The sequence below is a fragment of the Hevea brasiliensis genome, chromosome 14 (assembly GCF_030052815.1).
Source record: "Hevea brasiliensis isolate MT/VB/25A 57/8 chromosome 14, ASM3005281v1, whole genome shotgun sequence".
Classification (NCBI taxonomy): Eukaryota; Viridiplantae; Streptophyta; class Magnoliopsida; order Malpighiales; family Euphorbiaceae; genus Hevea; species Hevea brasiliensis.
The window spans coordinates 20,819,797-20,880,744 of NC_079506.1; the positions used below are offsets into that span (position 1 = coordinate 20,819,797).

The 60,948-nt window shown below is 34.2% G+C and overlaps 4 protein-coding genes and 3 pseudogenes across 5 annotated transcripts; all 7 read left to right on the forward strand.

Annotated features, from left to right (window-relative positions):
- The first annotated feature begins 4,564 nt into the window (after positions 1-4,564).
- LOC131172882 (uncharacterized) lies at positions 4,565-5,485 on the forward strand. Its single transcript, XM_058134417.1, has 2 exons — positions 4,565-5,044; positions 5,390-5,485. The coding sequence occupies exons 1-2, from the start codon at positions 4,565-4,567 to the stop codon at positions 5,483-5,485; spliced, it is 576 nt and encodes a 191-aa protein (XP_057990400.1).
- A 6,245-nt stretch (positions 5,486-11,730) lies between these two features.
- Positions 11,731-14,341, forward strand: LOC131173124 (squalene monooxygenase SE1-like). Its single transcript, XM_058134895.1, has 8 exons — positions 11,731-11,961; positions 12,119-12,230; positions 12,365-12,539; positions 12,684-12,852; positions 12,980-13,198; positions 13,404-13,679; positions 13,841-14,137; positions 14,243-14,341. Exons 1-8 carry the CDS (start codon positions 11,731-11,733, stop codon positions 14,339-14,341), a joined length of 1,578 nt encoding a protein of 525 aa, XP_057990878.1.
- A 6,925-nt stretch (positions 14,342-21,266) lies between these two features.
- LOC131169057 (squalene monooxygenase SE1-like) lies at positions 21,267-23,798 on the forward strand (annotated as a pseudogene).
- Positions 23,799-32,939: 9,141 nt separating this feature from the next.
- Positions 32,940-39,517, forward strand: LOC131173218 (squalene epoxidase 3-like; annotated as a pseudogene).
- LOC110641901 (uncharacterized) lies at positions 33,288-36,809 on the forward strand. 2 transcript variants are annotated; one of them, XM_058135217.1, is made up of 4 exons: positions 33,288-33,436; positions 33,529-33,607; positions 34,391-35,982; positions 36,057-36,809. In XM_058135217.1, the coding sequence occupies exons 3-4, from the start codon at positions 34,403-34,405 to the stop codon at positions 36,682-36,684; spliced, it is 2,208 nt and encodes a 735-aa protein (XP_057991200.1). In that variant the 5' UTR covers positions 33,288-33,436; positions 33,529-33,607; positions 34,391-34,402; the 3' UTR covers positions 36,685-36,809. The 2 variants fall into 2 exon arrangements, with proteins under 2 accessions (XP_057991200.1, XP_057991201.1); XM_058135218.1 differs by having other exon boundaries at positions 33,359-33,436; positions 33,541-33,607.
- A 7,693-nt stretch (positions 39,518-47,210) lies between the features above and the next one.
- LOC131168935 (squalene monooxygenase SE1-like) lies at positions 47,211-53,250 on the forward strand (annotated as a pseudogene).
- A 4,204-nt stretch (positions 53,251-57,454) lies between these two features.
- On the forward strand, positions 57,455-60,058 carry LOC131173136 (squalene monooxygenase SE1-like). The gene is made up of 8 exons (XM_058134991.1): positions 57,455-57,685; positions 57,843-57,954; positions 58,089-58,263; positions 58,408-58,576; positions 58,704-58,922; positions 59,121-59,396; positions 59,558-59,854; positions 59,960-60,058. Exons 1-8 carry the CDS (start codon positions 57,455-57,457, stop codon positions 60,056-60,058), a joined length of 1,578 nt encoding a protein of 525 aa, XP_057990974.1.
- The last annotated feature ends 890 nt before the right edge of the window (positions 60,059-60,948 follow it).

Here is a 60,948-nt window from a genome sequence, read left to right on the forward strand (position 1 = left end):
ATTGCAAACCAAACCTATTTAATTAATCAATTAAACTCTTTAATTAATTAATTAAATTATATTTAAATAGGTGATAACTTGTGTATGTGTGTGACTTACTAGGCTCATCACTAATTGGCAATGAGACATGATATCAACTCTTAATATCATCAGAACTCTTTCTTACCATAAATGATTTCTCTAAATCATTTTATGAACCTCATAGACCATGGTTAACACCTAGCATAGCATGCCATGGCCACCCAATTAGTAATAAGATTTACCTTGAATGAACCTATAATCATATGTTACCATGCACTAGAATCTCTCTGTTACAAAATCCCAACTCAAGCTGGAGTCATGGTTTATGTCAAACTCCATTTGCTATGAATATTATGTTCTCTTTTAATTCCATTCTTGATTAAAAGATTTTCTCATCGAAACTCTTTTACGAATAAATCTATCTGTCTGGCAGAACTTGAAACATCAAGAACAATTAAATGAACATAGGATTTTATCTCTATTTACTTAGAGGAACAGATTCCATCTTGATCAACACCTACCTCCATATATAACTAGTAGGAGCCAACACATGCCCATATACCCATACACAGTACAAGTATGAAAGCAAGATATCAAACTCAAACTACCTATATACAAGATAATCGTGCTATCTCGGTCTAAAGATTATATGCATCGATATGATTTATGACAAAACATTGACAAGAGTAAACTCCATGTGCTTGTCATAAGTGTCACTGGTTCGGCCTACTTATCATTTATAAGTGCCTATCATGTTTGTTATATATGGCATGAGACTCACCATTCCATCTTATTTATATCTCATATAAATAACTTGGGAACAAACATGAATACAATCTTTCTGGATAAGTCATGTCCTTATTATGAAGTATCCTCGATTGTGAACCTATTTATGATACTTTGTGCTAGAAATATTGTCACTCATATTCTTAACAACTTAAGAATAATATTTCTAACAAAATATCAATGGACCTTTTCTATTACACATAAATATATTATGTAAACGGAAAAGTGGAAATGCCTTTTATTAATAAAAATATGTACAAGATACATACTAAATGATATGCTCTAGGGCATACTACTAACAATCTCCCACTAGCACTAGAGCCATTCATTACAATATCTTAGACCCATCTTCTCAAGATGTCGATCTAACTGAACTTGTGACAAAAGCTTAGTGAATGGATCAGCAGGATTTTTCAGCTGATGTTATTTTTCTGCATGGCTATATTGCCTTGCCCAACTACATCTCTGATAATATGGTAGTGCCTTTCTATGTGTTTGGATTTTGGTGAGACCTTAGTTCCTTAGCATGTATGACTGCTCCATTGTTGTCACAGTGAAATGGAACTGCTGACTCAATGGAAGGAACTACTGTAAGTTTTGTCACGAACTTCTTTATCCAAACAGCTTCCTTTGCAGCATCTGATGCAGCAATATACTCAGCGAGGACGCTGAGTCCCATAAGGGGGGTGGATTGTAACACCCTAGGCAAATCCCACATCGACAAAACACGGGAGAGATGCTAGGTTTATAAGTTGGTGGTTCGTAACCCCTATTGACGCGTTTTAAAACCGTGAGGCTTGACCGAGGCGGACAATATCACTAGTGGTGGGCCATTACATTTGACAAATGTAATGGCCGCCCACTAGTGATATTGTCCGCTCTGGCAAGCCTCACGCTTTTAAACGCGTCAATAGGGTTAACCACCAACTTATAAACCCGAGATCTCTCGTGTTTGTCGATGGATTTGCCTAGGTGTTACAATCCACCCCTATGGGACTCGGCGTCCTCACAGGTTTGCCCCACCATTGTTCAAGGTTGCACGCGAGCGGCGATACCACAAATGTAATGGCCCGGCCCACTAGTGATATTGTCCGCTCTGGGCTGAAGCCCTCACGGTTTTAAAACGCGTCAATAGGGGTTACGAACCACCAACTTATAAACCCAGCATCTCTCCCGTGTTTTGTCGATGTGGGATTTGCCTAGGGTGTTACAAGCCCCCAATAGATGATTATTTTCCTGATGAGCAACTGTTAGTAATCATGAATGCAAAAACCCCTTGGTATGCAGATTTTGTGAACTATCTAGTGTGTGGAATCCTTCCACTTGATTTAACATGGCAGCAAAAGAAGAAATTTCTTTTTGATGTGAAGGATTATGATTGGGAGGAGCCATTTTTGTTCAAGAGATGTGGAGATGGGCTGATTAGAAGATGTTTAGCTGATGAGGAGATAGGGAATGTTATCAAAGATTGCCATTCTTCACTTTATGGGGGTCACATGAGTGCGACAAAGACTGCAGAAAAAGTTCTTCAAGCAGGGTTCTTTTGGCCACACATGTTTAAGGATGTGAGGAAGTTTGTAAATGCATGTGATAGGTGTCAAAGGATGGGTAATATCTCAAAGAGAGATGAAATGCCCCTCCAAAATATACTGGAAGTGGAATTATTTGATGTGTGGGGCATTGATTTCATGGGACCTTTTCCATCGTCCTTGGGACACAAATACATTTTAGTTAGAGTAGATTATGTGAGCAAATGGGTTGAAGCTATACCATCTCCAACTAATGATGTAAGAGTTGTGATTAAATTCCTTAAAAAGTTCATTTTTACAAGATTTGGAACTCCACGTGCCATTATAAGTGATGGAGGTTCTCATTTTTGCAACCATCAATTTGAAAGATTATTGCAAAAATATGGAGTGAAGCATAAGATTGCAACACCCTACCATCCACAAACTAGTGGTCAAGTGGAGATCTCCAATAGAGAGCTAAAAAGAATTCTTGAAAAAACAGTGAATAGTTCAAGGAAAGATTGGTCACTAAAGTTAGATGATGCTCTTTGGGCCTATAGAACAGCTTTTAAAACTCCTATTGGAACTACCCCATTTAGATTGGTTTATAGGAAAGCTTGTCATTTACCTTTGGAGTTGGAGCATAGAGCATATTGGGAAAACTGCAGGAGAAAAAAGAATGCTGCAACTAAATGAACTTGAGGAACTTAGACTGGATGCTTATGAAAATGCCAAGCTTTACAAAGAAAGAACTAAGAGATGGCATGATAAGCATATTAGGAGGAAAGAATTTCAGGAAGGTGATGTTGTTCTTCTATACAACTCTAGGTTAAGGTTATTTCCAGGAAAATTAAAGTCAAGATGGTCAGGACCCTACACTGTTATATGGGTATACCCCTATGGAGCTGTTGAGATAGGTAATGAAACCTCAGGGACTTTCAAAGTTAATGGGCAGAGATTAAAGCATTATATTGTTGAAGAACCCACGCAAAGGGTCGTAGAGGTTTCATGGCTTAGTTCTCCAATCAGGGATGCTTAGAATTGGAGTGGAAGGTCAAGCTTAAGACCCTAAACAAGCGCTTCTTGGGAGGCAACCCAAGCGTATCCTTTTATAATTCATTAATTTTCCATTTCATTTCATTTTCAGTTTTCACCCTCATTAATCTCAAAAGTGACATTTGTTTATCTTTTGTAGGCCATTCATGAAGATTGGGCAAGTTTACACTTGTGGCAAAAACAAAGAATTGAAAGGAAGCAAGTATAAGCAACATTCTGCACTTTATGCAGTACCTGTGAACAGTATCACCTTTAAACTTGTGCTAAATTGCTGATGTTGCAATATACTTGATAGCACATGTTTGATTTTGTGTTTTGTGTAAATTCTGTGGAATGCAACCTGGATGAGGATCAATTTTGATATTTAGGACTGATGTGAGCTTTATTGAAGTGCAAAAATAGTGTTTGTTAAGTTTGACCTTTTAGTGTATACATAATTTTGTAGTTTGTTAGGAATTTACATGTTTTTGTTTGAATTGCTGCTAGTTTTTACAGTCTGCAGATTTTTGTTACTGTTCATGCTACTGTTCATGCTGCTTAAAAAGTCAATTTCTATGTCTTTTCTGCAATTTTTGAATGTTTGGAACTTGTCTCAAATGCTGCTGAAAATATGCTTTTGGTATAAGATCAGAAAGAAGATCATTTCATTAAGTGTGCAAAAGGTAGTCACAATTAGTGCCTTAATTGAAAAAAAATGCTTGCATGAGCTAAATGAAAATATATTGTGTTTGATGAGTGCTAAGAGATGATGAACTTAAATCCCTCAATTTTATGGTGTTTGTGTGTATTTGGTAATTGCTGAGGGTCATGATAGAATTCCATAGCTTGTGGACTGTTTTTGGCAAGCAAAACCACAATTTTGCCCAAAACCTGCCGAAACTTGCTGATGACATTGCTTGTCAAGCAGAGTCTTAAGCAAATTCTACTGAACCTTATGCTTAACCCCAAGCATGGCCCATCTTACAACAAGTCTGCCCCACAATTTAAAATAGCCTAAGATGTCCGCCAAATTTTCCAAAAGCCTCGCCCACACTCCCGATAAACCTCGTCGACTCCTTTCCCACGCCATTTCTTCCGGCAATCTTTACAGGAAGCCGAAAGGTTTCTTTCCTTTCATTAAAATGGTAAGAACTAAAATGTGGTCTTCCCACAAACCCAAACTCAGTAGATTTCGACATTCTGTCAAATCTAAAATGGGTACTCCATCCTCATTGCCCACAAACCCTAACCCCAGCCCCAGTCCGCCACTCCCTCAGTCACCACCACCACAAACGCCGCCATTACCACAATCACCACCACCTCAGTCACCGCCACTACCCCCAAGCCAAATACTACCTCTCATTCCGCCGACTCCCCTCTCGCCGCAATCCGAGCCGCAAAATGAAACACAAATTCTCGACACCCATTCCCCAGAACCTGTGCCTACTCAAACAAAAACAAAAGGCAAAACAAAAAGGGCCGCAGGTAGACCCAAGGAAACCCCTGTCGGAAAACGGAAACGAGTACCCTCTGTTCCTTTCAACCTAAACTCTCCACCTCGGCCGTCCTCTGAACCAGTCAGCAAAAGAACCAGGTCTTCCTCGCAAACCCCAGCACCAGCGGTCCAAACACCAGTAACTCAGTCTCCCTTACACTCTCCAGCACCTGCATCATCTGCAGATAATATCGAGGAGGTAATTTCTCCATTACCTTGGGCTTTTAGGGATATGGATATGAAAAAGACCTATGAGAAATTAGTTTCTAAAACTATTTTGGCAAACAAGTATATGGATGAGCAAATTTTGAAAGAATTAGGCATTTATGACTCTGTATTTGCCTATTTGAATGCTATTGGCTGGACTGATTTTGCTAAAATTAGGGAACTAGTGTACAAGGATTTAACCCTGGAATTTTTGAGTTCCCTAAGGCTGACTTTCAAACCAACAGTGCCTGAACATAAAGATATGATATATTTTCGATGTGCTGGAATTGATAGGGAGTTAGACATGGCTGCTATGAATGCAATTTTTGGTTTTCAGGATTCAGGGTATAAAAACATTGAGTGGCAGCAAACTGTTTATGACCCTGTTGAATTCTGGAAGGATATTGCACCTTTTGGGGGTTATTATAGTTAGAGGACTGCAAAAGCCTCAAGGATAGTTGACCATGTATTGAAATACCTCCATAGGTTCATTTCTTACACTATTTTAGGGAGGGGACACAGTAACAGTATTGTGGGTGCTGGTGACTTGTTTCTCTTGTGGTGCATGAAGGAGAGAAAACAAGTAAGCACAGCCCATTTCATAGCCACTCATTGGCACCAAATTGTCACAAAGCATACTAAAGGTAGTATAGTTTTTGGGGGGTATATAACAGCTATAGCAAACTCATTTAGCTTTGATGCTAGTCTATATAAATTCTTTGCCGGTTTGGGGAATCATATATAGACAGCACAATGTTGCTGCATATGGATGTTTGTGAGAAAATAGGCCATACCTATACTCTGTTACAGCAGCATCCTGATACCACTGGTACTACAGACCCCACTACCTTTACACCAGCAGAACCACAACCAACCACTACCCCACAGTTTTCAGCAGACATTTTATCCCTCTTAAGATCCTTGGAATCCAAATTAACAAGTTTCACTGTCCAACCATCTGTTCCCTCACCTGACAACACAGAAATTCTTGCTACCTTGAAAAACTTAGAAATCAAAATTGAAACCATGGGTCAGCAGCAGGTTAACCAAAAGAAGAAGCTAGAAAAGAAACTTAAAAAGAGATTTTTATCTCTTAAAAAGAAACAGAAGCAACATCAAATTCAAATGTTGGAGCTTTACAACAAACTGGCCCAATCCTACAACAACTTATATCATTGGGGCCAAGCCATGTTTCAAGAAATGAAAGACCTCACAGAAAATTTGGAAACTGCTTACAAGCTTGGATCACAATGAACCTCTGCGTAACACAGGCGGATCCTGATGCGAGAACAAAGACTTGATAACAGAGCTTGATCAGTATCATCAGTTTTAATTTATGTTTTAAGTTTATTTTGTAATCTGTTTATTTTAGTTTTCGAACTTTGGTACTAGTTGTAATACTTTGGTAATTAGTTTTTATGATTATACTTGCACTTCTTTCCTTTAGTTTACTTTATTTTACTTTATTTTGTTTTATTTTCTGCTATGGACATAGATACTCTGTGAATGCTTTTTGGTTTAATTTTTGATTTAACTATTAGATTTTATTTCTTTACACTTTTCCATTTTCTTGCACATTATTTTTGCACTTTATCTTTTCTTCAATCCTAATTTTACTAACATTGATGAGTTGCACAAATTTTCTTTGAACCACACCTGTTCCACATCAGTTGTAGGTAACAGTTTCCCTTACACCATTTAAGCTTATGGTATGTTACCAATGCTTATGCTTCCGCTTTACCCTACGCAGCAGGTTAAGCAACATCTTAAGCAGTGTCAATTCATACATTTGGGATACCTTTTCACATTTTTTCTCTCTAAAGCTTCATTGTTAATATCACTTTGAGCTAATTTTGGAATTCTTGACCTTATATTGATTTAATCCCCAATTGTATAAATTTCATTAATTGATTAGTTTACACAATTTTGCCCATCTTTGCATTCATTTTAGACATTGAGGACAATGTTTCATTTGAGTTTGGGGGTGAGGGCAAAATTTTTACCTTTTGCAAAATTTTCTTTAAAATTTTCTTTCATTCATTTATTGCATTTCATTCATCCATATATAGATAATCCATACACTTTTACATACCACATACATGTCTATACTCATACACATACATTTGCATATAGTTTTCATATAGATTACACTTAGTTTTAATTTGATTTGTGCATTCATTTTAGGATCATGCATATCATATAAAATAATTTTTTTTACCTTGTCCTTGGAGGATTGAGAATTGCTTTGAAGAGCAATTGAGCTTACTTTTAGAAGGGTTTGATGGATTGAAAAGTTCTAGATAGGTGCAAAGTTATTAGATTCTTGCTTTAGTTTATATCTTCTTAGCCAAGGGCCACCCAATCAATTGCATTGACTTTGAGCGCTTAGAGAAAACTCTAGGGTGAGAAGTAGCTAATTGATGTCTCACCAATCCTAGAACAATCTTTCTAAACCTTTCAAGGCGAAATCATAGCATGCACTTGAAAAAGAAATGATCTAGGCATTCTTTGAATTTTAAACCCATATTTTAGCCTTAGCCAACCTTACTTAAAAATTTCCCTTTGGAACCAATTTGAGCCTACATTTATCTCTCTTACTCCTTTGGAACCCACATCAATGCCTAGCCATAAACCCAAACACTTACCTACCCTCCATGAGAATAATTCTTTGAGTGATAGATACACATAAAATATATATATATATATAACAATTAGTTGGGAGAAGTGACTAAAATAAAAAGGCTAGCAAATTCAATTATGGTATGTAAAATAATTCACCACCTAAGTACACAAAAAAATGAGTTTGGGGGTGAATTGAAAGGGACAATTATAATTCAAAGTCAATGTCATTTATGTAGTCCCTCCAAAAGCTTCAAAATTATATGCTAGCATTGGTGAATAGTTGTAAAGCTCCTTCCCCCATTTGATTAAAAAAAAAAAAAAAGAGAAAGAAATAAATAAATTTTTTTTTGTGTGTCTTGATCTTTTAATAATTTGATTATTCTCATATTTTGTTACCTTTATCCTTTTCTTGCTAGCCATATTATCATCCCCTTAGCCCCATTACGACCCTTGAAAGTCCTTTTGATCTTTTGATGGTGTTTTGCTACATTAGTGGAGATTGGAATAGGAGAATTGCCTATGGGATTGTGATATCATTAATCCATTCATTTACTTCCATCATTATTTGGGACACTTTAGTTTATGGATTACCCTATAGTCTATTTAGGCATGATTATTCTTTGTGATTGAGTGGTTTGGGTTTAATGATATGGATAATTGACCCAAGGCTAAGCGGTGATAACTTTGATAAGGATTGAATTCTTTGCATCTTGAAAGTGGGTATATGGTGTGTTGGTGGCTAAAGGTAAGCTTGAGAGTTTGGATAAGGAATTTTCATAAATTTAAGGTAAGGTACCCCAAATTGTATTAATTGTTTTAATTTGCTTGAGGACAAGCAAAGGTTTGAGTTTGGGGGAATTTGTTACACTCATTTAATATAGGCATTTTAGGGTAGTTTTGCATCCATTTTGCCCTTATATTTTAGTATATTTTATGTTTTTAGCTTTATTTTATCTTATTTGTTAATTTTAGATACTTTATATTTGATTTTTGTAATTTTGTTGTTTTTGATAGGATTTTGTGGCAAATCGAAGATCAATGAGTGCAATAGGAAATAATTTGAAGAGATTTGAAGTTCTTTAAGCATGGAGGAAAGTTGAAGAAATCGAGCCTTGAAAGAGCAAACTAGCCGAAATTTGCTTAAGGTCATGCTTAGGGTAAAGTGGCAATGCTTAAGGTGCAGCACAAGTCAAGCATGAGCAGAAAAGTCCATTTTACTCTAAGTCTGCCGAGATTTGCTGAAGGTCTGCTTAACCTTAAGCAGACAGTGCGACCAGAGGCTAAAATTTGCTAAGAAGCTGCTTAGGGTTAAGCCGAACCCTAAGCAGAATGCCCAGAATGTGAATAGTGCTGCTGACTTGGATAATTTTACACCTCATTTCCTATCCACTCCTTGTCTTTTATTTACTTTTAGGGCAACTTTTAGGGACCATATAAATTCATCATTTCCTTATTTTTGCCATAAGAGGAAGGGAGGAAAAATAAAAAGAAAAAAAAATTTAATAGAAAGAGAGAGAGGAGGCGCCATTCTCTCTTGGAAGAGGAGCTGTTGCACGAGTTTGGAGCTCCAGAAACCAGAGACCTTGGTTGTAACACCCTAGGCAAATCCCACATCGACAAAACACGGGAGAGATGCTGGGTTCATAAGATGGAGGTTCCTAACCCCTATTGACGCATTTTAAAACCGTGAGGGCTTCGGCCTAAAGCGGACAATACTAACTGGAGAAGGATCGGGCTGTTACAATTTGGTATCAGAGCTGGACTCCCTCTAGTACGGTGTGTGGTGCGAGGACGCACCAGGCGGAAGCTGGTGGGCTTGTCATGACCCAGGGATGGGGTTGGGACATGCTTGTTCAACCAGCTACGCACTGGGGTGGAAACTTCGTGTCCCACATCGGAAACGGGAAGAAAAGATTTGGGCCATATATGTGGGAGCCTTCCTCACCTGGTCAGCGCGCTTTTGGGAATGAAACCTCCCAAGGGACAAATCCGTGAGGCCCATGGGCCAAAGCGGACAATACTAACTGGAGAAGGATCAGGCTGTTACAAATTTGGTATCAGAGCTGCTCCGCGTGCAACCTTGAACGATGGTGGGGCAAACCTCAGCGAGGACGCTGAGTCCCATAAGGGGGGTGGATTGTAACACCCTAGGCAAATCCCACATCGACAAAACACGGGAGAGATGCTGGGTTCATAAGATGGAGGTTCCTAACCCCTATTGACGCGTTTTAAAACCGTGAGGGCTTCGGCCTAAAGCAGACAATACTAACTGGAGAAGGATCGGGCTGTTACATTGGTTCTTCCACCTGGGTTTTCCTATTTCAGTCCTTTTATCATGTTTTTCTTTATTCTTCATCTATATTTCTTGTAAATACCATCATGAGTGAGTAATTTCTTTAGATTTCAGAGTTGGGAAATATGTCTTAGATTAATTTGTGGATTTGGACTGGGTATTTCCTTATTTTATATGAATATGAGTTTTGATTCCTTCCTTGTGTGCTTGATTTACTTGCCTAATGTTGGTACCCATTGGGTATTGTGTTAATCTTTGATTGAAGGACCGAAAGGTGAAAGTCATTGATGGGTAATCATGTATTGGAACTTAAAATCACCTAGATTTAGAAATAAACTAGGACTTTAAGAGGAATTAATTATTGGTTACAAAACTTAATGGGTTTTAAATTAATCAAATACATACGAAAGTAGGTTTGGTTATTTTAGAATACACTTTGATTTGCTTGAAAAAGATATCAAAAGGATTTAGAATCAATTTCCTTCAAACTCTATTTTTCCCTAAAAATTGGAATGCCCAAGACAAATCCCAATTAATTTATGCATAAACCCCCAACTCTGGAATCACTTTTACCATAATTAGACTTTCGTTTAAATTACCCATTGTTAATTTTAGTTTAATTGCGAACTAGAATTAAAATTTATTTGTTTGCTCTTTACCCATTTCAATTAGATTAATCAATTTACCTTGCTCATTTACATTTACCATTTATTCATTAATCATTAGCCCAAATAATCGCTTCATTCATAGTTTAGTAATCAAACAGCAAATCCTCGTGGGAACGACACTTGATTCATCACTTTATTACTTGAGACGACCCGTATACTTGCGGAATTAGTCACATCATGATTCACGTTGATTTCATCATTAAATATACATATTGTGTCATAATTTCATGATAGATTAGGTATTGGTAAGAGTTTCTCAAAGTGCAGATATGTTAGTCGCAACGTTCACATTTCCCTCACTGCACACCCAGCTGAGTTCCATATTCTTGCACATTACAGTCGCATAATTTTAAGAAGTGCATGCAGGGATGCAAAAATAATTTCGTACAAGCATGCCTGTTTAACCTTTGAATGGAAATAGAAGTGCAAACACAGGATGATTTTTCTTTTTCAATTTTATTTTTGAAATAACTAAATATAATTTACTTGTACAAATTTTTATTAAAACTCGGATCCCATTTGTATCCAACAAGAAAAGGAATCCTTTTTCAAGAATTGCATTTCATTTTTATTTATGGATTTAACCATGAATTATTCAAACAACCTATTGTCTGCTAAGTAGATATGGACAGAGAAACACTCTTGAAAATTGACTGGCCTTCCATTTCCATCATCCTATATCTCCAACTCAATAGTTTATTAAATCCAAAGAGATGTGGACAGATTCCATATATAGATTGGAAAGTCAAGTCCAACAAGGGAGTACATTAATAATCTTCTCTTATTTGCTCCTCATATTTTTCTTGATCTTGACAACACTTTTAACGTTACTTGAAAATTTGTATTCATCTGTTCAACTCCCAAATTTTACAAGCTATGTTTGACCACTTCGCCAATTTAATTAGTCCTACTTTTGGAGAGTTTTTTTATTTTTTGTGCAATCTTTTGACCAACTGAACCTATAAGGGGCACCAACATTTGCTTCATGTACAGCACAGCCTGCAAGTTCAAAACTCAAGCACTCACCACCCGTAAAACAGAGAAAAAGTCCCTTTCTTTTTACACTTCAACATTGGTTTTGCTCAATCCTTGGCAATGGAATATCAATATATAATTGGAGGAATTCTAGCTTTTATTTTGGGGTTTGTACTGTGGCATAGATCGACAGGAATGAAGAAAACTAAGGAATCAAGGGAAAATGTCAGAGATGAAGTTGTGAAGAGCTCAGAACAAGTGTTATGCCAGTCGGAGAATGCCACGAATACTGATATTATTATAGTTGGAGCAGGTGTTGCTGGGTCAGCTCTTGCTTACACTCTTGGCAAGGTGAATCTAATCTTCTCTCCCTACTTTAGATGGCAATGTATAACAGGATAAAAATTCACAAAATTAGCGACCCATCAGGCAGATATTAACATTCAAACCAAGTTTACAGTAAATAATAATAATAATAATAATCTCCTTTCCTTCCTTCAACTTGCAGGATGGACGGAGAGTGCATGTGATTGAAAGAGACCTCACTCTGCCTGACAGAATTGTTGGAGAACTTCTGCAACCTGGGGGTTACCTAAAATTAATTGAGTTGGGCCTTGAAGGTGAGTACGATATTATTATTATCATTATAATCTTTTATGGATTGTTGAATCAGTGTGAATTCCATCAATCTTTCCGTCTTGGTCATCTGTCATTCAACTTTTGCTCTAATTCTTAACATGCATGCTTGTTGCAGATTGTGTAGAAGAAATCGATGCTCAACAGGTATTTGGATATGCTCTTTACAAAAATGGGAAAAGTACTAAACTATCATACCCCTTGCAAAACTTCGATCAAGATGTGGCTGGAAGAAGTTTTCACAACGGACGTTTCATTCAAAGAATGCGTGAAAAAGCTGCATCTTTACCTAAGTAATAATCTTCTTTCTCCCACAGTTACTTCCTTCACTTTGCCATGCCTTTCATGTTCCAAATTATTGAATTCATGCTGCATAATTAAGAACATCACTTTATTACTTTCAACAGCTCATACATGTTCCCTTATTTTCATTGTAGTGTAAGACTGGAGGAAGGGACAGTAACATCCCTACTTGAAGTGGAGGGGATAGTCAAGGGTGTGCAGTACAAAACTAAAATTGGTCAAGAACTTACTACTTATGCTCCACTCACAATAGTATGCGATGGATGCTTCTCAAATTTGCGACGCTCTCTCTGCAATCCTAAGGTAAAGATTATGTTTCAACTAGGAAACAAAAACTTCTTTCTGAACTTCGTTGATAGATTCCTAAATGTGTAGGTGTTTTCTATTTCATGGGTTTTAAGTGAAATTTGGAAACTTTGTGTTTATACAGGTTGATATCCCCTCTTGTTTTGTGGCATTGATCCTAGAGAATTGTGAACTTCCATACCCAAATCACGGACATGTTATTCTGGCAGACCCTTCACCAATCTTGTTCTATCGTATTAGTAGCTCTGAAATTCGATGCTTGGTTGACATACCTGGCCAAAAACTACCTTCCATTTCAAATGGCGAAATGGCCAACTATTTGAAAACTGTGGTGGCTCCCCAGGTATTCAAAGTTCTCTAGGCATGCTAATGCTTTTTTTTTTTTTTCATTTTGGCATTGATACGTATAGATAATAGTGCTAAGGAGCTCATAAAAATAACTCGATTTATGATGCTTTGAACTTTTTAATATGAAATTTGACGTGCATTTGACAAGTCATTTATCTTTTAATCTTTAGGATAATCAAGAGCTTTTATATGTGTTTCAGACTCCCCAAGAGCTACGTGATGCATTTGATTTTGCAATTAACAAAGGAAACATAAGAACAATGCCTAATAGAAGCATGCCTGCTGCTCCTTATCCCACTCCTGGTGCTCTTCTGTTAGGGGATGCATTTAACATGAGACACCCTTTAACAGGAGGAGGAATGACAGTTGCGCTATCTGATATTGTTGTATTGAGGAATCTTCTGAGGCCTTTCCATGATCTAAGCAATGTATATTCCCTTTGCAAGTATCTTGAGTCTTTCTACACTCTACGCAAGGTGATTAAATGATTTTTCACAAGTTACATATGAGCATTGTTTTTATAATTTCTAGACTTAAATTATTTAGGATCTAGTTTGGATAAACAATAGGGTAGTACTCTTGGCCACAACGGTGAGATTAAAATTGGTGCTAACCCTTCATATCCACTTCCATTCAGCCTGTGGCATCTACCATAAATACTTTGGCTGGAGCCTTGTACAAGGTTTTTAGTGCATCAACTGATCCTGCAAGAAATGAAATGCGCGAAGCATGTTTTGACTATTTGACTCTTGGTGGTGTATTTTCGAATGGACCTATTGCTTTACTCTCTGGTCTAAATCCTCGTCCATTGAAATTGGTTCTCCATTTCTTTGCGGTGGCTATCTATGGCATCAGCCGCTTAATAGTTCCATTTCCTTCAATTCCACGCATGTGGATTGGAGCACGCATGTGGATTGGAGCTAGAATGATCTCGGTGTGTATTGCCAATAGTACTTTCGATGATTTCCTATATTTAAAATGACTTCCATTAATATATACTTAAAGTTCTAATTTCTATCATATTCTTTTCTTTCTTTAGGTTGCATTAAGAATCATTTTCCCTATCATAAAGGCAGAAGGAGTTCGACAAATGTTCTTCCCTACAATGCTCACGCATTACAGATGTCAGGTTGTTTGAGAACAAGAAATGCAAAGATTTGAAATCAAAGAAAGTTGGTAGCAGTGCATCTTGCTTTTGGAGATAACCTAAGGATTTAGGAGATCAACTACGCTACGTAAATTTTTACATTAGATTCCTAACATATTTTCTTTGGCTGGAGCACATATAAATGTAATTACTTCATATTTTACTAATGAATTTTAGTTTAGTGATTTTATACTCATCTTTAGGACTATCAGATCTCGAGTCCAGTTGCAATCAGAGTCAAATACAAAAGAAAAATCCTCATTTTTTGAAATATTGTAAATTATTTGTGCTTTCAAAATTTATTGGACTGTACTAGTTTATTACGTAATTATTTCATGCATATTTGAATGGATCAACCTACTTGGAACTTGTATACATTTGAATATTATTAGCTTTTTGGACTCGTGATTTAATTTTTTTACATATTTTTCTATATATATATTATAGTGTTATCATAGTATCACAAATATTACGTTTAATTATTTAAATTGAAATATTAATTTTAATTTCATTTTAATTAATTATATAAATAAAAATATTATCAATTTAAGAAATATTATTTTTTATTCGATCATATTTTTCTGAAAACTATTTGTCATATTATTAGCATATAATATTAGCTTAATTATAAACTTGAATTAATATAATAAAAAATATATATAACAATAAGTTTTAAAAATATAAATAGGTGAAGATGTTTAAAAATTAAAATAAATTAATGATAAATGCAAATATTCTCAATAAATTAAATTCGTTCAAATTCTATTATTTTATCTTTTAAAAAAAATAAGTTAGTTTTGAGTATGTTTTATTTTATTTTTAATATTTTAAAATAATGTTAATTTACGTAATGAGATTGCATAGCTGGATTAATGCAAAAGAAAATTATTTATAAAATGTATTTTTGTTAATTTAGCGCATTACTATAATAAAATTTTCATTTTCATTAAAATGATATCTTGAAATTTTATATTGTCGTATTGTTTAGTATAAATAACTTTAAAACCTATTTAATATGTTATTTATTTAATATATTTAACAAGTATTTTATTTTTTAAAATTATAGATTATATTATATATTTATAAGTACATTATTAATTAAAATGCAAATATAAATTTAATCATGCATTTTTTATTATTTCATAACAATATAAGAATACTTTAAAGTATTCAATTTTTTTTCTTTTTTCCAAATATGTAGCTACAACGTAAGTGGAATCTTCTTTTTTTTCTTTTTTTTTTTTTTTTGCAAATTCTGAAATAATGATGAATATTAAATGTAAGTATTTTTTTTTTAAATAGGATTCATAATAAAATTTTAATTTATATTAATTAATATTTTAGTAGATAATATAAATTTATAAGGATATTTTAGTCAATTTAAAAGTTCTCCCCCTCATTTGTCCTTTCATTCATATATTTATATATCTATGTATATATTATAGATTAATTGTATTTTTTATTTTTCATGTATTAGTTTCTTATTTTAGTTAATTTCTTTTTATAAAGTTTTATATTTATTTGAAATTAAGTAGAAATAGGACTAAGAATTTTAAATTTATATAAATATTAAAATTAATTTAAATAATAAAAATATATAATATAATTAATTTGAAAAATGAATGGCATTTTTGGCAAATCCTTACACCACTTTGTTTAAAAACTCCAAACAAGTCTTACATGCCTAAATGTTTGTCTAGGCTTGGAATTTGTACACAATTCAAAATTTAATTTCATCATTAATTGTTACAAGATGTATAATGCGATCAAAACACAACAAGCATGGTCTATTTGACATTGTTGCTATTGCCGCTGTTGAGAAATATTTTTTTTTAAACATATGAGTTAAAGAGTACTAAAAATAATCTATTAAATTTGATAAGTTTTAGTAATTATGACACAATAATAACAAAATAGTTGTTTTCAAATTTTTTTTCAACATCTAAAGTAGTTTTTCTTTTTTTTTTTCTTAAATTTTTTTCGCTTTAGGTTGCGTTAGGAATCATTTTCCTTACCGTAAAGGCAGAAGACAAATGTTCTTCCCCACAATCCTCACGCATTGCTAATCTCAAGTTGTTTGAGAACAAGAAATGCAAAGATTTGAAATCAAAGAAAGTTGGTAGCGGTGCATCTTGTTTTTGGAGATAACCTAACGATTTAGGAGATGAACTAAGCCATGTGAATTTCATATTAGATTGCTAACAGATTTTCTTTGGCTAGAACACATGTAAATGTATTTACCCTATATTTTATGAACGAGTTTTAGTTCAATGATTTTGTACTCATCTTTGACACTGTGAACTCTTGAGTTTGAGTTGCAGTTGGAGTCAAATGCAAAAGAAAATCCACGTTTTTTGAAATATTATAAATTGTTTGTGCTACGTGAATGGGTCAACATCTATGAACTTGTATACATTTGAATATAACTCAAATTTTAATTCTTTTAGGGGAGAGAGTCAATCAGACTTCCAACACTTTCCTTATATTTAGACTAATTAAACATGCCCTTATGGATGATAGTAAAACGATTCAATAGCCCTGATTCTCCAAATTCAACTCAATTCACAATGTTCACTAAACCATTAATTTATCTTCATTGTATCAAATACTTGAATACAAAATAAGGTTTGCAAGCCATACACCACTTAGTTTTACAAACTCCATATTAGTTTGCATGCCAAAATGTTTGTCTAGACTGGGAATTTGTACACAATTCAAAATTTAATTACATCATTAATTGTTGCAAGGTCTACAATACAACCATAATACAACATTAAGGGCCTGTCTGACATTGCCGCCATAGCTGCTGTTGAGAAAAATATTTTTTAAATATATTAGTTAAAGAGTATTAAAAATGATCTAAAATCAAATTATTAGATCACTAAAATAACAAAATAATTTTTTCAAACTATTTTTTTCAACAGCATCTAAAATGATTTTGGCCTCAAATCGCAATGATTTCCTATTATTTAGAAACCATGCCATGAATATTGTTGATATTGACATAATGATTGGCAAGGAATGGGTACTTTATTTCAAAAAAAAAAAAAAAAAAGAAACTCTTGGTTTCTTTGGGCTGTCTTACGCTAGCATTTCTCTTATGGCACATTCAGCCGAGTTTCATGTTCCTGTACATTACAGATTAATTTCATTGCTAACCTTGTAATGCCCTCACCAAAGGTAGTTCGTACATTTTACTGTTCTGACGACTAATGTCTGTTCGGATAGTTAAAATGTCTGGAACTACACCTAGACTATAGTGAGGAGGCATAAATTGAAGAAATAAATGTTAAGAAAATATAGAAAAAATGTAGAGAAAAAAATAAATTAAAGTTTAGAGAATTTATAAATTGATACAAAAATAATAAAAATAATCCAATGAGCACCATGAAAGGCATTTTGGTCATTTCACTCCTAGAGGTGAATTTTGACTTAAATGTCAAATTAAAATTTGGAAATAGAATCATTAACATAAAACAATTATATGAATTTGAATTTAGAAAATGGGAAGAGAAAGAAAAGAAAAGGAAAGAAAAGAAAAGAAAGGAAAATAAAAAGACTTATGGCATTTAAAAAAAATGGAAAAGGCTTATGACATAAAATAAAAATAAGGTACAATAAAAATATGTATATAAATAGACATAAGAAGACAAATCCCACCAACAAAGTCTTCTTCTTCCTCTTCTCTTTCTCTCTTTGAACTGGCTGCCATGGTGTTCTTTTCCACCATTTTTGCTCAAGCTTTGAGCTTGATTCCTCCCTCATTTACCCATCAAAACCCATAGCTCACTTCACAAAAAATTTAGCCCACACCATAAGGAAGCTTTAAATACCCATAAGAAGAAGAAAGGTTAAAGTTTGAAGCGGGTCACAAGAGGTTAGTGCCTAATCTTCCTTTCTTCCTTTATTAATCCTTGAGTTAAGGTTAAAATGAAGTGAAATTTGTAAGAAACTAAAAGAAATAGGTGAGTTATGAGGGGAGTGAATTTTTGGTACCCATGGTGAGTGATGGTTTTTGATGACTATGATGTATATAAAGTGATTTACTGATGTTGGTTGATGCATTTATAAGTATTATAAGTTGATTTACATTGAGATTTTATGAGGTTGAAATTGTGAGTTAGGGTTTGGCCTAACTTTGGTATTTTTATATTATACCATGCAATTGGGATTGTTGAGATGTGTTGATGATATTTAGAAGTGCCTTGAATGTCAAATTGAAGCAAGGAAGTTGGAGGAGAAATGAATTATTGGAAGTGCTATTTTCTGCAGGTTGTGTTTGTTGAGGGCAGTGTACATTTTAGGCCATAAATGAAATTGTGCGACCCCAATTGGTATGAGGCCAATTGGAGGTGAAACTAGACCCAAAATAGCCCATATTCTATGAAGAAATGATGCCCAAATTCTGTCCAAAACTTGACCTAAATACTGCCTAAATTCGGATTACCCTGCAACCCAACCCAGGAAATGACCAAATGAACAATACGTATTCATTTGGTTATAACTCTCTCTATACTAGTCCAAATGACCTAAACTTTCACCCATGGAAAGTTTAGACATAGGGCTACACTTTTCATGAAGGCCACTTAACCCAGTTTTGCCTTTAACCAATTCAAATTGGTAGCACAAGTTGGGTCACTGAAACTGCCAACCCAGAAAATGACCAAATGAATAGTACGTGTTCATTTGGTCATAACTCTCTCTATGCTATTCCAAATGACCTGAAATTTCACCCATGGAAAGTTTAGACATAGGGCTACACTTTTCATGAAGACCTTTTAACCCAGTTTTGCCTTTAACCAATTCAAATTGTTAGCAAAAGTTGGGTCACTGAAACTGCCAACCCAGAAAATGTCCCAAAATACTATTCCTTTGGTATTTTAACCATAACTTGAGTTCTATAACCCAAAATTCAGTGATTCAAAAACTAAAATTCAAGTTTAAAGATAGAGGGGCAATTGTTATAAAGGAATTGTGATTAAATAAACATCCCAACCTTGTCAAATTCCTAGATAAAGATAACACATCAACATGAACCTAAAGAAAGGTTCATGGGAAAAATGCTATATATGATAATTAAAATACTCATAAGGAGAATCAAATATAAAAAATGATATGAATATGTAAATTGGGACTAATGTCCTATTAATATGAAATTAATGGTACCAATGAACAGTACTAGAAAATAGTAATAGTGAACAGTGCTAAATTAATTAAAAATTTTTGATTGCCCATAGTATACCTAGACTTTTTTATTTAGTTTGGATAAATTGGTATACCAATTAGGGACTACAAATAGCAGTACTGCCTATTGAGAAAATCATGAACTGACAATATATGTCTGGTATGATTGTTCTACAGGCTATATGCCTACTTACTGGCCATTGTGCCTACTTTATTTCTGGCTTTACAAGCCTGACAGCGAGTCTCGTGCCCGACAGTTGGTCTCGTGCCTGACAGACGTATTCTGGATAGACATATGGCTGTCTAACCAGTATACACCCGTGCATCCAGCCTTTATAAATTTGTTATAGGTTTCTTGGGCACTGATAAAAATTAATTAAGACTTAAAATACAATAAGTAATCATAAAAGATCCCGATAATGTTAATTGTTTCCAAAGAGCAAGAAAAATATAAAAGACCAAGAAATTATGAGTTGCATATATTATTTCAAATTATTAAATTAATGTTATTATAAATTATGCACCACTAAGCGTTATGCTTAGCGCGTTGGTTTTCCATTGCGTAGGTACTAGAGAGATCGGTCCAGAAATGACAGCGTGCACCACCACCACCGGTAGTGCAGCGTGAGCTCTGATCAAATCTGCCATTGTCCAGAGCCACCTCACCGGTCTTTTGTATTTTGATAGGGCCCATGTATAGACTAGTATTTTGGTTCATTATGTTTAGTCATGATGTAATTACTAGTTTATGATGTATTTCATTTTGGACTTGAAATGAAAACTTATAATTTATTATCTATGAATTTCCATATGAATGTAATAGATGACACTTCATTTTGAAATCTCATAAATAGTTGTGAATGATATGATAAAAGAGAAAATGATATGGAAATATGTGAGATGACTATGAATATGTTAACAGGTGACAGTGGAAACCGTCAGATGCTAATAAAACAGAGGAGGATCTGTCCAGGTCTCCACAGAAATAAGATTAAAAAAAAATTCTACACATAAATTACCTGATTTGAATGACAATAAAATTTACAATAGACATGAAAAGACAAGATAGGGTGCTCCGGCACCGAATGTGGCTCTTCTTGCTCGGCTATACAATAGACGGGTAAGGGGCGTCACAAACCTCCTCCAGCTGCATATCTCCAGAACGTTCCACTCTCTCTTTATTCTCTTTATTTCAGCTCTTCCCTCTTTTTTCTGCAATGCGCTCTAGCTTAGTTGTTTTGGGCCTGGATCCATAGCTTCCGGACTCCTTCCTATACTGCTATCAGATATTAACAAAGAAACACTCTTGAAATTGACTGGCCTTCCATTATCATCATCCCATAACTCCAAGTCAAATAGTCAATAGTTTAATATACTTCTTCTGCTAGAGTCCAACAAAGAAGTAGTTTAATAATCTTCACTTATTTTTCTTGATCTTGACAACACTTTTGACCTTACCTGAAAATTTCTACTCATCTGTTCAACTCCTAAATTTTACAAGCTATATTTGACCCCTTGATCGATTTAATTAGTCCTACTTTTGGAGAGTTATTTTGTGTACAATCTTTTGACCAACTGAACCTATAAGAGGCGCCAACAATGGCTTCATGTACAACCTAGCCTGCAAGTTGAAGACTCAAGTACTCATCACCACTAAAACAGAGAAAAAGTCCCCTTCTTTTTACATTTCAACGTTGGTTTTGCTCAATCCTTGGCAAAGGAATAACAATATGTAATAGGAGGAATTCTAGCTTCTGTTTTGGGGTTTGTACTGGTAAATAGATCAAGAGGAATGAAGAAAACTAAAGAAGCAAAGGAAAATATGAGGGATGAAGTTGTGAAGAGCTCAGAACAAGTGTTATGCCAGTCGGAAAATGCCACTAATGCTGATATTATTATAGTTGGAGCAGGTGTTGCTGGGTCTGCTCTTGCTTACACTCTTGGCAAGGTGAATCTAATCTTCTCCCTCTACTTTAGATGGCAATATATAATAAGACGAATGCTCACAAAACTAGCTACCCCATCGGGCAGTTTAACCTCTTTTCCTTCCTTCAATTGTAGGATGGACGGAGAGTGCATGTGATTGAAAGGGACCTGACTCTGCCTGACAGAATTGTTGGAGAACTTCTGCAACCTGGGGGTTACCTGAAATTAATTGAGTTGGGCCTTGAAGGTGAATAAGAAATTTCTATAATCTTTTATGGATTGTTGAATCTGTATGAATTCCATCAGTCCTTCTGTCTGAGTCTACTATTATTGAACTTTTTCTCTAATTCTTAACATGTATGCTTGGTTGCAGATTGTGTAGAAGAAATTGATGCTCAACATGTATTTGGATATGCTCTTTACAAAAATGGGAGAAGCACTAAACTATCATATCCCTTGCAAAGATCAGATCCAGATGTGGCTGGAAGAAGTTTTCACAACGGACGTTTCATTCAAAAAATGCGTGAAAAAGCTGCAACTTTACCCAAGTAATAATCTTCATTTACCCCGAAGTTACTTCTTTCACTTTGCTATGCCTTTCATGTTCAAAATCTTTTAATTCGTGCTGCATAATTAATAGCATCATTTTATTGCCTTTAATAGTTAATATGTTCCCTGATTTTCTTTGCAGTGTAAGACTGGAGGAAGGGACAGTAACATCCCTACTAGAAGTAAAGGGGACAATCAAGGGTGTGCAATACAAAACTAAAATTGGTCAACAACTTACCGCTTCTGCTCCACTTACAATATTACGCGATGGTTGTTTTTCAAATTTGCGACGGTCTCTTTGTAATCCTAAGGTAATGATTATGTTTCAACCTGGAAACGAAAACTTCTATGAATCCAATTGGCTTCTCTATGAACGTCACTGATAGATGCGAAATTGGGTAGCTGTTTTCTTTTTCATGAGTTTGAAGTGAAGTTTGGAAACTTTGGGTTTTTACAGGTTGATATCCCCTCCTGTCTTGTGGCATTGATCTTAGAGAATTGCGAGCTTCCATACCCAAATCACGGACATGTAATTCTGGCAGACCCTTCACCAATCTTGTTCTATCGTATTAGTAGCTCTGAAATTCGATGCTTGGTTGACATACCTGGCCAAAATCTACCATCCATTTCAAATGGGTAAATGGCCAAATACTTGAAAACTGTGGTGGCTCCCCAGGTATTCTTAGTTTTCTGGGCATGCTAATTTTTATTTTTATTTTATTTTATTTATTCATTTATTTATTTATTTTTAATTTTTCTTTTTCGCATTTTGGCTTTGATACTTGTAGTTTGTAGTGCTAAGGGGGATTATAGAAATGACTCGATTTAATAAGCATTGGACCGTCATTTATCTTTGAATCTTTAGACTAATCTAAGAACTTTTATATATGTTTCAGATTCCCCAAGAGCTACGTGATGCATTTGTTTTTGCAATTAAAAAAGAAAACATAAGAACGATGCCTAATAGAAGCATGCCTGCTGCTCCTCATCCCACTCCAGGTGCTCTTTTGTTAGGGGATGCATTTAACATGAGACATCCTTTAACAGGAGGAGGAATGACTGTTGCCCTATCTGATATAGTCATATTAAGGAATCTTCTAAGGCCTTTGCATGATCTGAGCGATGCATTTTCCCTTTGCAAGTATCTTGAATCCTTCTACACACTACGCAAAGTGAGTAAATGATTTTCACTTAGTTGCATATGAGAACTAAATTTATAATTTCTAGATTTAAATTCTTTAGAATCTAGTTTGGATAAACAATATGGTGGTATACTTGCCACAACAATGAAACTAAAATTGGTGCTAACCCTATATATCCATTTCATTTCAGCCTGTGGCATCTACTATAAATACTCTGGCTGGAGCCTTATACAAAGTATTTAGTGCATCAACTGATCCTGCAAGGAATGAAATGCGTCAAGCATGTTTTGACTATTTGAGCCTTGGAGGTGAATTTTCAAATGGACCTATCGCTTTACTCTCTGGACTAAATCCTCATCCGTTGAATTTGGTTCTCCATTTTTTTGCTGTGGCTATCTTTGGTGTTGGCCGCTTAATAGTTCCACTTCCATCAATTCCACGCTTTTTGATTGGGGCTAGAATGATCTCGGTGCGTATAGCTAACAATAATTTCAATGACTTCATAATTATATTTTAAATGACTTCAAAGTTCTTATCTCTATCACATTTCTTTTACTTTTTTTCAGGTTGCATCAAGAATCATTTTTCCCATCATAAAGGCAGAAGGAGTTCGACAAATGTTCTTCCCTATAACCCTAACACATTGAAGATCTCAAGTTGTTTGAGAATAGGAAATGCAAAGATTTAAAATCGGTGAAAGTTGGTGGCAGTTCATTTTTTCTTTAGATAAGTTAACGATTTAGGAGATGAGCTAAGTAGTGTAAATTTTATTTGAGATTCCTAACAAATTATCTTTGGTTAGAAACGAAAGTTTCACATGTAATTTAACCACACTTTTCTTGAAATATTTTTAATTATTTGTGCGTGCTCCTCTATTGTTTCCAAAATTTGGAATTTCACCATGTATTGTGTTGGTTTGTGTTTCCATAAGACAGTGTTCCTTGATCCGTGTTTCACCATGGCACATACAACAAGTATGGGCATGAGATATGCTAATTTTTATAATTCGCGACATAGCAAATGTAACGGCCCAGCCCACTAGTGATATTGTCCGCTCTGGGCCGAAGCCCTCACGGTTTTAAAATGCGTCAATAGGGGTTACGAACTGTCAACTTATGAACCCAGCATCTCTTCCGTGTTTTGTCGATGTGGGATTTGCCTAGGGTGTTACAATCCACCCCCCTTATGGGACTCAGGGTCCTCGCTGAGGTTTGCGCCACCATCGTTCAAGGTTGCACGCGGAGCGGCTCTGATACCACAAATGTAATGGCCTGGCCCACTAGTGATATTGTCCGCTCTGGGCCGAAGCCCTCACGGTTTTAAAATGCGTCAATAGGGGTTACGAACTGTCAACTTATGAACCCAGCATCTCTCCCGTGTTTTGTCGATGTTACACCCTAGGAAAATCCCACATCGACAAAACATGGGAGAGATGCTGGGTTCATAAGTTGATAGTTCGTAACCCCTATTGACGCGTTTTAAAACCGTGAGGGCTTCGGCCCAGAGAGGACAATATCACTAGGGCCGGGCCATTACATTTGTGGTATCAGAGCTGGACTCCCTCTAGTACGATGTGTGGTGCGAGGATGCACCAGGCGGAAGCTGGTGGGCTTGTCACGACCCAGGGATACAGTTGGGACGTGCTTGTTCAACCAGCTACGCACTGGGGTGGAAACTTCGTGTCCCACATCGGAAACGGGAAGGAAAGATTTGGGCCATATATGTGGGAGCCTTCCTCACCTGGTCAGCGCGCTTTTGGGAATGAAACCTCCTAAGGGACAAATCCGTGAGGCCCATGGGCCAAAGCGGACAATACTAACTGGAGAAGGATCGGGCTGTTACAGCAGACGATGGACTTAATGGATGCACCATATATGCTAAAACATATCACTCAATGCACATGAATCAAGTGCGTGTAAAATCATTTAATTCAAATCTACCTAATTTATAAAATTTAAACTACATCACATGCATATAAAATTCAAATAATAAAAGCAAATGGAATTATTAATAACTCAAATTTGCTTTGATTTAAATTTTAATTTATTGTAATAAATCTTATTTCATAGACTAATGATTAGAAAAAAATAATAAGTATCTCATCTTTTATAAAATTTGACAATTTAAGCATTTCGATACATCGACATGTGGCAAGTAGAAAACAAAATCAAGTACTTTAAATTGTCAACAAATCCAGTCAAAACGAGTTGTCGTATAAAAGTATGAACACCAGACTCAAAAATTCCACTTGCCCAATCATCAAACGACTTGTCATTTACAAATCAACGTTAGTTCACTTTAATTGATATTGCCTTCCATGAATGGCATATCGTACCGTGACAAAGACAAAATGCTTGGTCACGGTACAATGACAAAGACAAAATGATAGGATCTTGTTTTTGTTTATATTTTTTTTCCCTCTTTTGGGTATTGTTCTATCGATATTCATGGATTTGTCTTTGCTTGATAAGCTTTTATGGGGTTTTAGCATTTTTTAGTTTGCTGCAAATGCAATATGTTACATTGCTCAAGATTTCTTGATAAAAAATAAGTCAGGAGTTGGTCATTCGAGATCCCACATGGATGGTTGTTGACAGCATGTATGTGTGATATAAATCTTAGCAGGCTTTGATTAAATTACTATGATTTTGTCAAATAATGTGTGCTTCTATCCTATGTCTATATTCATTGTAAAGTTGTCAAAAAGAATGGAGAAATTTTTCAAATCAGTCAATTAGGGAAGAAATTTTACAATACCAGGACGAACCAAAAAGCATATTTTCAAAGTTCAGGTTTTCAACCCATTGATTCATGCAATTTTTTTTTAATTTTTCATTTATTGTTATTTTCATATGAAAATTATCAAAAACATTTGTACAAAAAAAAATTATGGAAAAAATATTTTTGGACTCCTTACAATATTCTTATTTTTCTAACTTGAAAATTTTATTTGTATTGCGGAAATAAATTGGGCATTAAAAAATGTGATTTTATTGTATTTTACTTCTAAAGGCATCCAAAAATTAAAAAAAAAATTATTTTTGAGTTTCTCATAATATTTTTATTTTTCTAACGTAATTCTTTTTATTTATTTGTGAAGCATGAATAATTTGAGCATAAAAAATATTATTGTTTTTCATGCAAAAAAAAAAATTGATATGAAAAAAATAAAAATATTATTGGAAAAATCAAAAATAATTTTTTTCCCCAGTACTCTAGTTTGATAAAAGTTTCTGTGGTTTGTTGGTGCTAGTGGAGGGCTGTTACTTCAGGATCCCACATTGTTGCGGACAGCGCGTGTTCCCTCAGTATCCCAAATCAGTTACAGACAATGTGTGTATGCCTTCCCTATTGCAAAAAAGAAAATTAAAAAAAAAAGGTCAGGAGTTTGAAGGTTGTTTGATAATTTAGGCTGCAGTGTGTCCAATTGCAAATTCCCTGCAAGAAGAGGAATGATTAACAACATAAGAAATACAAAGAGATTTTGTATATTGGTATAGTATGGATAAAAATCCGATCCAAATGGAAAGTAATCGAGATCTTAAAATCCGGATTAGATTAGAACATGAGGTGTTCAGTTAGGACATAATATGTTCATATAAAACATGAGGTGTTCGTTCAGGACATGAAATGTTCGATTAGAACACAAGGTGCTCGGTCTGGAACTACATTCAGATAAGACAGGGTGTTTGGACAATGAGCAAGAAGTTCGGATGAAATATAGGATGCTCAAACAAAATAGGGTGTTCGATTAGAAGTTCGATGCATCCTGATAGGATGTGCTAAGTTCCTACCGGGAATCTCGCTACACTGTTAGTCACCGCTGCCATTTTTTTCCCCTCGCCGTTCATAGAGATTCTATGCCAGCTAGAACCAATAATTCCTCCCCCATCTCCTGTAGACTTCGAAACATCCTTCCCAGCCACCATTCTCTACAATAAATTTAGGCTTTAACAGGTTAAAAATTTAAAAACAAATTATTAATAAGAATTATCCGTAAGCATAAAGTGATACATAAACCCCACAACCTAAAGTTTTTAACAATACTTTCATACTAATTTACAACATTATTATGCATAATGTCGTTATATGCTGTCATGACATCTAAATACATTGTCTTGATGTTATTTATTGCTTTGTACAAAATGATGTTAATTTTACGATACAATTAGACAAAGCATATCAACTTTATGATATATTTATGCTAGTCCTATATTAGACTCTTCAATTGAAAGTTGAAAGACAAATGGAAAAACCAGTGCTTTGCTTCAACTACATTAGTCATACTCCATTGATTGATTTAATAAGTTCAAACTACATGTTAATTGATTATTATTGTAACACCCTCACCATAGATAGTCCGTACATTTCACTGTTCCGACAACCAATGTCTGTTCGGACAGTCAAAATGTCTGAAACTACGCTTAGACTATAATGAGGAGGCATAAAATGATGAAATAAATGTTAAAAAATTATAGAAAAAAATTTTGAGAAAATAAAATAATAAAAATAATCCGATATGCACCATGAAGGGCATTTTGGTCATTTCAACCCCAGAGGTGAATTTTGATCTAAATGTCAAATTTAAAATTTTGACAAATAAAATAATTAACATAAAATATTTTTGTGAATTTGAATTAGGGAAATGAGGAGAGAAAGAAGAAGAAAAGAAAAGAAAAGAAAAGAAAGGAAAAGAAAAGAAAAATGGATTATGAAAAATCAAAAAAATTTAAAGTACACAAATAGAATATATATATATATATATATATCATAAGATGATAAAACCTACAAACCTTTTCTCTCCATCTCCTTCTTTTTTTTCTCCATTGTGCCGCCACCCTTGGTCTTCATTTCCTCCATTGATATTCAAGCTTCCAAGCTTGATTTCTCAAGCTTAATCCACCCAAAACCCATAGCTCACTTCACAAAAAATTTAGCCCACACCATAAGGAAGCTTTAGATACCCATAAGAAGAAGAAAGGTTGAAGTTTGAAGTGGGTCACAAGAGGTTAGTGCCTAATCTTCCTTTCTTCCTTTATTAATCCTTGAGTTAAGGTTAAAATGAAGTGAAATTTGTAAGAAACTAAAAGAAATAGGTGAGTTATGAGGGGAGTGAATTTTTGGTACCCATGGTGAGTGATGATTTTTGATGACTATGATGTATATAAAGTGATTTAATGATGTTGGTTGATGCATTTATAAGTATTATAAGTTGATTTACATTGAGATTTTATGAGGTTAAAATTATGAGTTAGGGTTTGGCCTAACTTTAGTATTTTTGTATTATACCATGCAATTGGGATTGTTGAGATGTGTTGATGATATTTAGAAGTGCCTTGAATGTCAAATTGAAGCAAGGAAGTTGGAGGAGAAATGAATTATTGGAAGTGCTATTTTTTGCAGGTTGTGTTTGTTGAGGGCAGTGTACATTTTAGGCCATAAATGAAATTGTGTGACCCCAATTGGTATGAGGCCAATTGGAGGTGAAACTAGACCCAAAATAGCCCATATTCTATGAAGAAACCATGCCCAAATTCTGTCCAAAACTTGACCTAAATACTGCCTAAATTCGGATTTCCCTGCACCCAAACCCAGAAAATGACCAAATGGACAGTACGTGTTCATTTGGTCATAACTCTCCCTATACTGGTCCAAATGACCTAAAATATTACCAATGGAAAGTTTAGACATAGGGCTACACTTTTCATGAAGACCACTTAACCCAGTTTTGCCTCTAACCAATTCAAAATGGTAGCACAAATTGGGCCACTGAAACTGCCAACCCAGAAAATGACCAAATGAACAGTACGTGTTCATTTGGTCATAACTCTCTCTATACTGGTCCAAATGACCTAAAATTTCACCCATGGAAAGTTTAGACATAGGGCTACACTTTTCATGAAGACCACTTAACCCAGTTTTGCCTGTAACCAATTCAAATTAGTAGCACACTTTGGGCCACTGAAACTGCCAACCCAGAAAATGACCAAATGAACAGTACATGTTCATTTGGTCATAACTCTCTCTATACTGGTCCAAATGACCTAAAATTTCACCCATGGAAAGTTTAGACATAGGGCTACACTTTTCATGAAGACCACTTAATCTAGTTTTTCCTTTAACTAATTCAAATTGTTAGCACAAGTTGGGTCACTGAAACTGCCAACCCAGAAAATGTCCCAAAATACTATTCCTTTGGTATTTTGACCATAACTTGAGTTCTATAACCCCAAACTCAGTGATTCAAAAACTGAAATTCAAGTTTAAACATAGAGGAGCAATTGTTATAAAGGAATTGTGACTAAATAGACATCCCAACCTAGTCAAATTCCTAGATAAAGATAACACATCAACATGAACCTAAAGAAAGGTTCATGGGAAAAATGTTATATATGATAATTAAAATACTCATAAGGAGAATTAAATATTAAAAATGATATGAATATGTAGATTGGGACTAATGTCCTATTAATATGAAATTAATGGTACCAATGAACAGTACTAGAAAATAGTAATAGTGAACAGTGCTAAATTAATTAAAAATGTTTAATTGCCCATAGTATAGCTAGACTTATTTATTTAGTTTGGATAAATTGGTATACCAATTAGGGACTACAGATAGTAGTACTGCCTACCGAGAAAATCATGAACTGATAATATATGTCTGGTATGATTGTTCTACAGGCTATATGCCTACTTACGGGCCATTGTGCCTACTTTATTTATGGCTTTACAAGCCTGACAGCGGGTCTCGTGCTCGACAGCTGGCCTTGTGCCTGACAAACGTATACTGGATAGACATATGGCTAACCAGTATACACTCGTATATCCAGCTTTTATAATTTGTTATAGGGTTTCTTGGGCACTGATAAAAAAATTAATTAAGACTTAAAATACAATAAGTAATCATAAAAGATCCCGATAATATTAATTATTTCCAAAGAGCAATAAAAATGTAAAAGACCCAAAAATTATGACTTGCATATATTATTTCAAATTATTAAATTATTGTTATTATAAATTATGCACCACTAAGCGTTATGCTTAGCGCATTGGTTTTCCATCGCGTAGGTACTGGAGATCAGCCGCAGCAGCCGCAGCAGCCGCATCAGTAGTGCACTGACAGAGCTCTGATCAGATCTGGCATTGTCCAGAGTCACCTCACCGGTCTTTTGTATTTTGGTAGGGCCTGTAACACCCTAGGCAAATCCCACATCGACAAAACACGGGAGAGATGCTGGGTTTATAAGTTGATGGTTTGTAACCCCTAGTGACGTGTTTTAAAACCGTGAGGACTTCGGTCCAGAGCGGACAATATCACTAATGGGCCGAGCCATTACATTTGTGGTATCAGAGCCGCTCCGCGTGCAACCTTGAACGATGGTGGGGCAAACCTCAGGGAGGACGCTGAGTCCCATAAGGGGGGTGGATTGTAACACCCTAGGCAAATCCCACATCGAGAAAACACGGGAGAGATGCTGGGTTTATAAGTTGATGGTTTGTAATGTAATAGCCCGATCATTCTCCAGTTAGTATTGTCCGCTTTGGCCCATGGGCCTCACGGATTTGTCCCTTGGGAGGTTTCATTCCCAAAAGCGCGCTGACCAGGTGAGGAAGGCTCCCACATATATGGCCCAAATCTTTTCTTCCCATTTCCGATGTGGGACACGAAGTTTCCACCCCAGTGCGTAGCTAGTTGAACAAGCACGTCCCAACCCCATCCCTGGGTCGTGACAAGCCCACCAGCTTCCGCCTGGTGCGTCCTCGCACCACACACCGTACTAGAGGGAGTCCAGCTCTGATACCAAATTGTAACAGCCCGATCATTCTCCAGTTAGTATTGTCCGCTTTGGCCCATGGGTCTCACGGATTTGTCCCTTGGGAGGTTTCATTCCCAAAAGCGCGCTGACCAGGTGAGGAAGGCTCCCACATATATGGCCCAAATCTTTTCTTCCCATTTCCGATGTGGGACACGAAGTTTCCACCCCAGTGCGTAGCTGGTTGAACAAGCACGTCCCAACCCCATCCCTGGGTCGTGACAAGAGCTCAATTAGTAAGAGGCGAAGCAAATCCGTGAGGTGATATGGGTTCGAATCCTAGCTCTGCAGGGCGAAGGGATTGAACTCCACCAAAGCGGACAGTACCGATTTGAGTTGCATCGCCGGCCTCTAGAGGGGTACGCCGGCAAGATGGCCACCCATAGAGGGGCTTGAGCTGGGGCCCACTAAGCCGGGGCCCACTAAGCCGGGGTGTGACATGTAACCCCTAGTGACGCGTTTTAAAACCGTGAGGGCTTCGGCCCAAAGCGGACAATATCACTAGTGGGCCGGGCCATTACAGGGCCCATGTATAGACTAGTATTTTGGTTCATTATGTTTCGTCATGATGTAATTACTAGTTTATGATGTATTTCATTTTGGACTTGTAATTAAACTTTGAGATTGAAATGAAAACTTGTAATTTATTATCTATGAATTTCTATATGAATGCAATAGATAATACTTCATTTTTAGATCTCATAAATAATTGTAAATGATATGATACATGAGAATATGATATGGAAATGTGTGAAATGAATATGGACATGTTAACAGGTGATTAGTGGAACCCGCCAGATGCTAATAAAATAAGGGAGGCTCTGTCCGGGTCTCCACAGAAATAAGATATAAAAAAAAAAAAAAATTCTACACATAGAATACATGTTTTAAATGACATCAAAAGTTTACAATAGATATGATAAAAACAATATAGGGTGCTCCGGCACCGAATGTGGCACTTCTTGCTCGGCTATACGGTAGACGGGTAAGGGGCGTCACAATTATATGAGAGTAAAAGCGTGAGTCCTAACTCAGCTAACGTTTCTAGGACATTGATTCATGTTGATTTCATCATTAAATATACATATTGTGTCATAATTTCATGATAGATTAGGTATTGTTAAGAGTTTCTCAAAGTGTAGATATGTTAGTCGCAACATTCACATTTCCCTCACTACACACCCAGTTGAGTTCCATATTCTTGCACATTACAGTTGCATAATTTTAAGAAGTGCATGCAGGGATGCAAAAATAATTTTGTACAAGCATGCCTGTTTAACCTTTGAATGGAAATAGAAGTGCAAACACAGGATGATTTTTCTTTTTCAATTTTATTTTTGAAATAACTAAATATAATTTACTTGTACAAATTATTATTAAAACTCGGATCCCATTTGTATCCAACAAGAAAAGGAAATCCTTTTTCAAGAATTGCATTTCACTTTTATTTATGGATTTAACCATGAATTATTCAAACAACCTATTGTCAGCTAAGTAGATATGGACAGAGAAACACTCTTGAAAATTGACTGGCCTTCCATTTTCATCATCCTATATCTCCAACTCAATAGTTTATTAAATCCAAAGAGATGTGGACAGATTCCATATATAGATTGGAAAGTCAAGTCCAACAAGGGAGTACATTAATAATCTTCTCTTATTTGCTCCTCATATTTTTCTTGATCTTGACAACACTTTTAACGTTACTTGAAAATTTGTATTCATCTGTTCAACTCCCAAATTTTACAAGCTATGTTTGACCACTTCGCCAATTTAATTAGTCCTACTTTTGGAGAGTTTTTTTATTTTTTGTGCAATCTTTTGACCAACTGAACCTATAAGGGGCACCAACATTTGCTTCATGTACAGCACAGCCTGCAAGTTCAAAACTCAAGCACTCACCACCCGTAAAACAGAGAAAAAGTCCATTTCTTTTTGCACTTCAACATTGGTTTTGCTCAATCCTTGGCAATGGAATATCAATATATAATTGGAGGAATTCTAGCTTTTATTTTGGGGTTTGTACTATGGCATAGATCGACAGGAATGAAGAAAACTAAGGAATCAAGGGAAAATGTCAGAGATGAAGTTGTGAAGAGCTCAGAACAAGTGTTATGCCAGTCGGAGAATGCCACGAATACTGATATTATTATAGTTGGAGCCTATGTAGCACGGAAACGGCTCCGAGTGCCGTTTCCCAGTGTCGGAAACGTTTCCGACGGGGAAACGAACTGACACGGCTCGGAAACGTTTCCGCCGCTTCAAAATATCGAATAAACGCGCTTTCCGCTGTTTAAACGCGTTTCTTTAAAGAAAATTAAAAAAAAAAAAAAATGGGTAGGTTAAAATCGATTACTTCACGCTCACAGTTCACAATATTCACCAACAACAGAAACAGAAAAGAAAGAAGAAGAAAAAGAAAAAGAAAAGGGAAAGGGTACCTTCAAGGCTTCAAGCGTCGCCGTCGGGTAAGAATCGCAAGATTCGCAACACCTCTTCTTTTTTCTTTGATCTGCCACTGCCATTATTAACTCTTTTCTCTCTTATCAACACTCAACAGAAGAAGAAGAAGAAGCAGAAGAAGAAACAGAAGAAGAAGCAGCAGGCAGCAGCAGCAGTCGCACTCGCCATTCTCCCAGGTAACGTTTCCCTTTTTTTTTTTTCCTTCCCCATTTCCCGATTGTGAAATGAATGAGGGCTGGGCTGGGTAATTAGGTTTATTAGATTGGGGTGGTTTTATTAATTTATTATTATTTAATTTATTATTTTCTTTATTATTAATTTATTATTTTCTTTTTCTAATTTTTTTGTAAAATAATTTTATCAAGTAATTTTTATTAATTAATTATAATTTTATTCTATTAATTAATCATAAATTTATCATATTTAATATCAATTTTTTTTCTCTAAATATATATTCCATAATTAGATTTTTCTCAAACTAAATTTGAGGAGTTATTATAAATATTTTTTTTTTTAAAAAAAAAGATAAAAAAAATTTTCCCAAATTCACTAAAAATTTTCAAGATTTGCCATATTTTTACAATCAACATTTTGAAGGAAATTAAGGACAAATGTAAATATATTTTTAAAGTTATTTTTAAAATTATAAAATTTCAAGTTTAAATTCTAATTAATGATAAATAAAAAAAATTCCAATATTCAAAATTTGTATTTTATATTAATATATTTTATATTTTTGTAATAGTTTATATATAATATGTTTAATATAATTTGTTTTAATGTATCGTTATATTATATATTAAAATTTTTCATAATATAGTCAATTTATTCAATTCTATTATTTAACTCTTTAATCATTTAATATATAATTTACATTGTGCTTTAATCCTTAGTATATAATTTGTTTAAATAATTTGTAAATTGTATAAAATTGCATTTTCTTTTTGTCATTTTGATAGGACAATATTTGAATGGATTCTTCAAACTCAAATTCTCCACAAGCAAATAGCACTAGTGGCACTTCTTCAAATACTAGGGAGGAAGAATTTAGTCCTCTATGGAGATATGTAACTAAATTAGAGAAAACTGGAGAAGGAGGGGGTAATTGTAAATGGATATGCAATTTTTGTGGACAAGAAAAGCAAGGGACTTATACTAGAGTGAGGGCTCATTTATTGAAAATCACTGGAAAGGGGATTGGTGTGTGTAAAAAAGTGAGGAATGATAGTATTTCTGAAATGAGGAAACAGGAGGATGAGGCAACAAACAAAATTACCAATTCACAATCTAGGCGAGTTTCTTTGCCTATTAGTATAACTTCTGTTCCTTCATTGAATATAACTGAACCAAGTATTTCAGCAGCTTTGAAGAAAAGAAGAGTTAATGATTCTCCTCTTGGTAGAGCTTTTGACTTGCAAACTAGAGCTCAATTAGATGCAGAGATTGCTAGAATGTTCTACACTGGGGGTCTACCTTTTAATTTTGCTAGAAATCCTTATTATGTGAGTTCTTATTCTTTTGCTGCTAATCATGTTTTGGGTGGTTATGTGCCGCCTGGTTATAACAAATTGAGAACCACATTACTTCAGCAAGAAAAAGCAAATGTAGAGAGGTTGCTTGAACCAATTAAAAGTACTTGGTTAGAAAAGGGTGTTAGTATTGTGAGTGATGGATGGAGTGATCCCCAGAGGAGGCCTTTGATTAATTTTATGGTTGTTTCTGAGTCTGGCCCCATGTTTATCAAATCTGTAGATTGTTCTGGTGAAGTGAAAGATAAGCAATTTATTGCTAATTTGCTAAAAGAAGTAATTGATGAGGTGGGTCATCAAAAAGTGGTACAAGTCATTACTGATAATGCTTCAAATTGTAAAGGTGCTGGAGAAATCATTGAGGGAATGTTTCCACATATTTATTGGACTCCTTGTGTTGTGCACACTCTTAATCTTGCTTTGAAGAATATATGTGCAGCAAAAAATTTGGAAAATAATCAAGAAACTTATGATGTGTGTCACTGGATCACTGAAATCCATGGGGATGCTTTGCAAATCAAGAATTTTATAATGAATCATTCCATGAGGCTTGCAATTTATAATCGGTTTAGCCCTTTGAAATTGCTTTCAGTTGCTGACACTCGTTTTGCTTCTATTGTTGTGATGCTTAAAAGATTTAAACTTATTAGACGTGCTTTAGAAGCAATGGTTATGAGTGATCAATGGGCACAATACCGAGAAGATGACCAAGGCAAAGCTAGATTTGTTCGTGATAAAGTGGTAGATGAGGATTGGTGGGAAAAGGTTGTTTACATCATTGCTTTTACTGGGCCCATTTATGACATGATCAGAGTTTGTGACACAGACAAACCATGCCTTCATTTGGTTTATGAGTTGTGGGATTCTATGATTGAAAAGGTGAAGCAAGTTATTTTTGATCATGAAGGAAAGCAAGCAGATGGGTTTTCTCCTTTTTATTATGTGGTTCATCGAATTCTTGTTGATCGTTGGGCAAAGAACAACACTCCCCTTCATTGTTTAGCCCATTCATTAAATCCAAGGTAAATTTCTAACTTACATACTCATCTTCTTGTTCTAATTTTTTTTTTCTGAATTTATTTTCTTATTTTTGAAGATTTTATAGTGAAAAATGGCTTCAAGAGGGAGAAGGTAGAGTGCCTCCTCATATGGATGGAGAAGTATCAACTGAGAGAATTAAATGTTTCAGGAGGATTTTTTCTAATGAAGATGAGCGAATTAGAGCAAATGATGAATTTGCAAATTTTTCTTTGAAAAGTAGACCTTTTGCTGATCCTGATTCTATTGGAAGTATGTATGTTACAGATCCTAGGAAATGGTGGGCATGTTTTGGTTCTAATGCACCTTTACTTCAAAGGTTGGCTTTTAAAGTGCTTGGACAACCTACTTCCTCCTCTTGTTGTGAAAGAAATTGGAGTATTTATTCCTTCATTCATTCATGCAGAAGGAATAAATTAACTCCAAAACGTGCAGAGGACTTGGTTTTTATCCATAATAATCTTCGTCTTCTGTCCAGAAACTCCTCCCAATATTATGATGAGAAGACAAAATTGTGGGATGTTGGTGGTGATCAATTTGGAAGTATGGAAGATGTGGGAGTTCTTGAATTTGCCGACCTTTCATTGGATGAACCAGAGTTAGAGTCTGTTTTGTTTGATGAAAATGCAACTACATGCATGGAGAAGGAGAATGAGAAAGACAGTGAAGTTGAGGAAATGTTATAAATTTTATTATCTTTTCTTTTTTAACATTTGAATGTGTTGTAGTTGATATTTATTTCTTATAAGTATGAAACTTCTAAATATGTATTTTTATAGTTGAATTTAAATGTTGATTTGAACTTTATTTATTATTGAACATCTTTCATGATATATATATATATATATATATATATATATATATATATATATATATATATATATATATATATATAATTTATTTATTTATTTATTTATTTATAAATATACCCCTATATTTTTTATATTTACACGTTTCCCCCACGTTTCCGTTTCCTATGTTTTTTAAAATGCCGTTTCCCCGTGTCCGTTTCCGCGTTTCCCCGTTTCCGCGTTTCCGTTTCCGTGCTACATAGGTTGGAGCAGGTGTTGCTGGGTCAGCTCTTGCTTACACTCTTGGCAAGGTGAATCTAATCTTCTCTCCCTACTTTAGATGGCAATGTATAACAGGATAAAAATTCACAAAATTAGCGACCCATCAGGCAGATATTAACATTTAAACCAAGTTTAAAGTAAATAATAATAATAATAATAATAATAATAATAATAATAATAATAATAATAATAATAATAATCTCTTTTCCTTCCTTCAATTTGCAGGATGGACGGAGAGTGCATGTGATTGAAAGAGACCTCACTCTGCCTGACAGAATTGTTGGAGAACTTCTGCAACCTGGGGGTTACCTAAAATTAATTGAGTTGGGCCTTGAAGGTGAGTACCATATTATTATTATCATTATAATCTTTTATGGATTGTTGAATCAGTGTGCATTCCATCAATCTTTCCGTCTTGGTCATCTGTCATTCAACTTTTGCTCTAATTCTTAACATGCATGCTTGTTGCAGATTGTGTAGAAGAAATCGATGCTCAACAGGTATTTGGATATGCTCTTTACAAAAATGGGAAAAGTACTAAACTATCATACCCCTTGCAAAACTTCGATCAAGATGTGGCTGGAAGAAGTTTTCACAACGGACGTTTCATTCAAAGAATGCGTGAAAAAGCTGCATCTTTACCTAAGTAATAATCTTCTTTCTCCCACAGTTACTTCCTTCACTTTGCCATGCCTTTCATGTTCCAAATTATTGAATTCATGCTGCATAATTAAGAACATCACTTTATTACTTTCAACAGCTCATATATGTTCCCTTATTTTCATTTTAGTGTAACACTGGAGGAAGGGACAGTAACATCCCTACTTGAAGTGGAGGGGACAGTCAAGGGTGTGCAGTACAAAACTAAAATTGGTCAAGAACTTACTACTTATGCTCCACTCACAATAGTATGCGATGGATGCTTCTCAAATTTGCGACGCTCTCTCTGCAATCCTAAGGTAAAGATTATGTTTCAACTGGGAAACAAAAACTTCTTTCTCAACTTCGTTGATAGATTCCTAAATGTGTAGGTGTTTTCTATTTCATGAGTTTTAAGTGAAATTTGGAAACTTTGTGTTTATACAGGTTGATATCCCCTCTTGTTTTGTGGCATTGATCCTAGAGAATTGTGAACTTCCATACCCAAATCACGGACATGTTATTCTGGCAGACCCTTCACCAATCTTGTTCTATCGTATTAGTAGCTCTGAAATTCGATGCTTGGTTGACATACCTGGCCAAAAACTACCAACCATTTCAAATGGCGAAATGGCCAACTATTTGAAAACTGTGGTGGCTCCCCAGGTATACAAAGTTCTCTATGCATGCTAATGCATTTTTTTTTTTCATTTTGGCATTGATACGTATAGATAATAGTGCTAAGGAGCTCATAAAAATAACTCGATTTATGATGCTTTGAACTTTTTAATATGAAATTTGACGTGCATTTGACAAGTCATTTATCTTTTAATCTTTAGGATAATCAAGAGCTTTTATATGTGTTTCAGACTCCCCAAGAGCTACGTGATGCATTTGATTTTGCAATTAACAAAGGAAACATAAGAACAATGCCTAATAGAAGCATGCCTGCTGCTCCTTATCCCACTCCTGGTGCTCTTCTGTTAGGGGATGCATTTAACATGAGACACCCTTTAACAGGAGGAGGAATGACAGTTGCGCTATCTGATATTGTTGTATTGAGGAATCTTCTGAGGCCTTTCCATGATCTAAGCAATGTATATTCCCTTTGCAAGTATCTTGAGTCTTTCTACACTCTACGCAAGGTGATTAAATAATTTTTCACAAGTTACATATGAGCATTGTTTTTATAATTTCTAGACTTAAATTATTTAGGATCTAGTTTGGATAAACAATAGGGTAGTACTCTTGGCCACAACGGTGAGATTAAAATTGGTGCTAACCCTTCATATCCACTTCCATTCAGCCTGTGGCATCTACCACAAATACTTTGGCTGGAGCCTTGTACAAGGTTTTTAGTGCATCAACTGATCCTGCAAGAAATGAAATGCGCGAAGCATGTTTTGACTATTTGACTCTTGGTGGTGTATTTTCGAATGGACCTATTGCTTTACTCTCTGGTCTAAATCCTCGTCCATTGAAATTGGTTCTCCATTTCTTTGCGGTGGCTATCTATGGCATCAGCCGCTTAATAGTTCCATTTCCTTCAATTCCACGCATGTGGATTGGAGCACGCATGTGGATTGGAGCTAGAATGATCTCGGTGTGTATTGCCAATAGTACTTTCGATGATTTCCTATATTTAAAATGACTTCCATTAATATATACTTAAAGTTCTAATTTCTATCATATTCCTTTCTTTCTTTAGGTTGCATTAAGAACCATTTTCCCTATCATAAAGGCAGAAGGAGTTCGACAAATGTTCTTCCCTACAATGCTCACGCATTACAGATCTCAGGTTGTTTGAGAACAAGAAATGCAAAGATTTGAAATCAAAGAAAGTTGGTAGCAGTGCATCTTGCTTTTGGAGATAACCTAAGGATTTAGGAGATCAACTACGCTACGTAAATTTTTACATTAGATTCCTAACATATTTTCTTTGGCTGGAGCACATATAAATGTAATTACTTCATATTTTACTAATGAATTTTAGCTTAGTGATTTTATACTCATCTTTAGGACTATCAGATCTCGAGTCCAGTTGCAATTAGAGTCAAATACAAAAGAAAAATTGTGACGCCCCTTACCCGTCTATTGTATAGCCGAGCAAGAAGTGCCACATTCGGTGCCGGAGCACCCTCTCTTGTCTTGTCATGTCTATTGTAAATTTTAATGTCATTTAAATCTGGTAATTTATGTGTAGAATTTTTTTTTTATATATATATATCTTATTTCTGTGGAGACCCGGACAGATCCTCCTCTGTTTTATTAGTATTTGGTGGGTTCCACTATCACGTGTTAACATATTCATAGTCATCTCACATATTTCCATATTATATTCTCTTTTATCATATCATTTACAATTATTTATGAAATCTCAAAATGAAGTGTCATCTATTGCATTTATATGGAAATTCATAGATAATAAATTATAAGTTTTCATTTCAAGTCCAAAATAAAATACATCATAAACTAGTAATTACATCATGACTAGACATAATGAACCAAAATACTAGTCTACACATGGGCCCTACCAAAATACAAAAGACTGGTGAGGTGACGCTGATCGTTGGCAGATCTGGTCGGAACTCTGTCCGAATACTACTGTGGCGGCTGCTGATCTTCAGTACCTACGCGATGGAAAACCAACGCGCTAAGCATAACGCTTAGTGGTGCATAATTTATAATAACAATAATTAAACAATTGAATTAATATCTGCAAATCATAATTTCTGGGTCTTTTATATTTTTATTGCTCTTTGGAAACAATTAACATTATTGGGATCTTTCCTGTTTACTTATTGTATATTCAGTATTAATTAATTATTATCAATGCCCAAGAAACCTATAACAAATTATAAAAGCTGGATACACGGGAGTATATGGGTTAGACAGCCATATGTCTACCCAGTATACATCTGTCAGGCACGAGGCCAGCTGTCGGGCACGAGACCCGCTGTCAGGCTTGTAAAGCCAGAAATAAAGTAGGCACAATGGCCAGTAAGTAGGCATATAGCCTGTAGAACAATCATACCAGACATATATTATCAGTTCATGATTTTCTCGGTAGGCAGTACTGCTATCTGTAGTCCCCAATTGGTATACCAATTTATCCAACTAAATAAATAAGTCTAGGTATACTATGGGCAATTAAACATTTTTAATTATTTTAGCACTATTCACTGTTACTATTTTCTGGTACTGTTCATTGGTACCATTAATTTCATATTAATGGGACATTAGTCCCAATTTACATATTCATATCATTTTTAATATTTAATTATCCTTATGAGTATTTTAATTATCATATATCGCATTTTTCCCATGAACCTTTCTTTAGGTTCATGTTGATGTGTTATCTTTATCTAGGAATTTGACTAGGTTAGGATGTGTATTTAGTCACACTTCCTTCATAACAATTGCTCCTCTATGTTTAAACTTGAATTTCAGTTTTTGAATCACTGAATTTGGGGTTATAGAACTCAACTTATGGTCAAAATACCATAACTGGTCCGTTTGCCTCTAAGCTGTCCAGAATTTACAATTTCTGGTCAATAAACTTTGACCAGTCATTTGATCATTTTATTGTCATTTTTAGACTTAGGTTCCTTCACAAGATATGTTCCTCTATGTCTTAGGGACTCCCAGGTACAATTTCATAATTTTTCAAGCTTGGTATAGTGAGTTATAGTCAGTGTATTAACCTGGACTCTCAGTCCTATAAGAGCAATAACCAACTTCAGGGCAGTATGTTTGACCCTCTTTTTAGGGTCTTTACACTTAGAATTTGGCAAAGGTGTCTGAATCAATGTTATAGCCCTAAGTATCATGTTTCCAGATCATATTAGCACATCTCAAATGGAATTTCCTAGTGGGAGTTATGGCCAAATGAACACACGGGTATCAAATGGCATTCTGGGTTCAACTTAACATTTTCTAGATTTCAATTCCTAACTTTGGCTAATAATTTCCCTAGGATGCAATGGTTTCTAGAGCTTGGTCAAAACATAGAAATTGTTGTGCTATGTCTTATAAAACTTTTGGCACTAGTTTCACTCAATTTGCAGCTTTGGAGACCAAGTTATGGCATTTTTGCCAAAACTGGTCAAGCATACCAAAGGAACAGTATTTTTGGACAATTTCTGGGTTGGCAGTTTTAGTGACTCAACTTTTGCTAACAATTTGAATTGGTTAAAGGCAAAACTGGATTAAGTAGTCTTCATGAAAAGTGTAACCCTATGTCTAAACTTTCCATGGGTGAAAATTTAGGTCATTTGGACCAGTATAGAGAGAGTTATGACCAAATGAACACGTACTGTTCATTTGGTAATTTTCTGGGTTGGCAGTTTCAGTGACCCAACTTATGCTACCAATTTGAATTGGTTAAAGGCAACACTGGGTTAAGTGGTCTTCATGAAAAGTGTAGCCCTATGTCTAAACTTTCCATGGGTGAAATTTTAGGTCATTTGGACCAGTTTAGAGAGAGTTATGACCAAATGAACATGTACTGTTCATTTGGTAATTTTCTGGGTTGACAGTTTCAGTGACCCAACTTGTGCTACCAATTTGAATTAGTTAAAAGCAAAACTGGGTTAAGTGGTTTTCATGAAAAGTGTAGCCCTATGTCTAAACTTTCCATGGGTGAAATTTTAGGTCATTTGGACCAGTATAGAGAGAGTTATGACCAAATGAACACGTACTGTTCATTTGGTAATTTTCTGGGTTTGGTGCAGGGTAATATGGATTTGGGCAGTATTTAGGTCAAGTTTTGGACAGAATTTGGGCATGGTTTCTTCATGGAAAATGGGCTATGTTGAGTCTAATTTCACCTCCAATTGGCCTCATACCAATTGGAGTCACACATTTTTAGTTATGGGTCAATAAACCCACTAGACTCATTGAGTCCAAACCTGTAGAAAATTGACACTTCCAAAACTCAATCTCCTCCAACTTCCTTACTTCAATTTGCATGCAATACACTTCTATAAGCAACAATCTCATCCCAATTAGGTCAAATTTCAAGCATTTACACAAAATCTCCAAGTCATGTACACAAACCCTAATTTCCAAGTTTCAAACTCAATCAATTCAATCCCTTTTCACTTCTCATACATATAATCATATCAATCATTATCTCTAAACTCATTTACATTATTTGAACACAATAAAGCCCAACACATTTCATGGCTGCCAAAATTTGGGGACATCATGGGTTCATGAATTTCTTGTTAATTTCTTGAAATTTCCACTTATCTCAAGTCACTTTCAAGTATTAAAAGAAGAAGGAAGAGAGAAAAGCACTAACCTCTTGTGACCCAACTTGAAAATTTTCCCAAAACTTCAATTTTCCTTCTCCCTATGGGTACCTAGAGCTTCCTTATGATGTGGGCTAAATTTTTAATGAAGGGGACCATGGGTTTTGGTGGATAAATGAAGAGAAACTCAAGCTCAAAGCTTGAGCAAAAATGGTGGAGGGGAGAGAACATGGAGACGGCAAGGAGAGAGAGAAGAGGAAATGAAGAAGACTTGTGGTTGGTGAATTTTTGTCTCTTGTGCCTTATATATATATATATATATATATATATATATATATATATACTATAATTATTGTGCTTTATTTATTTATTTTTAAATGCCATAAGTCTATTTCCTTTCTTTTCTTTTCTTTTCTTTCCTTTTCTTTTCTTTTCTTTTCTTCTTCTTTCTCTTCTCATTTTCCAAATTCAAATTCATAAATTTAATTTATGTTAATTATTTTATTTCCTAATTTTAATTTGACAATTAAGTCAAAATTCACCTCTAGGGGCAAAATGACCAAAATGCCTTTCATGGCGCTCATCAGGTTATTTTTATTATTTTATACCAATTTATAAATTCTCTAAATTTTAATTTATTTTTCTCAAAATTTTTCCTATATTTTTTTTAATATTTATTTCATTAATTTATGTCTCCTCACTATAGTTTAAGTATAGTTCCAGACATCCTGACTGTCCGAACAGATATTAGTCGTCGGAACAGTAAAATATACGGACTACCTACGGTGAAGGCGTTACAAAAATCCTCATTTTTTGAAATATTGTAAATTATTTGTGCTTTCAAAATTTATTGGACTGTACTAGTTTATTACGTAATTATTCCATGCATATTTGAATGGATCAACCTACTTGGAACTTGTATATATTTGAATATTATTAGCTTTTTGGACTCGTAATTTATTTTTTTTACATATTTTTCTATTAAAATTTATATATATATATATATATTATAGTGTTATCATAGTATCACAAATATTACGTTTAATTATTTAAATTGAAATATTAATTTTAATGTCATTTTAATTAATTATATAAATAAAAATATTATCAATTTAAGAAATATTATTTTTTACTCGATCATATTTTTCTGAAAACTATTTGTCATATTATTAGCATATAATATTAGCTTAATTATAAACTTGAATGTAATATAATAAAAAAAATATATAACAATAAGTTTTAAAAATATAAATAGGTGAAGATGTTTAAAAATTAAAATAAATTAATGATAAATGCAAATATTCTCAATAAATTAAATTCGTTCAAATTCTATTATTTTATCTTTTAAAAAAAATAAGTTAGTTTTGAGTATGTTTTATTTTATTTTTAATATTTTAAAATAATGTTAATTTACGTAATGAGATTAATGCAAAAGAAAATTATTTATAAAATGTATTTTTGTTAATTTAGCGCATTACTATAATAAAATTTTCATTTTCATTAAAATGATATCTTGAAATTTTATATTGTCGTATTGTTTAGTATAAACAACTTTAAAACCTATTTAATATGTTATTTATTTAATATATTTAACAAGTATTTTATTTTAAAATTATAGATTATATTATATATTTATAAGTACATTATTAATTAAAATGCAAATATACTTTAAAGTATTCAATTTTTTTTCTTTTTTCCAAATATGTAGCTACAACGTAAGTGGAATCTTCTTTTTTTTCTTTTTTTCTTTTTTTTTTTTTGCAAATTCTGAAATAATGATGAATATTAAATGTAAGTATTTTTTTTAAATAGGATTCATAATAAAATTTTAATTTATATTAATTAATATTTTAGTAGATAATATAAATTTATAAGGATATTTTAGTCAATTTAAAAGTTAGCCCCCTCATTTGTCCTTTCATTCATATATTTATATATCTATGTATATATTATAGATTAATTGTATTTTTTATTTTTCATGTATTAGTTTCTTATTTTAGTTAATTTCTTTTTATAAAGTTTTATATTTATTTGAAATTAAGTAGAAATAGGACTAAGAATTTTAAATTTATACAAATATTAAAATTAATTTAAATAATAAAAATATATAATATAATTAATTTGAAAAAAGAATGGCATTTTTGGCAAATCCTTACACCACTTAGTTTTAAAAACTCCAAACAAGTTTTACATGCCTAAATGTTTGTCTAGGCTTGGAATTTGTACACAATTCAAAATTTAATTTCATCATTAAGTGTTACAAGATGTATAATGCGATCAAAACACAACAAGCGTGGTCTATTTGACATTGTTGCTATTGCCGCTGTTGAGAAATATTTTTTTAAAAAAATATGAGTTAAAAAGTACTAAAAATAATCTATTAAATTTGATAAGTTTTAGTAATTATGACACAATAATAACAAAATAGTTGTTTTCAAATTTTTTTTCAACATCTAAAGTAGCTTTTCTTTTTTCTTTTCTTAAATTTTTTTCGCTTTAGGTTGCGTTAGGAATCATTTTCCTTATCGTAAAGGCAGAAGACAAATGTTCTTCCCCACAATCCTCACGCATTGCTAATCTCAAGTTGTTTGAGAACAAGAAATGCAAAGATTTGAAATCAAAGAAAGTTGGTAGCGGTGCATCTTGTTTTTGGAGATAACCTAACGATTTAGGAGATGAACTAAGCCATGTGAATTTCATATTAGATTGCTAACAGATTTTCTTTGGCTAGAACACATGTAAATGTATTTACCCTATATTTTATGAACGAGTTTTAGTTCAATGATTTTGTACTCATCTTTAACACTGTGAACTCTTGAGTTCGAGTTGCAGTTGGAGTCAAATGCAAAAGAAAATCCAAGTTTTTTGAAATATTATAAATTGTTTGTGCTATGTGAATGAGTCAACCTCTATGAACTTGTATACATTTGAATATAACTCAAATTTTAATTCTTTTAGGGGAGAGAGTCAATCAAACTTCCAACACTTTCCTTATAATTAGACTAATTAAACATGCCCTTACGGATGATAGTAAAACGAGTCAATAGCCCTTATTCTCCAAATTCAACTCAATTCACATTGCTCACTAAACCATTAATTTACATTCATTGTATCAAATACTTGAATACAAAATAAGGTTTGCAAGCCATACACCACTTAGCTTTAGAAACTCCAAATTAGTTTGCATGCCAAAATGTTTGTCTAGATTGGGAATTTGTACACAATTCAAAATTTAATTACATCATTAATTGTTGCAAGGTCTACAATACAACCATAATACAACATTAAGGGCCTGTCTGACATTGCCGCCATAGCTGCTGTTGAGAAAAATATTTTTTAAATATATTAGTTAAAGAGTATTACAAATGATCTAAAATCAAATTATTAGATCACTAAAATAACAAAATAATTTTTTCAAACTATTTTTTTCAACAGCATCTAAAATGATTTTGGCCTCAAATCGCAATGATTTCCTATTATTTAGAAACCACGCCATGAATATTGTTGATATTGACATAATGATTGGCAAGGAATGGGTACTTTATTAAAAAAAAAAAGAAAAGAAACTCTTGGTTTCTTTGGGCGGTCTTACGCTAGCATTTCTTTTATGGCACATTCAGCCGAGTTTCATGTTCATGTACATTACAGATTAAATTCATTGCTAACCTCCTCCAGCTGCATATCTCCAGAACGTTCCACTCTCTCTTTATTCTCTTTATTTCAGCTCTTCCCTCTTTTTTCTGCAATGCGCTCTAGCTTAGCTGTTTTGGGCCTGGATCCATAGCTTCTGGACTCCTTCCTATACTGCTATCAGATATTAACAAAGAAACACTCTTGAAATTGACTGGCCTTCCATTATCATCATCCCATAACTCCAAGTCAAATAGTCAATAGTTTAATAAACTTCTTCTGCTAGAGTCCAACAAAGAAGTAGTTTAATAATCTTCACTTATTTTTCTTGATCTTGACAACACTTTTGACCTTACCTGAAAATTTCTATTCATCTGTTCAACTCCCAAATTTTACAAGCTATATTTGACCACTTGACCGATTTAATTAGTCCTACTTTTGGAGAGTTATTTTGTGTACAATCTTTTGACCAACTGAACCTATAAGAGGCGCCAACAATGGCTTCATGTACAACCTAGCCTGCAAGTTGAAGACTCAAGTACTCATCACCACTAAAACAGAGAAAAAGTCCCCTTCTTTTTACATTTCAACGTTGGTTTTGCTCAATCCTTGGCAATGGAATATCAATATGTAATAGGAGGAATTCTAGCTTCTGTTTTGGGGTTTGTACTGTTGAATAGATCAAGAGGAATGAAGAAAACTAAAGAAGCAAAGGAAAATATGAGGGATGAAGTTGTGAAGAGCTCAGAATAAGTGTTATGCCAGTCGGAAAATGCCGCTAATGCTGATATTATCATAGTTGGAGCAGGTGTTGCTTGGTCTGCTCTTGCTTACACTCTTGGCAAGGTGAATCTAATCTTCTCCCTCTACTTTAGATGGCAATATATAATAAGACGAATGCTCACAAAACTAGCTACCCCATCGGGCAGTTTAACCTCTTTTCCTTCCTTCAATTGCAGGATGGACGGAGAGTGCATGTGATTGAAAGGGACCTGACTCTGCCTGACAGAATTGTTGGAGAACTTCTGCAACCTGGGGGTTACCTGAAATTAATTGAGTTGGGCCTTGAAGGTGAATAAGAAATTTCTATAATCTTTTATGGATTGTTGAATCTGTATGAATTCCATCAGTCCTTCTGTCTGAGTCTACTATTATTGAACTTTTTCTCTAATTCTTAACATGTATGCTTGGTTGCAGATTGTGTAGAAGAAATTGATGCTCAACATGTATTTGGATATGCTCTTTACAAAAATGGGAGAAGTACTAAACTATCATATCCCTTGAAAAGATCAGATCTAGATGTGGCTGTAAGAAGTTTTCACAACGGATGTTTCATTCAAAAAATGCGTGAAAAAGCTGAAACTTTACCCAAGTAATAATTTTCATTTACCCCGAAGTTACTTCTTTCACTTTGCTATGCCTTTCATGTTCAAAATCTTTTAATTCATGCTGCATAATTAATAGCATCATTTATTGCCTTTAATAGTTAATATGTTCCCTGATTTTCTTTGTAGTGTAAGACTGGAGGAAGGACAGTAACATCCCTACTAGAAGTAAAGGGGACAATCAAGGGCGTGCAATACAAAACTAAAATTGGTCAACAACTTAACGCTTGTGCTCCACTTACAATAGTATGCGATTGTTGTTTTTCAAATTTGCGACGATCTCTCTGTAATCCTAAGGTAATGATTATGTTTCAACCTGGAAACAAAAACTGTAATGCCCTCACTATAAGTAGTCCGTACATTTTACTGTTCCAACAACTAATGTCTGTTCGAACAGTTAAAATGTCTGGAACTACACCTAGACTATAGTGAGGAGGCATAAATTGAAGAAAAAAAAATGTTAAGAAAATATAGGAAAAATGTAGAGAAAAAAAAATTAAAGTTTAGAGAATTTATAAATTGGTACAAAAATAATAAAAATAACCCAATATGCACTACTAAGGGCATTTTGGTCATTTCACCCCCAAAGGTGAATTTTGACCTAAATGTCAAAATAAGAAAAAAAAATTAATTAGAGAATTAAATAATTAACATTAATTAAAATTTATGAAATATATTAGGAAAATGAGAAGAGAAAAGAAAAGAAAAGAAAAGAAAGGAAAAGAAAAGAAAAGAAAAGAAAAGGCTTAGGAAAATTTTTCAAAAAAATATATATAAATAGGCACTAGAGGACAAACTCCCACCCACTTCCATCTTCTTCCTCCATTTCTTCTCTCTCTCTTTCCCTCATTTCCTCCATTGTTGTCAAGCTTCCAAGCTTGATTTTCCAAGCTTCTGCCCATCAAAACCTTTAGCACCCTTCACAAAAAACACTCCCCACTCCATAAGGAAGCCATAGATACCCATAAGAAGCAAGAAAGTTGAGGTTTGGGAAGCTCAAGTAAGGTTAGTGCACTAATCCCTCTTCTTCTCTTTATTAAACATGAAAAGCATATTTAGCTAAGCATAAATACCATTAAAACAAAAAGAAAATCTAGAGGAAAGAACCCTTGAATTTTTGGCAGCCATGGAACTTGAAGTTTATTGCTTTTAAGTGATGAAAAATGGTTCCATGAGAATGTGTAATTAGTTGAAATATTTGGGTGTTTGATTGTGTAGTGTTTGTGTAAATTTGAAACTTTGAAAACTAGGGTTTGTGTAAAATGTTGAAATTGACCTATTAGGATGAGATTGTTGCTTATAGAAGTGTATTGCATGCAAATTGAAGTAAGGAAGCTGGAGGAGATTGAGTTTTGGAAGTGTTAATTTTCTACAGGTTGTGTTTGTTGAGGGCAGTGTACATTTTAGGCCATAAATAAAATTGTGTGACCCCAATTGGTATGAGGCCAATTGGAGGTGAAACTAGACCCAAAATAGCTCATTTTCCATGAAGAAACCATGCCCAAATTCTGTCCAAAACTTGAGCTAAATACTGCCCAAATTCGGATTTCCCTGCACCCAACCCAGAAAATGACCAAATGAACAGTACGTGTTCATTTGGTCATAATTCTCTCTATACTGGTCCAAATGACCTAAAAATTTACCCATGGAAAGTTTAGACATAGGGCTACACTTTTTATGAGGACCACTTAACCCAGTTTTGCCTTTAACAAATTCAAATTGTTAGCACAAGTTGGGTCACTGAAACTGCCAACCCAGAAAATGACCAAATGAACAGTACATGTTCATTTGGTCATAACTCTCTCTATACTGGTCCAAATGACCTAAAATTTTACCCATGGAAAGTTTAGACATAGGGATACACTTTTCATGAAGACCACTTAACCCATTTTTGCCTTTAACAAATTCAAATTATTAGCACAAGTTGGGTCACTGAAACTGCCAACCCAGAAAATGACCAAATGAACAGTCGTGTTCATTTGGTCATAACTCTCTCTACACTGGTCCAAATGACCTAAAATTTTACCCATGGAAAGTTTAGACATAGGGCTACACTTTTTATGAAGACCACTTAACCCAATTTTGCCTTTAACAAATTCAAATTGTTAGCACAATTTGGGTCACTGAAACTGCCAACCCAGAAAATGACCAAATGAACAGTACGTGTTCATTTAGTCATAACTCTCTCTACACTGGTCCAAATGACCTAAAATTTTACCCATGAAAAGTTTAGACATAGGGATACACTTTTCATGAAGACCACTTAATCCATTTTTGCTTTAACCAATTCAAATTGTTAGCACAAGTTTTGTCACTGAAACTACCAACCCAGAAAATGTCCCAAAATACTATTCCTTTGGTATTTTGACCATAACTTAAGTTCTATAACCCCAAACTCAGTGATTCAAAAACTGAAATTCAAGTTTAAACATAGAGGAGCAATTGTTATGAAGGAATTGTGACTAAATAGACATCCCAACCTAGTCAAATTCCTAGATAAAGATAACACATCAACATGAACCTAAAGAAAGGTTCATGGGGAAAATGCTATATAGGATAATTAAAATACTCATAAGGAAAATTTAATATTAAAAATGATATGAATATGTAAATTAGGACTAATGTCCTATTAATATGAAATTTATGGTACCAATGAACAGTACTAGAAAATAGTAATAGTGAATAGTGCTAAATTAATTAAAAATATTTAATTGCCCATAGTACACCTAGACTTATTTATTTAGTTGGATAAATTGGTATACCAATTAGGGACTTCAGATAGCAGTACTGCCTACCGAGAAAATCATGAACTGACAATATATGTATGGTATGATTGTTCTACAGGCTATATGCCTACTTACTGGCCATTGTGCCTACTTTATTTCTGGCTTTACAAGCCTGACAGCGGGTCTCGTGCCCGACAGCTGGCCTCGTGCCTAACAGACGTATACTGGATAGACATATGGCTGTCTAACCAGTATACACCCGTGCATCCACCTTTTATAATTGGTTATAGGTTTCTTGGGCGCTGATAAAAAAAAACTAATTGAGACTTAAAATACAATAAGTAATCATAAAAGATCCCGATAATGTTAATTGTTTCCAAAGTGTAATAAAAAAAATATAAAAGACCCAGAAATTACGAATTTGCAATTATTATTTCAATTGTTAAATTATTGTTATTATAAATTATGCACCAATAAGCGTTATGCTTAGCGCGTTGGTTTTCCATCACGTAGGTACTGGAGATCAGCAGCCATCACAGCAACAACCGCCACAGTAGTGTTCGGACAGAGTTTCGACCAGTTTCGACCAGATCTGCCACTGTCCAGAGTCACCTCATCAGTCTTTTGTATTTTGATAGGGCCCATGTATAGACTAGTATTTTAGTTCATTATGTTTAGTCATGATTTAATTACTAGTTTATGATGCATTTTATTTTGGACTTGAAATGAAAACTTATAATGTATTATCTATGAATTTCCATATGAATGCAATAGATGACACTTCATTTTGAGATCTCATAAATAGTTGTGAATGATATGATAAAAGAGAATATGATATGGAAATATGTGAGATGACTATGAATATGTTAAGAGGCGATAGTGGAACCTGTCAGATGCTAATAAAATAAGGGAGGCTCTGTCCGGGTCTCCACAGAAATAAGATATAAAAAAAAAAAAAAAATTCTATACGTAGAATATATGTTTTAAATGACATTAAAGTTTACAATAGATATGATAAAACAAGATAGGATGCTCCGGCACCGAATGTGGCACTTCTTGCTCGGCTATACGGTAGACGGGTAAGGGGCGTCACAAAAACTTCTATGAAACCAGTTGGCTTCTCTATGAACGTCACTGATAGATGCGAAATTGGGTAGCTATTATCTTTTTCATGAGTTTGAAGTGAAGTTTGGAAACTTTGGGTTTTTACAGGTTGATATCCCCTCCTGTTTTGTGGCGTTGATCTTAGAGAATTGCGAGCTTCCATACCCAAATCACGGACATGTTATTCTGGCAGACCCTTCACCAATCTTGTTCTATCGTATTAGTAGCTCTGAAATTCGATGCTTCGTTGACATACCTGGCCAAAATCTACCATCCATTTCAAATGGTGAAATGGCCAAATACTTGAAAACTGTGGTGGCTCCCCTGGTATTCTTAGTTTTCTGGGCATGCTAATTTTTATTTTTATTTTATTTTATTTATTCATTTATTTATTTATTTTTAATTTTTCTTTTTCGCATTTTGGCTTTGATACTTGTAGTTTGTAGTGCTAAGGGGGATTATAGAAATGACTCGATTTAATAAGCATTGGACCGTCATTTATCTTTGAATCTTTAGACTAATCTAAGAACTTTTATATATGTTTCAGATTCCCCAAGAGCTACGTGATGCATTTGTTTTTGCAATTAACAAAAAAAACATAAGAACGATGCCTAATAGAAGCATGCCTGCTGCTCCTCATCCCACTCCAGGTGCTCTTTTGTTAGGGGATGCATTTAACATGAGACATCCTTTAACAGGAGGAGGAATGACTGTTGCCCTATCTGACATAGTCGTATTAAGGAATCTTCTAAGGCCTTTGCATGATCTGAGCGATGCATTTTCCCTTTGCAAGTATCTTGAATCCTTCTACACACTACGCAAAGTGAGTAAATGATTTTCACTTAGTTGCATATGAGAACTAAATTTATAATTTCTAGATTTAAATTCTTTAGAATCTAGTTTGGATAAACAATATGGTGGTATACTTGCCACAACAATGAAACTAAAATTGGTGCTAACCCTATATGTCCATTTCATTTCAGCCTGTGGCATGTACTATAAATACTCTGGCTGGAGCCTTATACAAAGTATTCAGTGCATCAACTAATCCTGCAAGGAATGAAATGCGTCAAGCATGTTTTGACTATTTGAGCCTTGGAGGTGTATTTTCAAATGGACCTATCGCTTTACTCTCTGGACTAAATCCTCGTCCGTTGAATTTGGTTCTCCATTTTTTTGCTGTGGCTATCTTTGGTGTTGGCCGCTTAATAGTTCCATTTCCATCAATTCCACGCTTTTTGATTGGGGCTAGAATGATCTCGGTGCGTATAGCTAACAATAATTTCAATGACTTCATAATTATATTTTAAATGACTTCAAAGTTCTTATCTCTATCTCATTTCTTTTACTTTTTTTCAGGTTGCATCAAGAATCATTTTTCCCATCATAAAGGCAGAAGGAGTTCGACAAATGTTCTTCCCTATAACCCTAACACATTGAAGATCTCAAGTTGTTTGAGAATAGGAAATGCAAAGATTTAAAATCGGTGAAAGTTGGTGGCAGTTCATTTTTTCTTTAGATAAGTTAACGATTTAGGAGATGAGCTAAGCAGTGTAAATTTTATTTTAGATTCCTAACAAATTATCTTTGGCTAGAAACGAAAGTTTCACATGTAATTTAACCACACTTTTCTTGAAATATTTTTAATTATTTATGCGTGCTCCTCTATTGTTTCCAAAATTTGGAATGTCACCATGTATTGTGTTGGTTTGTGTTTCCATAAGACAGTGTTCCTTGATCCGTGCTTCACCATGGCACATACAACAAGTATGGGTATGAGATATGCTAATTTTTATAATTCGCGACATAGCAGACGATGGACTTAGTTGATGCACCATATATGCTAAAATATATCACTCAATGCACATGAATCATGTGCGTGTAAAATCATGTAATTCAAATCTACCTAATTTATAAAATTTAAACTACATCACATGCATATAAAATTCAAATAATAAAAGCAAATGGAATTATTAATAACTCAAATTTGCTTTGATTTAAATTTTAATTTATTGTAATAAATCTTATTTCATAGACTAATGATTAGAAAAAAATAATAAGTATCCCATCTTTTATAAAATTTGATAATTTAAGCATTTCGATACATCGACATGTGGCAAGTAGAAAACAAAATCAAGTACTTTAAATTGTCGACAAATCCAGTCAAAACGAGTTGTCGTATAAAAGTATGAACACCGGACTCAAAAATTCCACTTGCCCAATCATCAAACGACTTGTCATTTACAAATCAACGTCAGTTCACTTTAATTGATATTGCCCTCCATGAACGGCATATCGTACCGGGACAAAGACAAAATGCTTGGTCATGGTACAGTGACAAAGACAAAATGATAGGATCTTGTTTTTGTTTATATTTTTTTCCCTCTTTTGGGTATTGTTCTATCAATTGTGTCATATTCGTGGATTTGTCTTTGCTTGATAAGCTTTTATGGGGTTTTAGCATTTTTTAGTTTGCTGCAAATGCAATATGTTACAATGCTCAAGATTTCTTGATAAAAAATAAGTTAGGAGTTGGTCATTCGAGATCCCACATGGATGGTTGTTGACAGCATGTATGTGTGATATAAATCTTAGCAGGCTTTGATTAAATTACTATGATTTTGTCAAAGAATGTGTGCTTCTATCCTATGTCTATATTCATTGTAAAGTTGTCAAAAAGAATGGAGAAATTTCTCAAATGAGTCAATTAGGGAAGAAATTTTACAATACCAGGACGAACCAAAAAGGTTTTCAACCCATTGATTCATGCAATTTTTTTTTAATTTTTCATTTATTGTTATTTTCATATGAAAATTATCAAAAACATTTGTCCGAAAAAAAAAATTATGGAAAAAATATTTTTGGACTCCTTACAATATTTTTATTTTTCTAACTTGAAAATTTTATTTGTATTGCGGAAATAAATTGGGCATTAAAAAATGTGATTTTATTGTATTTTACTTCCAAAGGCATCCAAAAATTATAAAAAAAAAATTATTATTTTTGAGTTTCTCATAATATTTTTATTTTTCTAACGTAATTCTTTTTATTTATTTGTGAAGCATGAATAATTTGAGCATACAAAATATTATTGTTTTTCATGCAAAAAAAAATTGATATGAAAAAAATAAAAATATTATTGGAAAAATCAAAAATAAATTTTTTATAATTTTATGATCTATAAAATTATTTTTTCATGATTTTAAAAGTAATACAAAAAAAAATAATCTTTTTTAATGCTCAGTTTATTCCTGCATTAAAAATAAAAACTCTCATGAAAGAAAAATTAAGAACATTTTAAAGAGTTGAAAAGTATTTTTTTCATAATTTTCTAATTTGTAGAAATATTTTTAATGAATTTTACATAAAAAACAACAAATGCAAGATAAAAAAAAAAAATTGCATGAGGAAGACATATTGTTTTTCGCCAGTCATGTTGGCGAAGATTTTGTAACCCATTGTTCCTCACTTTGAATGGCGAACAATGGTTGAAAACCCTACTTTAAAAGGCATCTTTCCCTCCATGGTAGTTTTGCAAACTTTTTTCCCCAATACTCTAGTTTGATAAAAGTCTCTGTGGTTTGTTGGTGCTAGTGGAGGGCTGTTACTTCGGGATCCCACATTGTTGCGGATAGCGCGTGTTCCCTCAATATCCCAAATCAGTTACAGACAATGTGTGTATGCCTTCCCTATTGCAAAAAAGAAAATTAAAAAAAAAAAAAAGTCAGGAGTTTGAAGGTTGTTTGATAATTTAGGCTGCAGTGTGTCCAATTGCAAATTCCCTGCAAGAAGAGGAATGATTAACAATATAACAAATACAAAGAGATTTTGTATATTGATATAGTATGGATAAAAATCCGATCCAAATGGAAAGTAATCGAGATCTTAAAATCCGAATTAGATTAGAACATGAGGTGTTCGGTTAGGACATAATATGTTCATATAAAACATGAGGTGTTCGGTCAGGACATGAAATGTTCGATTAGAACACAAGGTGCTCGGTCTGGAACTACATTCAGATAAGACAGGGTGTTTGGACAATGAGCAAGAAGTTCGGATGAAATATGGGATGCTCAAACAAAATAGGGTGTTCGGTTAGAAGTTCGATGCACCCTGATAGGATGTGCTAAGTTCCTACCGGGAATCTAGCTACACTGTTAGTCACCGCTGCCATTTTTTCCCCTCGCCGTTCATAGAGATTCTATGCCAGCTAGAACCAATAATTCCTCCCCCATCTCCTGGAGACTTCGAAACATCCTTCCCAGCCACCATTCTCTAAAATAAATTTAGGCTTTAACAGGTTAAAAATTTAAAAACAAATTATTAATAAGAATTATCCGTAAGCATAAAGTGATACATAAACCCCACAACCTAAAGTTTTTAACAATACCTTCATACTAATTTACAACATTATTATGCATAATGTCGTTATATGCTGTCATGACATCTAAATACATTGTCTTGATGTTATTTATTGCTTTGTACAAAATGATGTTAATTTTACGATACAATTAGACAAAGCATATCAACTTTATGATATATTTCTGCTAGTCCTATATTAGACTCTTCAATTGAAAGTTGAAAGACAAATGGAAAAACCAGTGCTTTGCTTCAACAACATTAGTCATACTCCATTGATTGATTTAATAAGTTCAAACTACATGTTAATTGATTATTATATGAGAGTACAAGCGTGAGTCCTAACTCAGCTAACGTTTCTAGGACATTGATTCATGTTGATTTCATCATTAAATATACATATTGTGTCATAATTTCATGATAGATTAGGTATTGGTAAGAGTTTCTCAAAGTGTAGATATGTTAGTCGCAACGTTCACATTTCCCTCACTGCACACCCAGCTGAGTTCCATATTCTTGCACATTACAGTCGCATAATTTTAAGAAGTGCATGCAGGGATGCAAAAATAATTTCGTACAAGCATGCTTGTTTAACCTTTGAATGGAAATAGAAGTGCAAACACAGGATGATTTTTCTTTTTCAATTTTATTTTTGAAATAACTAAATATAATTTACTTGTACAAATTATTATTAAAACTCGGATCCCATTTGTATCCAACAAGAAAAGGAATCCTTTTTCAAGAATTGCATTTCATTGTTATTTATGGATTTAACCATGAATTATTCAAACAACCTATTGTCAGCTAAGTAGATATGGACAGAGAAACACTCTTGAAAATTGACTGGCCTTCCATTTCCATCATCCTATATCTCCAACTCAATAGTTTATTAAATCCAAAGAGATGTGGACAGATTCCATATATAGATTGGAAAGTCAAGTCCAACAAGGGAGTACATTAATAATCTTCTCTTATTTGCTCCTCATATTTTTCTTGATCTTGACAACACTTTTAACGTTACTTGAAAATTTGTATTCATCTGTTCAACTCCCAAATTTTACAAGCTATGTTTGACCACTTCGCCAATTTAATTAGTCCTACTTTTGGAGAGTTTTTTTATTTTTTGTGCAATCTTTTGACCAACTGAACCTATAAGGGGCACCAACATTTGCTTCATGTACAGCACAGCCTGCAAGTTCAAAACTCAAGCACTCACCACCCGTAAAACAGAGAAAAAGTCCCTTTCTTTTTACACTTCAACATTGGTTTTGCTCAATCCTTGGCAATGGAATATCAATATATAATTGGAGGAATTCTAGCTTTTATTTTGGGGTTTGTACTGTGGCATAGATCGACAGGAATGAAGAAAACTAAGGAATCAAGGGAAAATGTCAGAGATGAAGTTGTGAAGAGCTCAGAACAAGTGTTATGCCAGTCGGAGAATGCCACGAATACTGATATTATTATAGTTGGAGCAGGTGTTGCTGGGTCAGCTCTTGCTTACACTCTTGGCAAGGTGAATCTAATCTTCTCTCCCTACTTTAGATGGCAATGTATAACAGGATAAAAATTCACAAAATTAGCGACCCATCAGGCAGATATTAACATTCAAACCAAGTTTACAGTAAATAATAATAATAATAATAATCTCCTTTCCTTCCTTCAACTTGCAGGATGGACGGAGAGTGCATGTGATTGAAAGAGACCTCACTCTGCCTGACAGAATTGTTGGAGAACTTCTGCAACCTGGGGGTTACCTAAAATTAATTGAGTTGGGCCTTGAAGGTGAGTACGATATTATTATTATCATTATAATCTTTTATGGATTGTTGAATCAGTGTGAATTCCATCAATCTTTCCGTCTTGGTCATCTGTCATTCAACTTTTGCTCTAATTCTTAACATGCATGCTTGTTGCAGATTGTGTAGAAGAAATCGATGCTCAACAGGTATTTGGATATGCTCTTTACAAAAATGGGAAAAGTACTAAACTATCATACCCCTTGCAAAACTTCGATCAAGATGTGGCTGGAAGAAGTTTTCACAACGGACGTTTCATTCAAAGAATGCGTGAAAAAGCTGCATCTTTACCTAAGTAATAATCTTCTTTCTCCCACAGTTACTTCCTTCACTTTGCCATGCCTTTCATGTTCCAAATTATTGAATTCATGCTGCATAATTAAGAACATCACTTTATTACTTTCAACAGCTCATACATGTTCCCTTATTTTCATTGTAGTGTAAGACTGGAGGAAGGGACAGTAACATCCCTACTTGAAGTGGAGGGGATAGTCAAGGGTGTGCAGTACAAAACTAAAATTGGTCAAGAACTTACTACTTATGCTCCACTCACAATAGTATGCGATGGATGCTTCTCAAATTTGCGACGCTCTCTCTGCAATCCTAAGGTAAAGATTATGTTTCAACTAGGAAACAAAAACTTCTTTCTGAACTTCGTTGATAGATTCCTAAATGTGTAGGTGTTTTCTATTTCATGGGTTTTAAGTGAAATTTGGAAACTTTGTGTTTATACAGGTTGATATCCCCTCTTGTTTTGTGGCATTGATCCTAGAGAATTGTGAACTTCCATACCCAAATCACGGACATGTTATTCTGGCAGACCCTTCACCAATCTTGTTCTATCGTATTAGTAGCTCTGAAATTCGATGCTTGGTTGACATACCTGGCCAAAAACTACCTTCCATTTCAAATGGCGAAATGGCCAACTATTTGAAAACTGTGGTGGCTCCCCAGGTATTCAAAGTTCTCTAGGCATGCTAATGCTTTTTTTCATTTTGGAATTGATACGTATAGATAATAGTGCTAAGGAGCTCATAAAAATAACTCGATTTATGATGCTTTGAACATTTTAATATGAAATTTGACGTGCATTTTAAAAGTCATTTATATTTTAATCTTTAGGATAATCAAGAGCTTTTATAAGTGTTTCAGACTCCACAAGAGCTACGTGATGCATTTGATTTTGCAATTAACAAAGGAAACATAAGAACAATGCCTAATAGAAGCATGCCTGCTGCTCCTTATCCCACTCCTGGTGCTCTTCTGTTAGGGGATGCATTTAACATGAGACACCCTTTAACAGGAGGAGGAATGACAGTTGCGCTATCTGATATTGTTGTATTGAGGAATCTTCTGAGGCCTTTCCATGATCTAAGCAATGTATATTCCCTTTGCAAGTATCTTGAGTCTTTCTACACTCTACGCAAGGTGATTAAATGATTTTTCACAAGTTACATATGAGCATTGTTTTTATAATTTCTAGACTTAAATTATTTAGGATCTAGTTTGGATAAACAATAGGGTAGTACTCTTGGCCACAACGGTGAGATTAAAATTGGTGCTAACCCTTCATATCCACTTCCATTCAGCCTGTGGCATCTACCATAAATACTTTGGCTGGAGCCTTGTACAAGGTTTTTAGTGCATCAACTGATCCTGCAAGAAATGAAATGCGCGAAGCATGTTTTGACTATTTGACTCTTGGTGGTGTATTTTCGAATGGACCTATTGCTTTACTCTCTGGTCTAAATCCTCGTCCATTGAAATTGGTTCTCCATTTCTTTGCGGTGGCTATCTATGGCATCAGCCGCTTAATAGTTCCATTTCCTTCAATTCCACGCATGTGGATTGGAGCACGCATGTGGATTGGAGCTAGAATGATCTCGGTGTGTATTGCCAATAGTACTTTCGATGATTTCCTATATTTAAAATGACTTCCATTAATATATACTTAAAGTTCTAATTTCTATCATATTCTTTTCTTTCTTTAGGTTGCATTAAGAATCATTTTCCCTATCATAAAGGCAGAAGGAGTTCGACAAATGTTCTTCCCTACAATGCTCACGCATTACAGATGTCAGGTTGTTTGAGAACAAGAAATGCAAAGATTTGAAATCAAAGAAAGTTGGTAGCAGTGCATCTTGCTTTTGGAGATAACCTAAGGATTTAGGAGATCAACTACGCTACGTAAATTTTTACATTAGATTCCTAACATATTTTCTTTGGCTGGAGCACATATAAATGTAATTACTTCATATTTTACTAATGAATTTTAGTTTAGTGATTTTATACTCATCTTTAGGACTATCAGATCTCGAGTCCAGTTGCAATCAGAGTCAAATACAAAAGAAAAATCCTCATTTTTTGAAATATTGTAAATTATTTGTGCTTTCAAAATTTATTGGACTGTACTAGTTTATTACGTAATTATTTCATGCATATTTGAATGGATCAACCTACTTGGAACTTGTATACATTTGAATATTATTAGCTTTTTGGACTCGTGATTTAATTTTTTTACATATTTTTCTATATATATATTATAGTGTTATCATAGTATCACAAATATTACGTTTAATTATTTAAATTGAAATATTAATTTTAATTTCATTTTAATTAATTATATAAATAAAAATATTATCAATTTAAGAAATATTATTTTTTATTCGATCATATTTTTCTGAAAACTATTTGTCATATTATTAGCATATAATATTAGCTTAATTATAAACTTAAATTAATATAATAAAAAAAATATATAACAATAAGTTTTAAAAATATAAATAGGTGAAGATGTTTAAAAATTAAAATAAATTAATGATAAATGCAAATATTCTCAATAAATTAAATTCGTTCAAATTCTATTATTTTATCTTTTAAAAAAAATAAGTTAGTTTTGAGTATGTTTTATTTTATTTTTAATATTTTAAAATAATGTTAATTTACGTAATGAGATTAATGCAAAAGAAAATTATTTATA

Bases quoted from the DNA above. Each gene is read 5' to 3' on its own strand.
- LOC110641901 (XM_058135217.1), top strand. From the start codon at position 34,403: ATGGATTCTTCAAACTCAAATTCTCCACAAGCAAATAGCACTAGTGGC. The intron at 35,983-36,056 runs GTAAATTTCTAA...TTATTTTTGAAG, and splicing joins GCCCATTCATTAAATCCAAG to ATTTTATAGTGAAAAATGGC.
- LOC131172882 (XM_058134417.1), top strand. From the start codon at position 4,565: ATGGGTACTCCATCCTCATTGCCCACAAACCCTAACCCCAGCCCCAGT. The intron at 5,045-5,389 runs GTAATTTCTCCA...TTTGGTTTTCAG, and splicing joins CTGCAGATAATATCGAGGAG to GATTCAGGGTATAAAAACAT.
- LOC131173136 (XM_058134991.1), top strand. From the start codon at position 57,455: ATGGAATATCAATATATAATTGGAGGAATTCTAGCTTTTATTTTGGGG. The intron at 57,686-57,842 runs GTGAATCTAATC...TTCAACTTGCAG, and splicing joins TTGCTTACACTCTTGGCAAG to GATGGACGGAGAGTGCATGT. The intron at 58,264-58,407 runs GTAATAATCTTC...TTTTCATTGTAG, and splicing joins AAAGCTGCATCTTTACCTAA to TGTAAGACTGGAGGAAGGGA.
- LOC131173124 (XM_058134895.1), top strand. From the start codon at position 11,731: ATGGAATATCAATATATAATTGGAGGAATTCTAGCTTTTATTTTGGGG. The intron at 12,540-12,683 runs GTAATAATCTTC...TTTTCATTGTAG, and splicing joins AAAGCTGCATCTTTACCTAA to TGTAAGACTGGAGGAAGGGA. The intron at 14,138-14,242 runs GTGTGTATTGCC...TTCTTTCTTTAG, and splicing joins TTGGAGCTAGAATGATCTCG to GTTGCATTAAGAATCATTTT.